General features: G+C 36.4%; 1 protein-coding gene and 1 pseudogene across 3 annotated transcripts; both read right to left on the bottom strand.

Moving 5' to 3' along the window:
* Positions 1-4627: 4627 nt before the first annotated feature.
* Positions 4628-25424, bottom strand: LOC103563728 (SWI/SNF-related matrix-associated actin-dependent regulator of chromatin subfamily B member 1-like; annotated as a pseudogene).
* A 6770-nt stretch (positions 25425-32194) lies between these two features.
* LOC103563726 (cytochrome P450 2C19-like) lies at positions 32195-64187 on the bottom strand. 3 transcript variants are annotated; one of them, XM_070561362.1, is made up of 10 exons: positions 64060-64187; positions 63790-63986; positions 62429-62594; positions 62111-62260; positions 52205-52365; positions 50839-51015; positions 43676-43817; positions 40921-41108; positions 34412-34553; positions 32195-32811 (listed from the first exon to the last, which is right to left on the bottom strand). In XM_070561362.1, exons 2-10 carry the CDS (start codon positions 63955-63957, stop codon positions 32630-32632), a joined length of 1476 nt encoding a protein of 491 aa, XP_070417463.1. In that variant the 5' UTR covers positions 63958-63986; positions 64060-64187; the 3' UTR covers positions 32195-32629. The 3 variants fall into 3 exon arrangements, with proteins under 3 accessions (XP_070417463.1, XP_070417453.1, XP_070417445.1); XM_070561352.1 differs by having other exon boundaries at positions 64107-64187; XM_070561344.1 differs by having other exon boundaries at positions 63790-64082.
* Positions 64188-64413: the final 226 nt, after the last annotated feature.

Raw genomic sequence — 64413 nt, 5'->3', positions numbered from 1 at the left:
ACATACAGAAGATATAAGAGAATACTACGAAAAGCTATATACCAACAAATTGGACAATCGAGAAGAAATGGATAAATTCTTAGACTCTTAAAACCTCCCAAAGCTGAATGAAGAAAAAAATACATAATCTAAAGAGACCAATTCCAAGTAAAGAGATTGAAATAGTGCTCAAAAACCCTCCAAAAAATAAAAGTCCAGGACCAGATGGCTTCCCTGGAGAATTCTACCAAACATTGAAAGAAGATTTAATATCTATCCCTCTCAAACCATTATAAAAATTTAGAGAAGATGGAACACTTCCTAACACGTTCTGCAAGGTGAATATCACACTAATACCAAAGCCTGACAGGATAACACCAAAAAGGAAAACTACAGGCCAATATCGCTGATGAACATAGATGCAAAAATCCTCAACAAAATATTGGCAAGGCGAATAAGCAATACATCAAAAAGATCATACACCATCATCAAGTGGGATTTATACCACGGACAAAGGGATGGCTCAACATCTGCAAATCAATCAACGTGATACATCACATTAACAAAAAGAGGAATAAAAACCACATGATTGTCTCAATAGACTCAAAGAAAGCATTTGACAAGATCCAACATCCATTTATGATAAAAATTCTTAAGAAAATGGGGCTAGAAGGTAGGAAGCTCAATATAAAAAGGCCGTATATGACAAACCCACAGCCAACACTATATGCAACAGGAAAAAACTAAACACCATCCCTCTGAGATCAGAAATAAAACAAGCATGTCCACTATCACCACTGTTATTCAACATTGTACTAGAAGTTTTGTCTAGAGCAACTAGCCAAGAAAAATGAGTAAAAGGAATCCAAATAGGAAATGAAGAAGTAAAACTCTTGCTGTTGGCAGATGACATGATTTTATATATATAAAACCCTAAAGAATACATCAGGAAACTATTAGAAATGATACACAACTACAGTAAAGTTGCATGGTACAAAATCATCTTACAAAAATCAGTTGCATCTCTATACTTTAATATTGAACTAATAACTAGAGAACTCAAGAATGCAATCCCATTTACAATCTCAACAAAAAGAATAAAATATTTAGGAATAAATTTAACCAAGGAGGTGAAAGACCTATACACTGAATACTATAAGACGTTACTGAAAGAAATCAGTGATGACAAATAAAAAGGAAAGATATTCCACGCACATGGATTGGAGGAATTAACATACTTAAAATGGCCATAGTACACAAAGCAATCTACAAATTCAATGCAACCTCCATCAGAATCCCAATGACATTCTTCATGAAAATAGAAGAAAGAATCCTAAAATTCATGTGGAGCAACAGAAGATCCTGAATAGTTAAGCAATCCTGAGAAAAAAGAAGAAAGCTGGAGGAATCACAATCCCTGACTTCAAAATGTACTACAAAGCTATCGTAATCAAAACAGCTTGGTACTGGTACAAAACAGGCACACAGATCAGTGGAACAGAATTGAAAGCCAAGAAATAAAACCACACATCAATGGACAGCTAATCTTTGACAAAAGTGCTAAAAACAGACAATCGAGAAAAGAAAGTCTCCTCAATAAATGGTGTTGGGAACACAGGACAGCCACATGCAAAAGAATGAAAGTAGACCATTATCTTTCACCATACACAAAAACAAACTCAAAATGGATCAAAGACTTGAAAGTAAGACCTGAACCCATAAAACTTCTGGAATAAAAAATACGTAGTACGCTCTTTGACGTTGGTCTTAAAAGGATCTTTTCAAATACCATGTTTCCTCAGACAAGGGACGCAAAAGAAAAAATAAACAAGCGGGACTTCATCAGACTAAAGAGCTTCTGCAAGGCAAAGGAAACCAGGAACAAAACAAAAAGACAACCTACTAATTGAGAGAAAATATTTGTGAATCATATATCCAACAAGGGGTTAATCTCCATGATATATAAAGAAGTCCTACAATTGAACAACAAAAGAATAACCCAATCAAATAATGGGCAGAGGATATGAACAAACATTTATCCAGATAAGATATACAGATGGTCAATAGGCACTTGAAAAGATGTTCAACATCACTAATCATCACAGAAATGCAAATCAGAACTACACTAAGATATCAGCTTACAGTTGTTAAAATGGCTATAATCACCAAGACAAAAAATAACAAAAGTTCATGAGGTTGTGGAGAAAAGGGAACCATCCTCACTCTGCTGGTTGGAATGCAAAATGGTGCAGCCACTATGAAAAACAACATGGAGATTTCTTAAAAACTAGAAAAAGAAATACCGTATGACCCAGCTACCCCAATACGTGGTATGTATCCAAAGAACTTGTAATCAACAATTCAAAGAGACTTATGCACCCCTACATTTCTTACTGAATTATTCACAATAGCCAAGACATGGAAGCAACCCAAGTGCCCATCAACTGATGATTGGATAAAGAAGGTGTGGTATTATATATATATATACACACAATAGAATGCTACTCAGCCATTAAAAAAACCAAAATCCTCCAATTTACAAAAACATGGATGGAACTTCGGGGTGTTATGTTAAGCGAAGTAAGCCAGACAGAGAAAGACAAACACCATGTGATTTCACTCATATGTGAAAGATAAACAAACACATGGACAAAGAGAACAGTTCAGTTGTTACCAGGGGGAAGGGGACTGAGGGGTGGGCAGAAAGGGTGACAGGAAGCACTTATATGGTGACAGACAAATAATAATGTACAACTGAAATTTCACAATGTTGTAAACTATTATGACCTCAATAAAAAAGAATGACCTCTTCTGGGATGATTAAAAAAAAAGTACAGTAATAGCTTTTAAATGTTTAAAATTGCTGTGCAACATATTTTTCTTAATTTAAAAACATGTGTGAGCTCTTCTTTACAGATGAATTAAAGATTAAAAAATAAGGAATGGTAAAATTAGAAAAATTATCATTTTAAAATAGTTCTGGCAAAGATCACAAATTTAGGCAACTTCATCATTTAGTGCTAAAACTGCTGGGTTAATTATTTGGGAATCAAGATATTCACAAGGCTTAAAGTATCATGCCATAAATTTTAAAATTGATTACCTATGAAAAACCACATCCCTGCAATGGTGGCTTCTGGAGGACCCTCTTTACTAAGCGAGGAACTCAACATCACCAGTGTGGGGATAACCTGATATTATGTTCCCCCACCACACAATCTCATGCAATGGCAGATATGCAACATCACCTATGTGATTTTCTTGCCAAAACATGTAACTAGAATCTAATCTCAAGAAAATAATCACACAAAAACAAGACTAAGAAACGGTGTACATGACAACTGGCTGAAATCTTCAAAAACGGTAGCGTACTTGAAGGAAACAAACAGCAAAGGAAAGGGAACTGTTCTTGATCACAAGAGACTAAAAGGACAAGATAACCAAATTTAATGTTTGTTCCTTGGCTGGATACTAGATTTAATTTAGAAAAAAGCTATAAAGGGTATGTTAGGAGAGTTAAGAAAATTTAAATAAGGCTATGTATGAGATATTATTGAATCTAAGATAATTCCTTCAGTATAAATGCAATTATTGTTATGTAGAAGAAATTCATTGTTCTTGGAAAAGACATACTGAAACATTTAGGTGTTAAATATAATAGATACGTAGATAAATAGATATACAAAGTAGATATACACATGCTTCATATTTGTTTTCTGTAATTATATGTATGTTGTTAGAATTTTTCCTAAGTTTTAAAATCCAAAGTGGGGAAAAAATTCCAACCACTATTTATCACATATTGCATATGTGATTTTGTTTTTAAAACCATTCCTTTTATGTTTTTAAACAAGTAACATATGAAAATGCTTCTTTAAGGTAAATTGAAGATATATTTTCAACATATGGTGCTGGAAAGTTGGATATCCATATAGAAAAGAAATAAAGAATGACCATTACTTCACACTATAAACAAAAATTAACTTTGATGGATTATATACCTAAATATAAGAGGTAAAACTAAAAATTTTAGAAGAAAAATAAGGGTACATCTTTGGTAACTTGTGTTGCAAATATTTTTATATATAACACAAAAGCACATATCATAATAGAAATAATTGATTAAGTGGACTCCATTAAAATTAAAAATTCTACTCTTTGAAAGATGCTCTTAAGAAACTGAAAATATAAAAAGCCCTAGAAGGTGTATAAATATTTGCAAAACACATATATGATAGTGGATTTGTACCTAGAATATGTAAACATATACAATTCAATAAAAAGAGGGGGAAAACTAAATAAAAATTTGAATAGACACTTTACAACAAAGATTATAAATCAGAGCATGAAAAGCCAAACCTCAGTATTCATCAAGGAAATAGAAGTTAACATAATGGGATATATATATCACTGCACATCCACTACAGAGCTAGAATTTAAAAAGACTGATTATGCCAAGTGGTGAAGGCTACATGGACCAACTGGAACTTGTATCCATTACTAGTATGAATGTAAAATGGCACAGCCACATTAGGACACAATTAAAAAGTTTTGCATAAAGTTAAGCATACACTTATGTAACAATCCCACCCTTAGGTGTTTACCTAATAAGATGAAAATATATGTTCAAATAAAGATCTCTATACAAATATTTGTAGTACCTTTATTCAAAAGACAAAAACTGAAAACAATCAAAATATCCATCAATTGGTGAACGGATAAACAATTTGTAACAGTACTGAGTAATAAATAAGAAAAACTAACTAACCAATGGAAAAAAAAAACCTACTGATAATTGCAATAAGGATGAATCTTAAGGCATTCTGCTAAATAAAACAGCCAGAAATAATAGGCATATAACTGATTATAAATTATTCCATCTATGTCACATTCTATTGTATGACTTTTTGAAAGTCAAAACTGTAGTGAAAGCAGACAGATAAGTGGAAAAAATGGGTAGGTTGCAATAAGCGCATAAGGGAACTTTGGGGTGTCATGGAAATGTTTTATATCTTGAGTGGTGGTGGTTACATTACTGCACTTATTTGAACTGTACACTTAATAGAGTAAGTTTTATTTTACATAAATTATATCTCAATTTACAAAAATAATATTACATTGTCACAAAACAAATATGGTAGAAAGCAAGTCTCTCTCCTGTCTAATCACAGAACTTTATTTAAACTTTCAGAAACAACCATTCTCACTTACTAGTCATATGCCATTCCAGAAAATACATCTTCCATATATATTCTAAGCAGATCACATAGATAAACTTATACACACTTATGCTACTTCTTTTTTTACCTGTTGTCTTTTGTTTAAAAAGTATTGCTAACCCTGCCTGGGGTTCCTACTAAAACATACACACACTCCAAAATGAGGCTTCTTCCTACAGCAGGGTGGTGGGAACTGGGGCTCAGCCAATGTAATGTGTGCCCAGGGGGAGGGTGACATGGAAGTTCCCCTGTCTCCCTGCTGTGCCATGTTCCTCAAAATGCCACCCAGCTGCCCCCTTGCTTCCCTCATTGCCTGAAGATGAAGGAGAGGCTGTATCATCTTCTGAATGCTCTGTGGGAGCCAAAGGCCAATTACCATGACCCCAGGAAGTGTTGGTGGAGATATCTCAAATGCCTCGTGTTCTTGTCCTGGTCACAGATCTTATTTTTCATCTTGGCATCATCAATGTCTCCAGTAGTGGGCACCACTAATTAGCACCGCCTGTGTTCCGATGGCAATCTTCACCATAGGCAGGGCATTCTCCCTGAAGGTGTAGGTCTTCCTATGCCAGCTAGACTGTCCCTGAATGTTGTATGCAGCGGTGGTGACAACCTCCTCCATGCCCAGCCCCAGCTCTGAAGACAGCTTCAGGGCAAGGTTCTCTAGGGAGTTCTCCTTCTCTGACATGTCCCACTCTACTGATCCACTACGGCAACATTTCCCAAAGGGTTGTTCAGCTTAATGATGACGCACTGCTCCAACTGGTCCTCCAGGATTCTGTGGGTGGGTAGGACTTGATCTTCTGTGTGATGGCAGAGGTGATAGCTGAAACAATGTCTGCAAGTTCAAATCTAGGTGGTCACAGAAGATTTCCGAAGATGTCTCAGGGGTCATTGGCTTCTCATTCTTGTTTCAGGTAAAGGGTCTGGCACCTTCTGCCCCTTGGTCTCCATTTCCAGTGAGATGGGGACTAACACCACAGGCTGGGTCATGTTGTCATGGATCACAGGTGGGTCGTGATCATCAAAGCAGAGAGGGAACGTTCTCTTCTTGTCCCAGCCTGTGAGGCTGCTGTTAATGGTAGTAGAGCATGGCACAGTATCCAGATGGTGAGAAATGTTGGGCAAGATGGGCACCCACTGGCTGTGCCTCTTGGTTTTCTGTTCCCTGAAGTAGTTTGGGGGCTCCATGCTGATGGACACATACCTTGTATTTCTCATCCTTGCTGTCTACTATCTCTTCCACCTCAGAGGCTTCTTCTCTGTTAGAGTCATGCTGGTGGCCAGGGTCGTGTATCCATGATCATGTGAAGATAAAAGTGTTTTCTTCCTCTTTTCCACTTTGGCCATTCAACTCCAGAGTGAGGGGACTATGGTACAGAAAACCTCGGAAAATACCTTTGAGATCTTTCTGACCTTAAAATTAGGGAAACAAATGGGATGGATGGATTTTTTTGGCAGGAAAGAGAGGTAATAGTTTCATCAGCTTTCTTTTAAGCTAAATATATTTGAAGTAGTCACATTTATGTCTTTTTCACAAGAAACACAAAAATTCAACTTTTCCTTCATATCAATATGAAAGTCAGAAATGACTAATCTCAGTCTGTGTTCCATGCAGGATCATGGGCATCATTGGATATTACAGAGGGTTCTTGATTGTGACAATGTAAGTAAAGCTAGAATGAGAAATTACTGCCTTCCACTGGAGAAAGTCAAGAGGAAAAAAAAATTTACACTAGGCTGCCTTTTTGACTGCTTGAGTTTTTGGTGATCTTGGTGTAATGGTCTCTCACTCATGCTAACTGCTGGCTGTGATCACCTCTTTCTTTGTTAGAGAGAGCTCTAGCTGACCTCTTCCCACATATTATGTTAAATCATAATGACCATTTTCAGAAGGAAAAATTAATTTTATATCAAAATAATATGTAGTATTTGAAAAACTAAATTTTATTAATTGTTGTATAGGTATGTGTGGACGCGTGTGTGTGTATGTGTATGTGTAACCTGTAATAGCAACGTTTTCATACTTCCCATGCCCCAAAGGAGGCCACTTTTATCCATTTTAGCAGATCCTTCTAAAATTTATGTTCATATTTTAAAGTAATGATTCTATTTCTATTTATTGAGTCATCTATCTTAAGGCAATATCTAATGACTTTCTGGTATCAGAAATGAGGAATTACTTGTCCACCCCCACTCATACAAAATACACACAGACATACCCCAAACCAACAAATACACACACACACCCACACACACACATACACACACTCACAGACACACATATTCCCCTCACTCAATTTTCCCCAATAGATTTACATCACAATATTTGGATATATCAATAATAAATGTTTACAATATTGTGACTATATAAATACTGTTCATTGGTGAAATAACTATGATTATGTTTCCTTTTTTTACAGATTTGGAGTTGAAAGTGTCTATTTTACTTCTAATTTCCAGATGCAGATTTGAGATTTTTTCTAAATGTTCAGATAGATGTTTCAAACGCCTAGTAATAATTTTTCAAATGCTTAAATTTCACATTACCAACCACTTCTCTCTTGCTCTTGGTGTCTCCCCTCACGCCTGCTTTATCCACCTGGACCACTTTGAAATGGACATTTTCTAGGCCTGGTGCTCAACACCCTTCCTGACACACCCAGTCTCCTTCATGAGGTCTCCTGATTTCTGGAGCCCATGAGTTCCTCTGACTTGGTTTCAGTCATTCAGATGGAGCACATTCTCCACTATCTTTCTGAGTAAGTTTTAATAGAGGGTAAAACTTTTTTTCAAACTTTCAATTCTGAAAAAACTCTCTTTTCTATTTGGATGGCAGAATATGGTGACTTTTGCACTGCGGCTGTTTATTCTCTGCAGTTCTTATCTGGCTGCTGAATTTCAGAAAGCAGGATGGAGAAAGGAGCTTAGGGTCTCAGAATTTAAGAAGTCTTACCACCCTTTCTTTTCGGTCCTGCACCTCACCCTTTCTCTGTCACTGTCCCTGAGTGCAGAGATTCTTATGTTCAGTTTCTCTAGACAGTAGACCTCCCTTTTCCTGTGAGAGAAAGAGTCACCTTCTCACAGAAGTCTGGAGGGAGGCTTGGCAGGGACAGCCTCCATTTTCAGCCTCATTCTCCCAGTGTTCCTTTGAACTTGGTACTTCCAAATAGCGAGCTTTATGAGGATTTTAGGGACACAAATTAGCTTCTCCTCGTTGATAAATCTTCCTGTTAATACATTTTTGTCACAGCTTTGTCCTCTTTACTGAATTAGTTACCACTTTTCAACCTACTCTCCATATTTGAGAAATTTGTTGAAGACTGTTTGCTGTTTCTTGTACAACTCTCCCCAAATTTAAACAGGTATAATTCTCATTTATAATTAGTTTACAGTTCTTGAGTGAGATGCTGACACAGAAAAAATATAATGTGTGTGTGTGGCTAATCTGTTATGCGTAATCATGATCTCCTTAAATGTAAATTAAAAAAAAATAGTTGTTCACAGCAGATAAAACTATTGACCCACAGAGAATTTTTTATCTTGGCAAAAAACAGTTTTTGTACACAGAATCCAAGAAAAATAAAATTTCTTTAGTCATATCTTCTGCATAGACAGGAATACCTTTTTTTTGGATGTAATCTTTGAGAATACTTCCCAGACTGTGGAAATTGTCTCAGGCTGCCTCATTAAATTTCAAGAATTTCCACTTATGTCTCAATAGGCACAGTCTCATCTTTTCTACTCCAGAATAAAAACACTGTATTTACAGAATAAGGAAAGATTTCTGCAAGAACATACCTGTTGTTCAAAGTGGCCTTATCTTAAGAAACCCAATATGCAGTCCTTAGCCAACTCATGCTGATGATGTCTGCTGCAAATGACGGGCCATGAAATCTAGACACTGCAGTAAAGCTTAATTGCTTTTCCTACTGCCATGCTGTCTTCATTTTTCTCAGTCACCCTCTCCTATTGTGTGAAAATATGTCATTTTTATCCCTTCATCAAATTTGTACAAATTACAACTATTGGCACAGAAAGTTCAATAATGAAACTTCTCTAAGAGAAACAAGACGGAGTATACTAGCAGTGTCTCACCAAATTATATTCTGACACTCACCCTGCCCAACAAGTGTGATCACACCTGTGACCTCTGGGTGCTTCATAGGAAGTAGGAGTCCATATCTCAGGCTGATACTTATTGAGTGTGTCCCAGCACCAAACACACCAAATACATTGGTCATCAAGTTTTCAATAGTAAATTCAGACTCTTGACTGTGGTTCTCCTACGAATGAGTTGATGCAATTATTTGACAAATTAATTTCCCAGCACATGTAATTTAATGGCTCCAAAACAACTCCGGCTATTGGCAAGTTAAGCAAACTTAGAAACTGGAGATTGCAGTGTTAGTAACAACTATTGTATGATATGGCACATATTGCAGATTGTTTAAATTACTTAGCCCCTTTCTATTTGCTTACCTCAATTTTTATTTTCTTACATCTTTTGCAGCTAGATTGGCCATAAAATGCAGTTCTTGCCAATGAAATATAAGCAGGTGCTATTGGTGCTACTTCATTTCTTTCCTTCTTACTCAAAACACTGAGGAGAAAGTGTAGGTGGGGCAGACATTATCTTGGGACATGAGGGTTTAAACATGAAATTAAGGCCTGTATACTAAGTATGGTGAAGGGAAATGGAAGACCTCTAATTCCATGATGCTTCAGGGCTACTGTAATAGTTCTAATCTGCCCCAAACAGGATTCCTTGTCTGTGAGATAAATATACCTACTGTGAGGGTTAATTTTGTGTGTCAATATGGCTAGGCTATAGTTCCCAGGTACTTAATCAAACACTAATCTAGGTGTTGCTGTGAAAGCATTTGTATATGTGGTTAACATTTACAACCAGTTAACTTTAAGCAAAGGAGATTATCTGCAGTAATGTGGATGGATCTCATCCAATCACTTGAGGCCTTGAGAGAAAAATTAAGGTTTCCCAGAAAAGAAGAAATTCTTTCTCAAGAAACATCAGTTCCTGCCTGAGTGTCCTGCCTGCTGGCCTGTCCTACATATTTTAGGATTTCCAACCCCACGATAATGTAAGCCAGTTCCTTAATTATTTTTTCCTTTTTTTTATTCTGGTAAAATATACATAACATAGTTATCATTTCAACCATTTGTAAATGTAAAATATAGCAGCATTATGTATCTTCACAATGTTGTGTAACCATCACCACTATCAATACCAAAAACTTTTTTTATCATCCCAGCATAAACTCTATACCCTTCTTCCCCCTGCCAGTGATAACCACTATCCTACTTTCTCTATGAATTTGCCTATTCTAGGAACCTCATATGTGTGAAATCATACAATATTTGTCTTTCTGTATCTGACGTTTTATTCAGCATAAACTTAATGGTCCTTCCACATTGTAGCATATATCAAAATTTCTCTTTACGCCTGAATAGTATTCCATTGTATGTATTAACTACATTTAGTTTTTCCATTCTTGGGTTGATGGACGCTTAGGTTGTTTCCACTTTTTGGTTACTGTGAATAATGCTCCTGTGCACACTGGTGTACACATATTTGTTCAAGTGCTTTACTTTTGGATTCATACCTAGAGGTAAAATTTCTGAATCATATAGTAGAAACATGTTTAAATATTTGAGGAACTGCCATCTTGCTTTCCACAATGGCTGGACTATCTTACATTACTACCAGTAATGCATGAGGATTCTAATTTATCCACAACCTCACCCACTCTTATTTCCTGTTTTGTTGTTTGCTCTTGTTTTACTATAGCCCTCCTAGTAGGTGTGAAGTGGCATCTCATTGTGGCTTTAATTTCCATTTCCCTAATGACTAATGATGTTGAGTACCTTTTGTGTGCTTTTTGGATGTTTGCATATCTTCTTTGGAGAACTGTCTAACAAGACCATTGCTCATTTTGTAATTGTGCTGTTTATTTGTTTGTTTTTGAGTTGTAGGAGCTCTTTATATATTCTGGAGATTAATCTCTCATCATATATATGCTTTGCAAATATTCTGTAAGTTGTCCTTTTGCTTTATTGATAGTGTCCTTCAATGCTCAAAATTTCTTAATTTTGATGAAGTCTATTTATCTATTTTTAAATTTTATTCCCACGCGTTTGGTGTCATATCCAAGAGATTTTTGCCAAATCCAATGCCATGAAGATTTTCTGTAATGTTTTCTTCCAAGAGTTTTATGGTTTTAACTCAACTATAGGTTTTGATCCATTTTGAGTGAATTTTTGTATGTGGTTTAAGGTAAGGGGCAAACTTCATTCTTTTCCATGTGGACACCCAGTTTTCCCAGAGCTCTTTGTTGAAAAGACTGTCCTTACCCCAGTGAATGGTCTTGGCACCTTTGCCAAGAATAATTTGACCATATAGGGGATGGTTTATTTCTAGGCTTTCTATTCTACTCCATTGGTCTATATGCCAGTCCTTTACTATTTTAATTACTGTAGCTTTGGAGTATGTTTCAAAGCCTGAAATTGTCAGTTTTCTAACTTTAATCTTTTTTCCAAAGTTGTTTTGGCTATAGCAATTCCCTTTCCATTATCAAGATCACAAATTACATCTTTATATATTTTGTGCCTATTAACATAAATTTATTTTTATGCTTTTGTCATTTAAATCTTGTGTAAAATAAAAAGTGGAGTTACAAACCAAATTTACAAAAATATCAGCATTTATAGTAGCCCATGTATTTATCTTTATCGGCTTTCATGTGGTTTTAAGTTACTGTCTAGCATCCATTCATTTCAACCTGAAGGACCCCTTTTAGCATTTGTTGTAGTATAAGACTAGTGATAATGGATGCTTTGAGCTTTTGTTTAAATTTCTCCTTCACTTTTGAAGGAAAGATTTTGAATTGTTTTCCTAATGTGATTAGATTTAAAGGTTACTAATAACTCTGTTTCCAGCAGTAAAGAGGACACTGGTAGTCCATAGCATGATGTGGCAATAGAGATGCAGAATATCACCATTAAATACTCATAATGAAAGACTTCTAAGAGGCAGGGTCTGAGAGATGATGTATTTGACACCTTAGAACACGCTTTTCAAACTAATGAGTATGAGATTGAATGTAGATCCTAACCATGCTGGAGAAAGTAAAGAAAAGGATGAACTCAAGGTTTCAAGTTTGCAGTTCAACGTCTGCATAAATGACCTGACAGTTTTTATATGCAGCCTACAATAAACAATTATCTTCTGTAGGTGTAGTGCTGAGGTTGATGAAAACCAAGTCCCAATTCTCACCTTGAGAGTAGCTGAATTACAAAACAAATTGAATTCCCCCAACTTGCAGTGTGTCTGCTGTTAAAATGATGGCACTGAATGGGAATGAATGGAACCCTGAAAACTGTAATGGGGTCATGTTGACATACAGATTCTGATGATGCTGAGGACGTAGAACCCAAAAGTTCTGCTGAGTCTTCTTTGTCAACAGAAACAAACTTCCACCCCTGTCTGAAGAGATTAACTCTGCTTTGCCTGAAGAATCTGTTTATAATGGCTTCCACTGATGTATTTGTCTTGCAAGATCCTGGTGATTCTCTACTAACCCTCTTTGTTTCTTTACTTATAACTAGACTCAATTCCTAGCAGGTCACAAATGGTAAAGTACAGAGTGTGCTCCATGAGGAGGTTCAATACACTCCAAAATAGCTGCATGCTTTTCAAATATATACAGATAGAAATCCAGGGAATATGTCTGACAATGAATATTAGAGGTATGGGATAATGGTGGAAGAAACACAAAGTTGGATCAAGCCAAATCATTGATATGAGTCCAGTAAGCAGAGATTCTGCATTCAATGTTATAGTCTGAGAGGTTAGAAAGGGCTTAACAAGATGTTTGGTTGTTTGGGTGAAACATCAACCAAAAAGTGGCTGTGATGATTAATTTGTCAAGTTGGTTGGGCCATGGTTCCAAGATATTTGGTCAGTCACTATTCTGAATAATTCTGTGAAGGTGGTTTTTTTTTAACATTTAAAAATGAGTTTAACATTTAAGTTGATCAATTTTGAGTAGAGCAGATTGCCCTCCATAATGTGGGTGGGCCTCATCTAATCAGTTAAAAACTTTAATAGGATAAGGATTGGCCTCCCTCAGGCAATGAGGAATTCTGCCAGCAAATGGCCTTCAGCCTTGAACTGCAATGTTGACTCTTCCCTAGGCTTCTCCCACCAGTTGCCCTACTCTGCAGATTTTGGACATGCCCATTTCCTTAATAACATGAGCCACTTCATATATATATCCTAGTGATTCTGTTTCTCCAGAAAATCCTGACTAATATAGTGGCCTACACTAAATTAAGCTTAATTTCCAGAATTGCCTTGGCATACTGTAAAGAAAGGCACCCAAAGACCTAAAGAGATTGAAATATTAGATTGAATTTATAATTAAGATTTTATCACCCACTCTGAGAAGGTCCAGAGGAAATAACTTATGCTATGACTGAGGAATAAATTTGTGGGGGGACCCCAGCATCCTTGAATAACTCTGTGACCATTCTTCTCTGCAGGTCAGGCATTACAGTGGGAACTGCTGCCATGGAACTGGGATCTTTAAATACAAATGAAGACAATTGGACCTGATGTGGCAGGGGTCAAATAATGGCATTTAATCACCAAAGACAAGGTAGGCTTGGTCACCATAATGTAAAGTGAAGCCAAAGCAATAATCATAATAATCTCACTCACAGAGACCTATAGTATTGGCTGGTCAATCCTGGTGCCCCTAGAAGAGAAACAGATCGCCAGTCTACTAAATTCTACTTGATCTGCATAAATAGGAAACTTCTAGGTCAAGTGAACAGAAATCTAACTTGAATCACCCAAACATAGAGTCATGGCCTTTCAATTAATTCTCCAACTTGAGCCAGTTTATATACCCAAACCCCTTGAATGAAGGGGAAACTGAGTCCCTTTGATGAAGGTCTCCAGTACACTACTGAAAATTAATACTGATAATCATCCTCCCAACCTTCCTCAAAGGGGCCTATGGCCTTTTATCACGATAACTATACATTGGGGAAAAGGAAATAGTCAGACCTTCTGGGGACACTGGCTCTGAACTGACATTAATCCACGAGACCCAAAATGTCACTGGCATGATGTCAGAATAGAGGCTGAGTAGGTGCTTATGGGGGTCATGTGATCAATGGAGTTTATCTCAGATCCATCTTGCAGAATTAAGTGTGTCCACAAACTCATCCTATGGTAATTTCCCTAGTCCAGAATTCATAACTAGAATAAACATACTTTGCAACAGGTAAGTGCCGCATATTGGATCCCACATTAGGAGTGGGTAGTAATGGTCAAATGAAAGTACTAGAACTACCTTTACCAGGAAAACAGTAAATCAAAAGTAATTCTGCAATCCTAGAGGGATTACAGAGATAAGTGCTACCATCAAAAACTTGAAGGATGCAGGGGTTTTGATTCCCACAACATCTCTACTCTGCTTGCCTATTTAACCTGTGTAGAACACAGATTGATCTTTAAGAACAATAGTGGATTATCATAAATTAACCAGGTAGTGACTCCAATTGCAGCTGCTGTTTCAGATGTTTCACTTCTTCAGCAAATTAACAAATACCCTGATATCTAGTATATATTTACTGATCTGGCAAATGTTTTTTACTTGATGCCTCGTCATAAAGATACAGGAAGCAGTTTCCTTTGAGCTGGCAAGGTGACTAATAGCACTTCACAGTTTCACCTCAAAGGTATATCAACTTTCCTGCTCCAATGTCATAATTATGTCCACAGGGAACTGATTGCCTTGCTCTTTCACAAGACATCACATTGGTCCATTAAATTGATGGTATTATGTTGATTGGACCTAGTGAACAAAAGTACCAATTACTTATTGACAAGACTTTTGTTTGTGAGAAGGTGGGAGAAAAAGTCAACAAAAATTCAGAGGCCTTCCATATCTGTCAAGCCCATAGCTAATACTATACTCAATGGTGAAAAGTTGAAAATTTCTCTTCTAAGATCAGGAACAAGAAAAGCATGCACACTCCCACCACTTCTATTCCACATAATACTGAAGTTCTAGCCAGAGCAAGTAGGGAAGAAAAAGAAATAAAAGGAATCCAAATTGGAAAAGAAACAGTAAATTATATCTGTTCACAGTTGACATGATGTTTACATAAAACATCCTAAAGACTCCACAAAAAAACTGTTATAAATGATAAAGAAATTCAGTAAAGTTGCAGGATAGAAAATCAACATAAAAATTAGTTACATTTCTATACACTAATAATGAACCATCACAAAATGAAATTAAGGAAACAATTCCATTTATAATAGCATCAAAAAGAATAAAATTCTTAGCAATGAACTTAACCAAGAAAGTGAAGTATCTTTACCTGTAAAAATGCGAAACATTGAGGAAAGAAATGAAAAAAAAATACATATAAATGGAAAGAGATCCTATGTTCATGGTTTGAAAGAATTAATATTATTAAAAAGACTGTATTACCCCAAGGCGATTTACAGATTCACCACTATCCTCTTCAAAATTCTAATTGCATTCTTTACAGGAATGGAAAAACAATACCAAAATCATATGTAACCATAAAAGATGCATGTTAACCAAAGTGATCTTGAGAAAGAAGAACAAAGCTGAAGTCATCACACCTCTGGTTTCAAAATATATTTCAAAGCTACAGTAATTATAAAGGAATGGAACTGGCATAAAGACAGACTTATAGAGCAATGGAACAGATAAGAGAGCCCATAAATAAACCCACGAATATGTGGTCAACTGATCTTCAGCAAGGGTGCCAAATACACAATGGAAAAATAGTAGTCTCTTCAACAAATTATGTTGGGAAACAGGATATCCACACGCAAAAGAATGAAGTTAGAACTTTATCTTACACCATACATAAAAATAAATTCAAAATGGATTAAAGCCTTAAATGTAAGGCCTGAAATTATGAAACTCCAAGAAGAAAACATAGGGGAAAACTTTCTTGACATTGGTCTTTGCAATGATTTCTTGGATGTGACATCAAAGGCATAGAGAACAAAAGAAAAAAATAGGCAAATCGGACCACATGAAACTAAAAATCTTCTCCCCAGCAAAGCAAACAATAAACAGATTGAAAAGGCAACATACAGAAGAGGAGAAAATATTTACATATCATATATATAATAAGAGGTTAACTTCCAAACTATATAAGTAATGCCTACAACTCAATAGCAGAAATACAACCCAATTTAAAAATGGGTGAAGCACTTGAACAGATATTTCTCCAAAGAGGACATATGAATGTCCAACAGGTATGCGAAAAGATGCTCAGCATCGTTAATAATAAGGGAAATGCAAATCAAAACTACAACGAGATACCCCCTTACACCTGTTAGAATGGCTGTTATTTAAAAAAAAGTGTTGGTGGGGATATGGAGAAGAGGGAAGCCTTGTACACCATTGATGGGAATGTAAAATGTTGCAGCAGCTATGGAAAACAGTGTGGAGGTTTCTCAAAAAAATTAAAAATAGAGCTATTTTTAATAGAACTATAGAATAGGTATAGAAGTATAGAATAGAAATAGAACTATATCACATCAAGATGGTGATATAGGTTGTTACCAATTTAAGTCCTCCTCACAAAATGACCAACTCACAGCTATACATAGAACAGACACTATTGTGAAAATTCCAGAACACAAGGGTGATTCATAAGGTTCCCCCTGGACCATACACACTGAGGACTGCATTAGAAACATAAGGGGAACAGCTACACTCTGATTGCTTCACCCCATTCACTGGCCAGCACAGCACTGCACAATGGGCCCACCCCACCCTGGGACTACCATTTTTATCAAGTGGGAAAAAATCCAAAGATGACAGATAGCTCCCCCAGCATTGTGGGATGCTTCCTGGAAGCCTACTTGGGTCTAGCCTCATAGGGATCACAGAGGGAATCTGCAGACTTTGGCCACTGGAGATCAGATTAAGATGGAGAAGGGGGTGGGACTTACAGCAACCAGTGCTCAGACCTTGGAAGACCACATTTCCCTCTGCAGTAGTGCCCAAGTAGAGATCCCAGCCACCAGATCTACCCATCTTCAGAGCTGAGATGGTGACCTGATCTGGCCAGGGATCTTGGTAAGCAGTTCTGACTGACTCAGGTGCCCAGTCAAAAAGCCATAGAGGTGGGGCTGGCCCCGTGGCCGAGTGGTTAAGTTCGCGCGCTCTGCTGCAGGCGGCCCAGTGTTTCGTTGGTTCGAATCCTGGGCGCGGACATGGCACTGCTCATCAGACCACGCTGAGGCAGCGTCCCACATGCCACAACTAGAAGAACCGACAACGAAGAATACACAACTATGTACCGGGGGGCTTTGGGGAGAAAAAGGAAAAAATAAAATCTTTAAAAAAAAAAAAAAAAAAGCCATAGAGGTTATGAAGGCTGTTCCACTGAAAGAAAGCAAATTTCATTCAGGAAGATCCTGTATTAAAATTCCTTTCTCAACTTACCATAAAGGTTAAGAACCTCATCATAAATGTTTAGAATCTTATCATAAATGTTTAGAACCTTACCATAAATGCTTGGAGCCCACCAATCAAAACGTATCCTGCCTTCATCTCCACATACCAGCCTGTTCTCCCTAACCTCTTTAATTTCACCCCAAATCCTGAATTGGGAGGCATGCCCCCTGTCTCCCTGGAGACTGATTTTGCAGATTAAAGCTGATCTCTCTCCCAAAAGCTGATGCCATAATTAATTGGTTTGTTTATGCACCTCAGGTGGGAGATCCCCATTTTTGTGCAGTAACAGTAGTATCCTTGGAGCCTGTTCTACTCCTCCAACCAGGCAGGAAAGCAAATCCAAAGCTCCATTTACTGCTGAATATAGTCCCCAATCCAACCCAACTGGAAACTAAACAGAACACCTAAGGAACTGCATAGCTCATCCTAAACCATGCTTACAGTGACACACAAGCAGAGAGCCCAGCCAGTAGATCTACCCATCTGCAGAGCAGAGCTGATGCTTCTGTCAGGCCAGGGACCTGGGTGGGCAGATTCATTTGATATGGGTCCCTAACCGGTAAGCCAAACCAGCTGCGAAGAAAATTCCAAGCACTACCTACTGGTGATCAAAAAACACTATGCAACTGTATTTTGTCAACAAGAATCCCACTTTAAATATAAAGACACACATAGATTAAAAGTAAATGGATGCAGAAAAATATACCATGCTAACATTAAACAGAAGAAAGCATGAGTAGCTATATTAATTTCATATATAGCAGACTTCAAAGTAAGGAAAGTTATCAGAGATAAAAAACAGCATTGTGTGTGATAAAATTATCAAGTAATGATCAATTCTCCAAGAAGACATAACAATTCTTAATGTATATATGCTCATCACAGAGGATCAAAATAAGCGAGGCAGAAATTAATAGAACTTCAGGGAGAAATAGATAAATTCACTATCATAGTTGGAGACTTTAATACCACTTTCTCAGAAATGGAAAGATTCAACTGGCAGAAAATCAATAAGGACATAGTTGAACTCAACAACACAATCAACCAACTGGATATAATTGACATCCATAGACTACTTCACCCAATGACAGCAGAATACACATTTTTCTCAAGCTCGAATGGACAGTCACCAAATTAGACAACATTCTGGGCCATAAAACACAGTTTAAAAAGTTTGAAAGAATAGATACCATACAGTGTCTGCTTTCAGATCACAATGGAATTATACTAGAAATCAACAACAGAAAGATAACTAGAAAATACAAAAATACATGGAGATTAAACAACATACTTCTAAATAACACATGGTTCAAAGGAGAAGCCTCAAGAGAAATTTAAAAATCTTTTTAACTGAATAAAAATCAAACACAATTTGTCAAAATTTGTTGGATGTAGCAAAGCAGTGCTTAAAGGGAAGTTTACAGCATTGAATGTGTATATTAGAAAATAAGAAATCTAAAATCAATAATCTAAGTTCCCAACTTAGTAAACTAGAAAAAATGCAGTAAATTAAATCCAAATGAAGCAAAATAAAAAATAAAAATTAGAGGAGAAATCATTGCAATTATGATAGGAAATCAATAACAAAAACAAATTAAACCAAGAGCTGGTTCTTTGAAAAGATAAGTAAAATCAATAAGCCTCTAGCCACGTTAACTAAGAAGAAAAGATATAGGATACAAGTTACTCATATCAGAAATGAAAGAGAAAATACCACTACAGATCCCATGCAGATTAAAATAATAAAGGAACATTATGAACATCACTGTGCCCACAGATTTGATAACCTACATGAAATGGACTAATTCCCTGAAAGACACCATCTGCCAAAATTCACACAAGAAGAAATACATGATCTGAATAGGGCTATATCTATTAAGGAAATCGAATCAATAATTAATAATCTTTTAAAACAGGAATAATCAGGCCCAGATGGGTTCACTGGTGAATTCTAGCAATGATTTAAGGAAGAAATCATATCAAATCTCTACAACATCTGTCAGAAGACAGAAGAAAAGGGAACACTTCCTAAGTCATTCCATGAAGCCAGCATTACTCTAATACCAAAACCAGACAAGGAAATTGCAAAAAAAAGAAAACTACAGAACAATCTCTCTCATAAACATAGATGAAAATTTCCTCAATAAAATATTAGCAAGCAAGTCAAATCCAACAATATATAAAAACAGTTATACACTATGACCAAGTTGGATTTATCCCAGGTATGCAAGACTGGTTCAATATTTAAAAAAATCAACTAATCTAATCCACCACATCAAAGACTAAAAAAGAAAAAAAATCACATGATCGTATCAATACATTTAGAAAAAGTATTTGACAAAAATCCAACACCCATTCAGGATTAAAACAATACCAGTAAACTATGAATAGAGGGGAACTTTCTCAACTTGATAAAGACTATCTACAAAAAACCTACAGCAAACATCATACTCAATGGTAAGAAACTCGAAGCTTTCCCATTAAGATCAGGAACCAAGCAAAGATGTCCCATCTCACCCCTTGTTACAACACCACACTGGAAGTCTCTACTAATGCAATAAGGCAATAAAAGTTATTCATATTGGGAAGGAAGATATAAAATCGCCTTTGTTTTCAGAGAACAATCATCTCTGTCAAAAATCTGAAAAAATCAACAAAAAACTCCTGGAACTAGTAAGCTCTTAAATTTACAGGATACAAGATTAATATAAAAAAGTGAATTGCTTTCCTGTTCTAACAATGAACAAGTGGGATTTCAGATTAAAAGCACAATACAATTTACATTATCACTCCCAAAAATGAAATACGTATAAATGTAACAGAATATGTACAAAATCTATATGAGGGAAATTATAAAACCAATGAGCAAAATCAAAGAACTAAATAAATGGAGAGGGATTCCATGTTCATGGATAGGAAGACTCAATATTGTTAAAATGTCAATTCTCAACTTGATTGATAGATTCAATGCAATCCCCCCAAAATCCAGGAAAGTTATTTTATGGACATTGACAAACTGATTCTAAAGTTTATACGGAGAGGCAAAGACCCAGAATAGGCAACACAACTTTGAAGGAGAAAAACAAAGTTGGAGGGTTTATACTACCCAACTTCAAGAGTTACTATAAAGCTACAGAAATCAAGACAGTGAGATATATGTGAAATAACAGACAAATGGATCAATGGACTAGAACAGAGAGCCTAGAAATAGACCCCCATACATACAGCCAACAAATCTTTGACAGAGGGGTAAAGGCAATGTGATGGAGAAAAGATAGTCTCTTCAACAAATGGTACTGGAACAACTGGACACCTACATGCAAAACCTGAATCTAAGCACAGACTTTCCACACTTCACAAAAATTAACTCAAAATGGATCATAGACCTAAATGTAAAACAGAAAACTACAAAACTCCTAGAAGACAGCATAGGAAAAAACATAGATGACTTTGAGTATGGTGATACCTTTTTAGATATAACACAAAAGTCAAAATCCATGAAAGATATAAATGATAGACTGAACTTCATCAGAATTCAAACTTCTGCTATGAAAAAGGTAATGTCAAGAGAATTAGAAGACAAGTCAGGAGACAAACTGGGAGAAAAATATTTGCAAAAAACATATCTGATAAAGAAAGTGTATCCAAAACATACAAAGGACTCTCAAAACTCAACAGTAAGAAAACAAGCTGATTAAAAAATACACCAAAGATCTTAACGGACACCTCATCAAAGAAGATATATGAATGCCGAAGAAGCATATGAAAAGATCCTCCACATCATGTATTATCAGAGAAATGAAAATTGAAACCATAATGAGGGGATGGCCTGGTGGTATAGTGGTTAAGTTTGCACGCTCTTCTTTGGCAGCCCAGGGTTCACCAGTTTGGCTTCAAAGAAAGGGTCAAGATTCAGGAAGGAATGCAACTTCTCCAAATCAACACAACAAACTATAATTCATTAAATAAAAGGCATTAAACATTCAAAGAGATATTATTTACAATGTAGAAACCTATGCCTTGCCAACTTTAAAGTAAATGACAAGGAAAATGTCTGAAAATTTACCTTCCATGCACCTTTCCTAAGGAAAAAAGTGTGCTCTGCCAAACAAGAGAGTAAACCAGAAAAAGGAAGACTTGATGTTGACATAGAAGATGAAAACATATAGTTGAAGAGAAAACTTCAGACAATGCTGAAGGTAGACTCTAAGAGGTGAGCTTTGCTCTAGATTTCAAGAGCAACTAAAGCAGTTAAGAGTAAATAAGAAGATTGGGATATTTTTCTTCGAGAAGATAAAATTGATAGAATTTATCATGTATTTGATTGCACTGATAGTTAAATTTTACAACTCAGCGAGAGTTTAGAATTGAGCCAATGATAAGTATCTAGACTCGTCTAGAGAATTAAGCATGTGGGAATAAACAGACTACTTCCAGAGAAAACAAAATGTTGTAAAAGTGAAAGAAGAGTAACTATCATATACACTGCTAAGCTCTTTCAGTCATGAAAATGTAAGCACTGAATACTGACCTAATCAAAATTGTGTTACAGCTCTATTGGGAGGATCTGGGAGGGCAGTGGGTCATGCTCAGTTTGTGTGGTAATATGGTAAGATGAGGTAAGGGAGTCCACTAGGAGAGTACACTTGGAAGCTTGTGCCCGGTTTCCTCTGACTTGTATATACGTGACACCAATCTCGGTCTCCATCTTCACATGGCATGGTATTTAATATTTGGTCCTGGGCATGGGCTGCTCACTTAGGCCCCCGCTGAGGTCACCAACACCTATATAATGATGGTCAGGAAGGATCCGCCCAGGCTCAGCACCTGGGCATAACTAGGACCTGTGGGACATTACCTCAGGACTAAGTGAGGGTGTCACAGAGTTCCAGAAGATGCCTGAGGCCCCTCTCTGGCAGTCTACACAGTGGCTTCAACAGCAGGAACAGTATGTTCTAGAAGCTGCCTCTAGGTTCTATGGTAAACTTCAGCTCCTCCCCTCTCAAGATCTATGAGGGAAGGAGTCTTGAGTTCCTGAACACTGGAATCCTTTTCTCCCAGGGGACCTGTGCCTAGCTGCTTTTCCTCTGTGTCCTTCAGAGTCTTCTCCCCACTCCTGTCTGCCCTAAGATGTAACCTTCTAGATAATGGCCTCTTAATCATTTAATGGACACATTTCTATATGTCCATGGTCAAGTTTCCTCTTTAATTACTGTTGCACATTGATTGTGAACTCTTCACCCCCAAGTAGTGGCTTCTCTCCGAACACATGCTGACTAAGCATCTCTAGTGATCTTTCTCTAAGGGGGTTCAGTTGAATGGGAAGCATGGGAAGAAAAAATGGACCATACTCTTTAATGGAGCAGTGGCTTTCTGGGATAGGGGTTGAAATGAACTTAACCTCTTATAAACACATGCACACACACTCACACTCACATACTCCTGCATGCAAACCCTCACACTTAGACACTTACATTTGTGTATACCATCACACATTCACACACACATACACAAAAACACACTTTGCATGTTACATTCTGTGTAATCATGGTCTCCATGAAACCCCTTGTGTCTCTCTTCATGTCGACACAATCTAGTGTTGAGCATTGTGTTGTTATGGAAAAATGCTCCTTATAAAATTCCCGTTAGTTTGGAGGACAGCACCTATGCCAGGAAGCAGTAGTGCCTGATGGGGTTGGAGCATGCGCAGAGGACAGGAGTTCCATCTTTGAAAGCCTTATGATTAGAAGAGTCAGAAAACTGAACTGCTCTCTTACGTGGTAAGCTCCTTGTTGACAGTGAGCATGCTTGGGATGAATATCTTCTTTATGAGGATCTATTGTGTTGCAGTATTTCCATTCTGTATATTTAGCAATTAATACAATATATTAAACAGTATATTAGACACATCAGGAAAAACTTTAAAAATCACTGAAAGTGGTGTATCCTATGTAATTGATTAATCCTAAATTCAAATTTACAGATTTATAGATAATTAGGGGGAAGACTTGGGCTGATCTAATGAACAAAAAAGTTTTATATTAGAGGTTACAGATAACATCTCGATGTCGTCTGCCTTATTTCAGCTACAGTATCCAATTCAGCTCTGTCTTTTTATTATCTGCAGTTATCACAAGAACTTCATTCCTATGGATGAAATAGACAAATGGCATCAGTGTCCCTTCAAAGCTCTCCTGTAATACTAGACTGACCTCCTACCCATGAGTCCCACCTCTTTAGCCTATGCCTCACTCTTTATCTCACCTCTCCCACACACCTGTAGACCTCAGTGGCAGAGGCTAGGAAAAGCACAGAATTAGGGGTGAGCCAGGCTTCAGGACAGTCGAACCCTTGTAACTGGATTCCTGAAAAGTGGAGCTGTGATCTCTGCATAGCTCACAATCAAACCAGGAATCAAATGGAGCCAAGGCTGCAAAGGTCCTAGACATGGAATGATCTCAGGAAGAAGAAGACGATTGAGAAAGGACACATCCATCCAAGTGCTGCTCTGCCTCTTTGCTTTCCAGGCAGTGGTTTCCAGCCCTGTTCAACTGATACAGCATAAATACATAAGATCATAAGAGACTACTATAAACAAATATATGCCAATAAATTGGATAGCCTAGAAGAAATGGATAAATTCCTAGAAACATACAATGCACCAAGACCAAATCAGGAAGAAATCAAAAATATGAACTGACCAATATTTTGATGTTTGTGCTACTTTTTTTGTTGGTCAGTGTCGGAAATAGTGGAATGAAAGAATGCATTTTGGGAAAGGAGAAACATTTACCCATTTTAAGGTAGAATCAAAATAATAAAGTAAGAAAAAGGGAATGTTGCTGCCTTTCATTTTTTTTGCTAGTCATTAGCCGTGATTTTTTGCCTGAAGATAAATGATAATGGAAGTGTTTTGTGATTAGAGATTTTATTCAAGAAGTCAACTACTGTATATGCTGTGTACATATATTTTACAAATATGCTTGTTCAGATTAACCATGAAAATTAAGGTTCTCTGAGAAGCAAATTACACCCGGTGTCAAGAAAGCAGATAAGTATGCACAATAGACATAAGCGAACAAAAGAATTTTTCAGTGAGGGCCTCTGGATGATAATAGATCCTTTTTAAAGATTTTATTTTTTTTTCCTTTTTCTCCCCAAAGCCCCCCGGTACATAGTTGTGTATTCTTCGTTGTGGGTCCTTCTAGTTGTGGCATGTGGGACGCTGCCTCAGCGTGGTTTGATGAGCAGTGCCATGTCCGCGCCCAGGATTCGAACCAACGAAACACTGGGCCGCCTGCAGCGGAGCGCGCGAACTCAACCACTCGGCCACGGGGCCAGCCCCAATAGATCCTTTTTAAGTCTGCAAAAAGCTGTTGCCTGAACTCAGTGGATGCTGCACAATGGAATGTCTGTGCTTATCATTATGAGAACCAGCATGACCTCTTTGAATTCTATGTCTTTTAATTTTTTAACCTGCATTATTTACAAAAGAGGACAATCTGAGAGCTGACTCAGAAAATGAGAAGAATTTTTCTTTGGAACATGCAGAGGAAAAGTGCCTGTGAATTAGCATACGTTAATAAAATATACATACCTGGTGGATTCCAAGATGATTCCAAGAATCATTTTGAGAAGGCAATTCCACACCTAGGAGTCCAACTGCCTGACCGTGGTCCATAGCTAGAGACCAAGACACAACTCCATACCTTAAGAACTTGGCTATAGCCCTATTTGGCCTAGATTCTGTCACCAGCACCGTATGCAAAGGACCTGGCAAGAGTCATGCTACCCATACCTTAAGTAATAGGCACACAGACACTGGTACTGGCTGTGAATCCTGAAGTGGCCCATGAAACAGCTTTAGGCCATCTTGGCTCCAAACTGGAAAACCCTGGAGTTAAGCCCATAAAAGTCAGTCTGACTGTAGATTATGAAAGGGTCCTATAAATGGTCTCTAGCCCCTCCCAGCCCAGTCCTTCAGAATAGAAATAAGAAGAAGAAACTCCTGCCTGTGCCCACAGAGATCCTGAAAGTGCCCTATACTCAGCTTCAGTCCTTCCAGCTATGGTTAGAGAGCAGTCCAACCTGACCAAGGACCCAGCAGGAGATACTCCCATTTTTCCCCCTAGAGATCCTAAAAGGGCCCTATAGCAGGCTTAAACTGCTCCAGCAATGGTGAAGACGCAGTCCAACTTACCCAGGGACCTAGAGGGAGAGACGCCCATCCATGCCTCCAGAACCACATCTGCATACCTCAATTTTGTCTATAGACCCTAAATCAGCCCTGAGACTCAGTTCCAGCCTCTGTCAGTCACAGTCCATGATTAGTCCTGCCCACTCAGGGAACAACCCAGGGACCCTCCCAGGGATGTGGCAGAACTCTTCCCAGTGACTTGGCAGGACCCGCACCCACTCACACACCTGGTAAGAAGCCTGCTGTCAGAGGACCTGATTGTGGACCCTGAAGTAGATCCTTGTTCCATCACCACCATACTGAACAATGTCCTGGAGGTGGTCCCCATCCACCTGCTGACCAGACAGAATCCATGCCTGCCTGAGACCCTGATAACAGGCCACCTACCACAGAACCCACCGCAGACCCAGCAACAGGCTCATAACCAGACTCCTCCAACCCATAGAACTGTGATTCCAGAGATAATCCCATGAGCATGAGGAACCTACAGGAGAAGGTATTTGCCTGTGGAAACCAGACTGTAAAGACTGGAATTGAAAAATTCAATTCAGAGCTTCAACAGAAGACGTAATCATGCAGAATAAAGAATCGGTGAACATGAGGACAACTTATTTGAAGGCAGCCAGTTAGAGGATCAAAAATAGAATTAAAAAGAGTGAAAAAAGCCTATATGAATTACAAGACAATATTAAAGGAGCTAATATATGCATTATGGGAGTCTCATAAAGAGATGAGAGAGAGAAAGGGGCAAGAAGTTTATTTAAAGAAATAATGCCTGAAGACTTCCTAAATCATGGGAGAGATATGGACACCTAGGTATGTAAGCTTAAAGGACCTCAGGCAAGATCAACCCAAAGAAGATTACCCTGAGACATATTATAATCAAAATGCTAAAATTCACAAATAGAGAAAGGATTTTGAAAGAAGTAAGAGAAAACTGACTTAGCACATACAAGGGAATCTTCTCACTGTTGTCAATGGATTTCTCTGCAGAGATGTGTAAGCCAGGAGGGAGTGTGATGATATATTCAATGTGCTGAGAGGGGAAAAAAACCCGGCCAACCAAGCATACTATACCCAACAAAACTATCCTACAGAATGAATGAGAGATAAAGATATTTTCACACAATCAAAAGCTAAGAGAGTTCATCAGAACTAGACCTGCTTTACAAGAAATGCTAAAGACAATTATTAAAGTTGAAATGAAAATATGGAACTTAACAACATGAAAACATATAAAAGTATGAATTTCACTGGCAAAGCTTAATATATAGTTAAAGTAAAAAGTGCCCTAATACTATTGGTGGTGTGTAAATCAATTTTATCTCTAATTTAAAATTTTAAAGACAATAGTAATAAAATAAGTGTAGCTACAATAATTTACAAATGAATTCACAATATAAATGATGTAGAATGTGACATCAGTAGCATAAAATGTGGGGGAATAAGAAGTAAAAGTATAAAGCTTCTGCATGCCGTTGAAGGTAAGTTCTTATCAGCTTAAAATAGACTGTTATAACTAAGATAGGTTTTATGTGAGCTTCATGGTAACCACAGAGAAAAAACCTATAGTATACACACCAATGATAAAGAATTAAAGCACTGAAAACATATCAAGTATCCTTTACGACCACAATGGTATGAAATTAGAAGTCAATAACAAGAGGAAAGCAGGAAAATTCTCAAATTGTGGAAATTAAACAACACATTCATGAACAATGAATAGGTCAAGGAAGAAATCAAAAGGAAATCATAAAATATCTACAGAAATTGAAAACAAAAACACAACATAGCAAAACTTAAGGCATGCAGCACAAGCACTCCTAAGAGAGAAGTTTAAAATGATAAATGAAAGATCTAAAATAAACAAGCTAATTCTGTACCTCAAATAACTGGGTGAAAAAAGAATAAAGTCCAAAGTTAGCAGAAGGAAGGAAATAATAAAGATTTAAGCATAAATAAATGGAGACCAGAGAACAATGCAAAAATATCAGTGAAACTAAGGGTTGGTTTTTGGAAAAGATAAACAATATTGATAAACTTTTAGCTTGATTAACTATTAAAAAAGAGATAGAACTCAAGCATGTAGAAATAAAGAGAGGCATTACACTGATACTATAGAAACATAAAGCATCATAAGAGACTCATATGAATAATTACATGCCAGCAAGTTGGGTAACCTAGAAGAAACAGATAAATTCCTAGAATCACACAATATACCATGACTGAATCATGAAGAAATAGAAAATCTGAACATACCAATAACAACAAAGGAGATTGAGCAATAATCAAAATCTCCAAACAACAACAAAATCCAGGACCAGATGGTGTCACTGGTGAATTCTACCAAAACTTAAAGAGAGAATTAATGTCAATCCTTCTCCAAATCTTCCCAAAAAATTGAAAAGGAAGAAACACTCCCAAACTCATTTTACAAGGACAACATTGTCCTGGTACCAAAGAGATATAAGGACACTATGAGAAAAGAAAACTAAGGCCATTATCTATGGTGAATATACATGCAACAATTCACAGCAAAATATTAGAAAACTGACTTCAATAGCACATTAAAAGGACCATACACCAACCATTATCAAGTGGGATTTATCCTTGGGTTGCCAGGATAGGCACAAATCAATAAACATGATAACATCACATTGACAGAAATAAAGATAAAAATTGTATGAATCTCTCAATAGATGCAGAAAAAGCATTTGACAAAATTTAATACCCTTTCATGATAAAAACTCTCAACAAATTCAACATAGAAGGATTATATCTCAATATAACAAAGACTGTATGTGACAAATGCACAGCTAACATCATAGTCGGTGAAAGATCAAGAACAGGACAAGAGTGCCAACTCTCACCACTCCCATTCAAAACAGTAGTGGAGTGCTAGCAAGAGCAATTTGGCAATAAAAAGAAATAAAAGGCATCCAAATCAGAAATGAAGAAGTAAAATTTTCTCTGTAGACAACCTAATCTTATATAGAGAAAATCCTAAAGACTCTACAAGGAAACTGTTAGAATGAATCAACGAATTCAGTACACCTGTAGATACAAAATCAACATACAGAAATCAATTGGATTTCTAATTACTAACAATGAAATGTCTGGAAAAGAAATGAAGAAAACAATCTCATTTAAAATAGCATCAAAACAATGAAATACTTGGGAGTAAATTTAACCAAGGAGGTGAAAGATCTTTATGTGGAAAACCACAAGACAGTGAGGAAAGAAATTGAAGACACAAATAAATGAAAAGATATCCCATGTTCATGGTTTGGAAGAACGATATTGTTAAAATAGCTATACTATCCAGTGTAATCTAGAGGTTAAATGCAAACCCTATCAAAATTCCAATGGCATTTTTTTCAGGAAAAAAGCCCTAAAATTTGTTGGGAACCATAAAAGACCCCAGATATCATAGATACCCTGAGAAAGAAGAACAAAATTAGAGGTCTCACACTCCCTGATTTCAAAGTATACTACAAAGCTATAGTAATAAAAATGTTGTGGTGCTGGCATGAAAACAGATGCAAAGACTCATGGCACATAATTGAGATCCCAGAAATAAACCCACACATATGTAGTCAATTATTATTTGACAAGGGAGCTGAGAACACTCAATATGAACAGGATAAATCTTCAATAAATGATGTTGGAAAAACTAGATACATGCAAAAGAATGAAACTGAACCTCTATTTTATACCACTCACAAAAATTAATTAAAAATGGATTAAAAACTTAAATCTAAGAACTGAAACCATAAAACTCCTAGAAGCAAACATAGGGGAAAAAATGCCTTCATGTTGGTCTTGGCAATGACTTTTTGGACATGACACCAAAAGCACAAGCAACAAAAGCAAAAGTAAACAGCCGAGACTTGTTGGTACACAACCTGCCTGGAAGCTTCCTGAATGTAATCTGAAACTGGCCTCTGTACGTGGAGGACAAGGAGAGACTGAAGAAAATAGCAGACCATTTCAGATTGGTAGGTGGCAGGTTTAATAATCAAGGATAATCAAGGGAACTTACTTGTGAGGTTTGTCTAGGGCAGCCACAAGATGAATAATTTCTTCCCTCCTCCTCCAAATCTTATAAGTTTATATAGAGAGGCCTTAACTGGATTTAGTCATGTGCACATGGAGCCTTTACTGGGCTCAATCATATACCCAGTCCGTATGGGCTCAACACTACATTATTGTCTCAAGGCTGTGCCCCTGGGCAGATGCCTCCTGGGGAAGGCAAGCAAAGGATGCATTCCAAGGACAGGGGAGGGGGAGAGGAGCCTCCAATTGCCTGAGTCCAACTCACAAGCCAAACTGGTGGTCATGTCTTCTTGATGACCTGCCTCAATAGTACTAAATCAAACTAGAAATTTTCTGCACAGCAAAGAAAATGATACACAAAATGAAACGGCAACCTATGAAATGGGAGAAAATATTTGCAAACCATAAATCTGATAAGAAGTTAATATCCAAAATATACAAGGAAGTCATACAACTCAGTAGCAATAGAACAAAAACGGTAGTTCTCCCCTTTACTAAGGTTTCACTTTCTGCAGTTTCAGTTACCTGCAATCACTTGCAGGCCAGGAATATTAAGTGGAAAATTCTATAAATAAACAATTCATAAACTTTAAATTCTACACTCTTTTGAGTAGCATGATAAAGTCTTGTGCCATCTTGCTCTATCTCGTTTGGCATGTAAGTCATCCCTTTGTCCAGTGTACCACTCTGTATACAGAACATGCATTACTAACCTGCCCATTACTCAATTAACAGCTGTCTTGGTTATCAGGTCTATTGTTGTGGTATTGCAGTGCTTGTGATCAGGTAACCCTTATTTTACTAAATAATGGCCCCAATATATAAGAGTAGTCATGCTGGCAATTTGGATATGCTAAAGAGAAGCCATAAAATGCTTCATTTAAGTGAAAAGGTGAAAGTTCTTGAATTAAGGAAAGAAAAAAAATCTTATGCAGAGCTCCCTAAGATTTATGGTAAGAACGAATCTTCTATCCATGAAATTGTGAAGAAGGAAAAAGAAATTGATCCTACTTTTGCTGTTGCACTTCAAACTGCAAAAGTTACAGCCACAGTGTGTGATAAGTGCTTAGTTAAGAAGGAAAGGCATTAACTTTGTACAGTAAGGTATTTTGAGATAGAAAGATAACAAATTCACATAACAGTTTCTTATTATAATTGTTCTATCTTATTATTAGTTACAGTTGTTAATCTCTCACTCTTCCTACTTTATTAACTAAACTTTACCATAGGCACACCTAGGAAAATACATAGTATATATAGAGTTTGGTACTTTATGCAGCTTCAGGCATCAACTGAGGGTCTTGGAAAATATCCCATGTAGATAAGAGGGGACTACTGTAATCTAATTAAAAATGGGCAATGGACATGAATAGACATTTTTCTTAGGAAGACATACAAATGGCCAACAGGTGATCAATATAAGTAATCATCAGGGAAATGCAAATTAAATTCACAATGAAACATCTCTTCATGTCTTTTAGAGCGGCTATCACCAAAAGGAAAAGAGATAACAAGTGCTGGTAGAGTTGTAGAAAAAGAGAACCTTTGTGCACTGAGGTAGGATTGTAAATTGGTACAGCCACTTTGAAAAACAGAATGGATGCTCCTCAAAAAAATAAAGACAGAACTACCATATGATATAGCAATTTCACCTCTGGGAATATATCTAAAGGAATTGAAATCACTCTCTGGAAGAGATATCTACACCCCAATGTCATTGCAGTATTATTCACAATAGTCAAGACATGGAGGCAACTTAAGGATGGACATCCATGGATGAATGGATAAAGAAAATGTATATACATATACACAAACAATGGAATATTATTCAGTCCTAAAAGAAAAGGAAATCCTGCCATTTTCAACCACATAGATGAACCCTGAGGGCATTATGCTAAGTTAAATAAGTCAGACAGAGAAAGGTAAATCCTATATGTTCACACTTAAATGTGGAATGTTAAAAAAGCCAAACTCACAGAAACAGAGATTAGACTGGTGGTTGCCAGAGATTAGAAGTGGAGGAAATGGGGAGATGTTGGTCAAAAGGTCCAAACTTCAAGTTGTAAGATGCATAGTTTTTGTGGATTTAATGTATAGCAGAGTAACTATAGTTAACAATACTATATTGTATACAGGAAAGTTGCTGATAGTAGATCTTAAACATTCTCACCACAAAAAAAGGCAACTATGAGAAGTGATAGATACATTAACCAATTTTATTGTGGTAAACTATTTGCAATATATCAAATCATCATGTTGTACACCTTAAACTTACACAGTGTAATATGTCAAATAAATTTCCATAAAACTGGCTGAAACTGTTTTGCTGTTTAGTATTGATAGCATAGTAACAACTCAAATAAGTATTAATGACTGTGGTGGTCAATACAAGTGTTACACAGTATGATGAATAGAAGGCATATGTTTTTGCCATTAAAATAAAGAAATTTTCCTTAATAGAGTTTGAATGTTCACTTAATGTTGAGGGAAGAGGTTAATGGAGAGAGGAGGGGATAGAGAAGGCATTTCAGGGAAAGGGATGAAGTGGGAAGGAGGTGAACAATATCTTGAAGGACCCCTCCTTCAGGAGTTGCAGATGACAGCCCATCAGCAGCCAAATGGTCTGCCCTTCTTCATACAGGAACGAAGCAAAGCTGATAAGAAGGTGGCACAGAAGCAAACCCATTGACAACTGGAGTGGTGTCAATGTCCTTTGGATCAACCACGGATTTCAGAGTAAATTTTTGTAAAATAGTGGTCAGGAATAAAAACAGCTCCATGCGGGCCAGGCTCTCTCCCACACAAATCCGTTTTCCTGAAAATAGCAAACACAGAATGTGGATACTCCTAGGACAGTATGTTTCTGATTGGCACAAAAAGAACAAAGAATACACAGCAGCTATCTGAGCTATGATTGATTGGGTGGGTGGATTGAAGGACGGACGGATGAATGGAAGACAGGACAGCTGGAATGGTAAATGGACAGACAGATGGACAAAAGATGGACTCACATCTTCTTTTAACAGGTACACTTCACGCAACAAATTTTACTGAGTATCAGCTCTATATCAAGCATTTCATTAAATATTCCCACTTTATAACTGCTATTTTGACATTAGGGGTTCTATCAATCTCTTCCCAGAAACACATCCATGTTGCTTGTATTCCCTGTTTCCAGCCTGATGGTCCATGATCTTCCTTGCATTCTTCATACTTTTTTCACTCTCAGTTCTCTATACACATACTCTTCATTAATCTTCAACATGCCATACAGTTTCAAGATATATCTGATATTTTTCCCTCTGGCTAAGATGCTCTTATACTTCTCTTAGAAACCAGGTCAAATCTACTCTCCTCCTTATAATCTTTGCAATCCCTTCAGGCAGTAGAGTCTTACTCTCTCTGGGTTTCCTCAGCATCATCTTTATGCTACCAACAAAACATAGATCACCTTGAATCATAATTCTCTACTTTTCTAGCCTGTTAAAAAATGAGTTCTTGAAAGGAGGATTCAGTCCTTGTCATCTTAGTATGTGCAATGCCAGATCCAAAAGCAGGCATCAAAAGCCAAAGAATGAATGCAGGCAACACTATGGCCAGAAACTCAGTGCACAGCTCAGGTGCAGAGGCCCCAATGTTAAAAAATGAGATCTTTATCCTAGGAAGGTCTAGATGCCAGGGAATCATTAAAGGGTAATCTTTTACATTCCCAAGTTTTCCTTGACCCACAGGTATTGGCAGGATTTTCTGACATTCTTGAACTAAAGCACATGTCCTGCTTCTATGGTCCATTACCTCTGTTAAAATGTCCTGCCTCTATTCTTTCCTTTTTCTGTGCCTTTTATGAGGCAGCTCAAAATTCCTTTCTTCTAGTATAGTGTTTCCCAAATCGTTCTCCCAACAGTTTTAATTCATTTTAGGCCTCACTTTGAGTGTGGTATGAGAGACCAGGAAGGAGGCAGCTCTTTCTCCCCACCACCGCCCACCCCCCTCCCCCCCACCCCCAGCAGACAAATTGTGCTTCCCTTTCTGACAGCACCAGTCATACTGGATTATAATCATCTGTTTATTCATCTGCTTCACTCCCTGAGATGTGAGCCCTTTGAGTGCCCATTCTGTGTTTGTGGATACTCGTATCTTCAGAGCTAAACCTGGGGGTAAGAGGCAGAAATAAATCAAACCACTCTCTAGCTTTCTTACTTTGGAAGAACTAGGTCAGCTCTTCAAATCCCACTAATGTGGACCAATAATGAGATGTATCATGAAGTAGGAAAGTGCATGGACATTGGGAACTGGTGTTCTTGATCATGTACAAAGGTAAATTCTATGAACCTGAGAGTAGACACTTCAAGTTTAACTGATCCTGTGAAGGTAACGTGTTCTCTGAAGTATCGATGGAAATAAATTTTTATTGCCTGCTGAGAAAGCCATGAAGTAGTCACTCTTCTTAAAGTTGCCACTCTCATCCAGGAAGTGGCCAGGATCAAACACCTTTGGGTTGGGGAATTCTTTCTCATCATGCAGCACAGAAGTCAGGGATGTTAATATGGTAGTTCCCTGGAATGAATAGGTGAAAGTAAACTGAGTTATAAAGAAGTCATGGAGCTGGAAGAAATGCTAGAAATTACTTACTCCAACATATAACCTATAGATGAGGAGATTCAGGTCCAAAGAAGAGCAATGACATTTCCAGACAGCTATACCAAGTAATAAACAAGGATGATTTTAAGGCCAGTGTCAGCGATCTTACTAAAAGTAGCCTCTAATTACATTTGAAGTACTAAGTACTTGGGTACTTGAATGGCAAGCCTTCTGAAACTTACCTCTCTTCCTTAGCATCACATTTGGACACTGGTGTATTTCCTCACCTGCTGCTCTAGTGCATCTTTTCCATTTTCATGCATCTTATACGTGAACTATGGTTTAAAATGGATGTCTCTTTAGGCTCTTGAAATGTCCAGAGTATCTGTTCAGAGGGAGTTCTAAAATAGAGGTCTGATCTAAGTAGAAATTATCTCTTCTGGGATGAGAACAACAAGCACTGTAACAACTATGGAGTGTTTATCATTGACATGAAATTTGTTTCTCTTAATTTAAAAATGTGGAGGAGCTCTTCTCTACAGATGAATCCCGGAAAAACAAAATAAAATAAAAGGTAGAAGGGATGATAAATTAGAAAAAAATTGTCATTTTTCAAAAACAAAGGTCTTCAATTAATGCTAAAACTGTTGGGAGAACGATTTGGGAAACTGGATATTCACAAGGTCTTAAAATACCATGCTGTAATTTTGTATTAATTACATACGAAAAACAGAACCTTTGCAATGGAGAGATCTGGCAGCCATCATCCTATTAAGTGAGGAACACAGCATCAAAAACAATGGAATAAGTGACATTATGGGCTCCTGCCTCCTCTGTGTAATTCAATGGCACATACACACCAAGAACTATGTAGTTTTCTTGTCAAAATTGTAACTGGAATATAATCTCTAGAAGACAATGACACAGAACTAGACTGAGGAACATTTTATATGACAACTGGCCTGGATTCTTCAAAATGTCATTGGATTGAAATGGAAGTAACAAACAAAGGGAAGAGAGCCATTCTTGATCACAGGGAACTAAAAGGATAAGAAAATCAAATTATAAGCTTGTTCCTTGATTGAAAATTCAATTGCAAAGGAAAAAAAAACTATAAAGGGTATATTTTTTCATTTTTCGGTAAGATTCACCCTGAGCTCACATCTGTGCCAATCTTCCTCTGTTTTGTATGCGGGATACCTCCACAGCATAGCTGATGAGTGGAGTACGTCTGCACCCAGGATCCAAACCCGCGAACCATGGCTGCTGAAGCAGAGTATGTGGCACTTTGACCACTTAGCCATGGGGCTGGCCCCTAAAGTATGTTTTTTAAAAACTGGGAAAGTTTGAATTGATATTATTATGTCAGAGATAATTCCTTGAATGTGAATGCTATTATTGTTATGAAGGAGAAAATCCTTGTTTTTAGTAGATACATACTGAAGTATTGAGGTATTAAATGTGATAGATAGATATTTAGATATACAAGTACATATATACACACTTTCATATATAATACATATATAAATGTATACAATTGTTTTTAAATGTTATTTAGATTTAAAAGGTTTTTTTTAAATATAAAGTTGGGGGAAATTCCATCTTCTGAATTTATCATATATAAAGTCTATAATTTTGATTTTAAAAGTTTTCCCTTGAATGTTTTTACACAATTAATATGTCAAAACATTTCTTGAAGATGCAAAAGTAGATATATTTTAAACAAATAGTGCTGGAACACTTGGACATTCATTAAAAAAAAAGAAATGATGTATGACCGTAACCTCACACTACAAATAAAAATTAACTTGAAATGGATCACTGATGTAAATGTAAGAGCTAAAAGTATAAAAATTCTAGAAAATGGTACAAATAAGTGCCTGGGAACTTGTGCTGGAAAGTATGTTTTAGATAGGACACAAAAGCACAAATAATAAAAGAAATAATTGATAAATTGGACTCCATTAAAATTAAAAACTTCTGTTCTTTGTAGGCTGTTCTTAAGAAACTAAAAGAAGAAGCCACAGACCGGGAATAAATATTATAAAGCATGTATCTGATAAACAACTCATATTCAACATACATAAAGAGCTAGAGCAATTCGATCATAATAAAAATGATATCATAGAAAATAGGCATATAATTTGAGCAGACACTTTGACAAAGAATATACTTGATGGCCAGTAAGGACGTGAAAAGAAGCCATACATTATTACTCATGAAGGAAATGATTGTTCAAACAAAATGTGATATCATTACACCACCCGTATAGTAGCTGATATTTAAAAAGACTAAACATGGCAAGTGATGGAGGATACATGGCACAAATGGAACTCTCATGCATTGCTGGTGGGAATGCAAAATGGCACAACTGCATCATAAAACAGTTTGTCAGTTATGTATAAATGTAAACACTTCTGCAACAACCCCACTCTTTAGGAATTTACTGAATAGAAATGAAAACATATGTCCATACAAATATCTGTATGTGAATGTTCATAGCACTTTTATTCAAATAGCCAAAAACTGGAAACAACTAAAATATCCACTACTGGAGAACAGATCTTCAATTTGTGGTGTTCCACATCACGGAATATAACTCAGAAATAAAAGGGAATGAACTACTGCTACATGTAAGAAAGCAATGATTCTGATCAAGTGTTTTCCCAGCTTCGAAATAAAAACTTAAAAACATGAAGGCATAATCTGGGCACATGAAATACAAATCGCCAATCTGCACTCAGAGGAAGTCATCCTTCCCTAAAAGTGTTTTCTCAGCCATCACAAGATTATCACTAGGCAAACAATTTTACCCTCTTCCTACTTTTCTGCATCAGCTTATTAAATTTGAACATTTGTCTCTTCAAGGTATAAATATACAATCCCTTAAGTGAAATCTCTGGATCCTAATGTATTCCCATTTTCAGAGTTGTTTAATATTTTAGAACGGATTATGTTGTATACACTGTAGAATTTATGATACTTGCAAAAGATTGTAGAGTTATACCATATCATAAAATACATTGATACTTTTTAGCAAAATATAAATATTCACACAAAGTAGGATAAGGAGGAATATAAATGGTTCACTTCAGTCCAAGTCAGGTTTTGACCACCAATGAAACTATACGAAACTTATATTTATTTGTATTTTCAGGACTTTCAGTATTGCAAAGTTGAGGATGAGGGATTTCTAACTCTGTATTAAAAAAAAAATTTAGATCCACACTACCCAACACAGTAGCCACATGCCACACATGATTATTTTTATTTAAATTAAATTAATTAAGAGTAAATAAAATTAGAAACTGGAGCTCAATAAGCATATGGGACAAGTGGCTACTGTATTGTACAGCACAGATAGAGAACATTTCCATCACTGCAGGAAGTTCTATTGTACAGGGCTGTCTTAAATCAGTTGTCAGCAAAGCACAGCTTGTGCAAATCCAGTCTGACACTTGTTTTTGTATAGCCCATAAGCTAAGAATTTTAAAATTGAAAAAATCAAAAGAAAAATAATATTTTGTGACGGGTAAATTATATGAAACTTAAACATCGTCATCCATAAATATTGGAACAAAATCTAATTTAATTTACGTACGGTCTATGACTGCTTTTGTGTTACAATGGCAGAGTTAAGTAGTCGCGACAGAGACCCCCATTGCCCCAATATTTACTATATGGCCCATTACAGAAAATGTTTGCCAACTCCTGTCTTAGATCAGTATCTCCACATAGCTCAGTGGCTCCACCCTGTGGTAGAGAAATCATTTATTTGCTTAGGAAGAGGGTAGATAGAATCAGCCACTCAGTCTTGCTTATTTCTATACTAGGCTGTCCCATGCAGAGAGAATGGGTCATTCCCTTGGGCTCTTGGTTCACCATACTCAAAAGTCACCAGGAACAACATGATCTGCCATGCAGAGAAATTTATGGGTGTGTTCGGTAGATGCAATGCTGCCCTCAAGCAGGTACTCAAATCTGATGTAGCAGATGGAGGAGACTGGCAATCCTTATCTGATTCCTCAGTCTACTTCCAATTTAGTTAGTAACAGGAGGAGAAGCAAGTTTTATTAATATTACCCTCATGCTCCAAAATTAAAACAGAAAAGCCTTTGCCTGGTAGCGTTTTTTTGTTGAAAAAACAGTGGACTTGAAGTCCTAACCTTTGCATCTGATCTGTGGTCATCAGGGCAAGCCCCATTACTTGTTGGTAAAGTCCTCAATTCCCTCTTCCCCAGAGGATGGTGATGGTAATTGCAACCTTACCAAGCTTACAACTCTTTTTCCCTCATAGAAATAGAATTTTTAGTTAAATTATTTCTTATTTTGCTAGTAATATGTGTTAGTTTCAAGTGGAATGAAGCAGCTTGCAGCATAGCAACTATAAAATCTGAATAAATATAAAAATAATGTGTTAGAAAGCATTGGAAATCTGCTAAAACAAAAACTTTTCTCAAGATTCTAAAGATGAGAGAATCTCAGAGAGGTCAGCTGACACCTACAGTCAATTTTAGACTGTCTTCATTTCCAATTCTGAATGAGAGCAGGAAGCATTACATTATTCTGACTGCCTAGTGGAGAACAGCAGAATTCCTTCTAGAGGAATATAAACCTCTCTGAAACACTCTCGTTTTTCATATGTAATATCTTGTATTTAACCAAAATTGATTAGGCATTCAAAGACACTACTATGCGGCCAGAAAGAGTGAGAGGAGAAGGCAGTAAAAATAGACATAAACTAGGTAACATTTCCCACCTCATTTTATGATGCCAGCAATATTTTGATATCAGAAAACCGTCAAGAAAATTTTGAGAAAGAAATATTGCAGATCAATCTATCTTATGAATGTAAGAATAAAAGCCAAGAACAAAACATAGCAAATCACATCCAGCTGTGTACTTATAATGTGTATATTTAGTGGATAAAGGAGGGCCAACGTATACGATTATATCAATAGATGCAGAGAATCTTTCTGACAGAATTGTATACACATTCATGACAAAATATCATACAAAAATAATAGAAAGTGAACTTCCCTAATCTATAAAGAATATCTACCAAAATATACGTAATAAATCATTATCAATAGTGTAGTGTTAAACCTCCAACACCTCCTGGAAATCAAAAATGAAACAAGGAGGTCCATTAGTACCATTTTTTGAACACTATCTTGAAAATTCTAGCCAATGCAATAATTCAATAAAGAGAAATTAAAATCATGAGTATTGGCAAACAAGAAATAAAACAAATGACCAAACAAAACTAATAGATACAGAGAATAGATTAGTGGCCGGCAAAGGGAAGGGGGGTTGGGAGTTGGGTAAAATGGGTAAAGGGGGTCAAGAGGTACAAACTTCCAGTTATAAAATAAATAAGTCATGGGGATATAATGCACAACATGGTGACTATAGTCAATATTGTATTGCATATTTGAAAGTTGCTAAGAGAGTAGATCTTAAAAGTTCTCATCACAAGAAAATAAAATTTGTTCACTTTGTATGGTGACAGACGGTAACTAGACTTATTTTGGTGATAATTTCACACTGTAATAAATATAGAATCGTTATGTTGTACACCTGAAACTAATATAATATTGTATGTCAATTATATTTCAATAAAAAAGAAACACAATAAACATTAACCCATACAGCAGGATTGTGCACAATGAAACTCCAAATGAATCTACACACAAACTATTAGCAATGATTAGTAAATTTATCAAGGTTGCTACATAAAAGGTCATCAAAATAATAAAATTAATTACATTTCCATATACCAGATGCAAAGAAATGGAAAAGACATTTTTAAAATTATACAATTTATAATAGGGTCAAAAATATTAATTCCTAGGAAAAAACTAATAAAAGATATGCAAGCTGTTGCAATGAAAGAAAACATTATTTAAAAAATAAAGAAAGCTCAAATAACTTGGAAGCATATGCCATATTCATGAATTCAAAGTGTAACATGTCAGTTTTTCGTGATGCCAATTCTTTTCAAAATGATCTGTAAATTTAATGTCACCCTGATAAAATCCCAGGAGAGTGTTTTAGGAAATTAACAAACTAATACTAAAATTTATTTGGAAATGTAAATAGCTATGGTTGGTCAAAATAATCTTGAAGAAGCAGAAGAAATCTGCAAGACTTACACTGCCAGGTATCAAGAGCTGTTATAAAGCTTGATAGCCCAAATTACATACAATACAAAGTCCTTTAAAGCTGCCAAATGCATGATTTTTGCATTTCTCTCTTCTTGTGTTGGTAGAAGAGTGGAACTGTATTGTGAATATGGGAACTTCAAAAATGTTCAGGTCACTATAAGAGAAACAAATCTTACCTTGGGGATGAGGTAGTTTCTGAACTTTATATCATGTGTCACTGCGTGAGGCAAGTTGGTGGGAATGAGGTCAATGTATCTCTGAATCTCGTGCACCACAGCATCCACGTAGGGCATGTGGCTCCTGTCCTGCATGCAGGGGCTTCGGTGTCTGCCAATCACGCGGTCAATCTCTTCCTGGATTTTGGCTGATAAGACACAAGTAAGATTAATGGATAAGAAGTAAAATGGCTCATTTGCCACAGCAATTTGGGGTTACATTAACAATTATGAAGGTTTTCCAATGTCACTACAAATGTAATTTGTATGCCTGTAAGTACACCTAGATTTGGAGAATCGCTATACTATAACATATAACTCTCCTACAAGGTAGGCATTAGATGTATCTGTACATACCTATACATTACCATTATGGATAATTAATACAAATAGAAATGATGAAATTTTTCAAAATATGAACCATTATCACATAATTAACTCAAGAAATTATTGTCACTGCAGAAAGAAAAACAGGAATAAATATTAATTTACATAAAAATAATACACAATGTTTTAGATCTGTATGGATGTAAGTCTTTGTGTGTGTGTTTGCATGTGTGCACATGCAACTTGCAATGGATCCCTTTCAACCCCCCACTCCCCAGATACAGCCTCTGAATCGCTCTAGCAGTTTCTTCTGAAATGTATATTCATATTTCTAAATAGTGACTCTTTCTGATTGTACTTATTCATTTATCCAACTTTAGGCCTTATCTAATGAAGTCATGGTATGAGAGATGAAGATTTACATCTCCATTTCCACTCCATACAAAATACACATGAAGAGACACACACACAAACATATACACACACTTCACCTCATTCCACTTTCACCTATACGTTTTGATCATAATTTTGAGTATATCAATACACATTGTTTACTCCATTATAACCACATAAATATTGTTCACTGGTAAGATAACTATGATTATTTTTCACTTTGCATATTTTGAAGTTATTTTTAAACAATTTATATCAATTCCTAAATTTCTCGTTGCCTATTTAGAATTGTTCCCAAATGATCAGGCAGATGCTTTAAACTCCTAGTAACAATTTTTTCAAATGCTCAAACCTCAGATTGTCAATCATTTCTCTCTTATTTTTCTTAACTTCCTTCACACTTGCTTTATCTATCTAGTACAATGTAAACTGGTTGTTTCCCAGGCCTGGGCTCAAGTACCCTCCCTGAAACTTCCAGCCTCCTACAGGAGGTCTTCCAATTCCTGGAGTCCATGACCCTGTCTGACCTGGTGTCAAGTATTTGGATGGCTTATATCCTCCAGTATCCCTCTGAGAAAGTGGAAAGAGGAAGTAAAATTTTTAGTTAACATGCACATGTGAAAATATGTTTTTTCTACTAATACACAAGATGATAGTTACTCTTGAGAATGCTGATACCATTCTATTCCTAATCTTTTATATATACGACCTGATTTATCTCTGAATGTTTTTGTGGTTTTAACTTTTCCCTGATGTTCTGAAATTTCGTGATGCTGTGCTCCAGGTGCATGCCTTTATTTCATTTACTCTGCTAGATACTTGGAGAGAATGTTGTATCTTGATGCTGGAATATACAGGCAATTCATTTGGGAAAACTCTCTTTCCTGTGAGAGAAAAACAATTACCTGCTCCAAAAAATTACAGAGAGAATCTGTACAATTATACAAACCTGTACACATTGTAGAGGGAGCCTCCTGTCTTCTGCCTCATTCTCCCCTAACTTATCAGACACTTGGTACTTCCAAATAGAGAGAATTGTGGAGATTTAGGGACACAAATTAGCTTTTCCATGTGGACAAATCTTCTGACATTTAGGTTCTAACTTCATCCTCTCTGCTGAGGTAATTATCACCCTTCCTTCTGCTCTCTGTGTTTCATAAATTTGTTAAAGACTTGTTGGCTGCTTCCTGTACTCCTCTTCTCAAACTTCAAAGGACTAATTAATTCTCATTTGTAATTATTTTATAATCATTTCAATGAGATCCTGACACAAAGAAAGGCAATGTATGTTTCTAATCTACTATGCACAACTGGAACTCTTTTGAGGTAAATTGGTAAAATAAAATTGTTCATAAAAGATAAAATTATTTGCCCACCAAAATTCTTATTTTGGCAAACTCAGTTTCCTGGAAACAGACTTCTGAAATAATAAAATGCCATTAAGCATGTCTTCTGCTTAAATAGCAACACCATTCTTTGAATCTAGCCTTTTGAAATATTTCTCAGACTGTGGAAATTTTCCCAGGCTGCCTCACTAAATTTCTAGAATTTCCACTTATGTTTCTGTAAAAATAGTTTCCATATTCCCTACCCCATCGTTAGAATGCTGCTTTATTTTCAGAATAAGGAAAGATTTCTGCAAGAACATAACTGCCATTCAAAGTGGCCTCTTCTTAAGAAAACCAATAAGCAATCTTTGGTCAATTCACAATGGCTGTTGCCTGACACTAATCACCTCCCAATGGAATCCAGACACTGCACCAAAACTTTATTGCTTTCCTATGACCCACACTGTCATTCACTTCTCTCAGTCACTAACCTCTATTGTGCAAAGCTGTGTCATTTTTATCCATTCATTAAGTTTCGACAAATTACAGCTCGTGGTACAGAAATTTCAATAATGAGGCTTCTAAAGAGACATAAGATGCAGAACACTAACAGTGTCTTGCCAGATTTCTATTATTAAATTCACCCTGTTCACAATCTGTAGTCATACCTGTGACCTCTGGGTGCTTTATCAGAAGCAGGAGTCCATATCTCAAGGTGGTGCTTGTTGTCTCTGTCCCAGCAGAAAATAAATCAAATACAGCGTTTATCAAATTTTCAGTAGTAAATTCAGACTGTAGATTGTGCTTGTCCTAGGAATGATTTATTGCAATTATTTGCAAATTAGTTTGCCAGCATATTTAATTACAATAAATGCAAAATAACATAGATTGTTATAAAGTTAAGCCATCATTGAAACTGAATAGTGCAGTATTAGAAAAACCCACTGTATGGTATGGTAGATTGCGGAATACTTGGCCCAATCTTCATTTCCTACTCCATGACTCCTTGCTTGCCTAAAAATTTCATTTACGATTATTTTTTTTTAAGATTTTATTTTTTTTCCTTTTTCTCCCCAAAGCCCCCCAGTACATAGTTGTATATTCTTCGTTGTGGATCCCTCTAGTTGTGGCATGTGGGACGCTGCCTCAGCGTGGTTTGATGAGCAGTGCCATGTCCGCGCCCAGGATTCGAACCAATGAAACACTGGGCTGCCTGCAGCAGAGCACGAGAACTTAACCACTCGGCCACGGGGCCAGCCCCACATTTACCATTATTTTTGCAGTTATATGGGCCATATAATATATTTTTGGCAAATGAGATCAAGCAAAATCTTATTGGTGCCACTTCTCTTTCCTTCTTCTTACTCAAAACACAGAGGTGAAAGTGGAGGGGAGGTAGACATCATTTTGGGACAGCAATATTTAAGCATGAAGATAAAGGCCTGTATACTAAGTATGGTGAAGGAAAATGGAAGGTGCTTGACCCTGTGATGAGTCAGGGCTACTGTACTAACCCTAGAATGGTTCACTACAAGACTCTACGTATGTAAGATAAATCAGCAAACTATTTGTTTAAGACATTGTTAATTGGATTTTCTCTTATTTGTAAGCAAATATAATCTTAATTGATTCTAATGAGTAAATTAGAGCCATATCATGGAAGATGTAATAAGCCTAAATCAAGAGTATGCAGTTCTCTTTTTTTATTTTTTTGAGGAAGATTAGCCCTGAGCTAACATCTGCTACCAATCTTCCTCTTTTTGCTGAGGAAGACTGGCCCTGAGCTAACATCCGTGCCCATCTTCCTCTACTTTTTTTATATGTGGGACACCTACCACAGCATGGCTTGACAAGTAGTGCCATGTCCGCACCCAGGATTGGAACTGGCGAACCCTGGACCGCCGAAGCGGAAGGTGCGAACTTAACTGCTGCACCACTGGGCCGGCCCCAGTTCTCTTTTCTTTTAAAGAGCTTAGCTGGATTCACTATTACCTAAAGATTCATTATGAAATTGAAATTGTACAACAGCTAAGATGGCAGTACATCCTAGAACAGGTTATAGAGAAAGAGAATGGATTCACAAAAACAAGATGAGGCTGACCACTATTGTATTCCAGATGTAAGGCAATAGGCAACTTGGTCTAGGAAACAAGTGCAGGGATGAATAGAAATTATAAATATGAGGGACACCACAAACATGAAGACAGAGAGTTCAGGCATTAATTCCCCAGAAGAGATAAAGTTGAGGGTAAGGGTAGTGCAGATGCTAAAGATAAGGGACTGAATAAATGGAACTCTCAACAATTGGTGATTGGAAGAGGGAAAGCACTTGATAAGGACAACTAAGGTTGATTTAGGACTGAGGGGATTATGTGACACAAAAGTGACAACAAGAGGTTAATTTTTAATGTTGACTAGACAGTCAAAAAATATATGTTTATATATATATATAAGTGAACCAGTCCTTAGGCCAGCATTAATTTAACGGTGCTCTTATAATCTCCAGGTGACCTGTGGCATGTCTAATATTATGTAATCAACAACATTAAGACAGATTTAACCCTCTGAACAGATGTACTTCCTAGACAGAGACAGTTATAGCCCTTATTAACATTGGCTTTCCATGATTTTCTAAGCTTTTCAAATCAAAATTACCTTAAAGTCAGTAAGAAGAGCAGTATACTCATAAACTAATATTAATATTTTATCTGTTGACATGAATTTGGATATTTAGTGGCAATGTGCATATATTCAAACAAAATTAAGCTAGACTATATAGAGCAATGTTGAATGAAATCAAAGAAGACCTAAATAAATAGAAACAAATTCCATGTCATGAATCAAAACACTTAATATTGTTAAAGTGGCACAAAGACGGCAGAGTAGAAAGTTTCAGAAATGACTCCCTCTACAGAAAGAACTATTGACCTGGTATGAGCTTCTGAAGCAACTATTTTGGAACTCTGGAGTCTAGCTGAACACTTAGAGCATCCAGGGGAGTGCTTGATGAGAAAGAAGTTCATAAATTTTCCTTTCAGTTATTATGTTTTTCAGCTCTTATTGATTCTTTCTTATATTTTCTATCTCTTTGTTGAAGCTTTCACTGTGCTCATTCATTCTTCTTCCAAGTTCAGTGAGCATTTTTATGACCATTATTTTGAACTTTTTATCAGATAGGTTGCTTATCTCCATTTTGTTTAGTTCTTTTTTCTGATATTTTGTCTTGTTCTTTCATTTGACTCATATTCCCCTGTCTCCTCATTTTGACTAACTCTCTGTGTTTGTTTCTATATATTACCTAAATCAGCTACTTCTCACAGTCTTGAAGGAGTAGGCTTGTATAGGAGAATTCCTATGGGACCCAGAAGCTCAGTCTTTTCTGGCCACCTGAGCCAAGCACTCAAGAGGCATCCCCTATGTGATCTGCATGAGACATCCTGTTGCAGCCAGGCTGTAACTGTGGAATGTTGATCGGGGCTGGCTTTCAGCCCGCTGCAAGGTGCAGTCATGACCACTGTGGTGCATTGGTAGAGGAGGCAGGCCCCAGGCCCAGTTTCTGGTTTCATCCATACCTGCCACAAGCACATTGGCGAGTGGGGTTTGCCCTGGGCTTGCTGCTAGGTGCATCTTTGAACCACTTTCACACATTAGTTGATGGAGCAAGTCAAAGGCTGTCTTCTAGGTATGTCTGTGACTGCTGTGACACATTGGTGGGCAAGACTGGTCCCTCGTCCGTCTGAAAGGCATGTCTGTGACTGCTGCAGTGATTTTGTGGGTGGGGTTTTCACTGGGGTGCACCCACTGGCACTAACAGATTAGAGGGAGAATTTCAAAATGGTACCCATCAGTGCTGGCATTAGCAAGGTAGACTGAAATCACAAGAATGGCTCCTGTTACTGTCTCAGTGCCTGGGGGAAGTTTCTGCTGATTCGTGCCTCTCTGGCCAATCCTTTAAAGTCAGTAATGAGTCTCCTTTACCTATATTTTATGCATTTTCCAAACTGCTGTCTTTGGGCTGGTTTACAGGTTGAGTGAATCAGCAGGCAAGCACTTTTAAGAGTGGGTTTTCCATTTCCTATTGTTTTATAGTTTTCCTGGACATATCCCCATTGATTTTTGAAGCCCAGTGTTTGAGGGGCTTGTCTCTCTTATGCAAGATCTAAAGTTTGTGGTGGCTGATGTGGAGCTCAAATCCCTTGTTCCTAAGGGGAGCAATTCATACCTTTGAGATCTCTCTAGATTGTGAATTGCAGTGGCTGCGGTGTGTTTTTTCTTTGGTGGGCCCATAACTCTACTTTTTTTTTAAATTGTTTTGATGCTGCCCCTTTATCACTCATTGTGGAGGCTCTGTTCATCCAATCTTCAGGTCCATTTCAGAAGAAATTATTGCAAACCGTTGTAGATTTGGTGTTTGTGGGAGGAGGTGAGTTCAAGATCTTCCTATGCCACGATCTTGAGCCTCCTTCTATTTACGTAATGAATCTAAAATGAATTGTAGACCTACATGACCAAGCTAAACTTATACCACTGTTAGGAAGAAACAGAGGCATAAATCTTTGTGACCTTCTATTAGGTAATTTTTCTTCAATATGACACCAAAAGCTCAAGCAACCAAAGAAAAACAGATAAAGTGAATTTCATCAAAACTAAAAAGTTTTCCACTTTAAAGGACATCAAGCAATAAAAAGATAACTCACAGAATGGATAAAACATTGGTAAATTATCTGATAAGGAATTTCTATCTAGAATACGTAAGAACCTTTACAACTTGATAATAAATAAAAACAAATAACCTGAGAGTAAAAGGGGAAATAATTCCAAGATTATCTATCTATCTATCTATCTATCTATCTATCTATCTATCTATCTATATAAATGGCTAATAAAACCATGGAAAAGATGCTCAACATCATTAACCATCAGCAAAATGCAAGTCAAAATACAATGAGAGACCATTTCACATCCATTAAGATTGCTATCATCAAAACTACAGAAAATAGCAAATGTAATGGGGATATGGAGAAATTGGGACCCTCATATGCTTCTAGTGGGAGTATGAAATGGCTCAGCTACTATTCTGCCTGTGTTTTCTTCTAAGAGTTTTATAGTTTTATCTCTTCCATTTGGATTTTTGATCCAGCCTCAGTTCATCAAAAGATGAAACATAGAGTTACAACACGACCCAGGATTTCCACTCCCAGGTATATATCCAAGAGATATAAAACCATAGGTCCACACAAACAGTTCTACAGAAATGTTTATAGAAGTATTATTCATAATAGCCAAAAAATGGAAGAACTGAAATATCCATCAATTGATGAGTGAATAAATAAACATAGTATACCCATACAATGGAATATTATTCATCCGTAAAAAGGAATGAAGTCCTGACACATGCTACAATGACGATAAACCTTGGAAACAGGCTAAGTGAAAGTAGTGCTTTCAGTTATGTCAAGTGAAAGAAGGCAATCACAAAAGTCCACACGTTATAAATTCAGTTTCTCTAAAATATCCAGGATAGGCAGATCTACAGTAACAGAAAGTAGACTAGTTGTTGCCTAGGGCTGGGATGTTTGGGGAAAATTGGGGAATGACTGCTAAAGAAAGGAGATTTCTTTTTAGAGTGATGAAAATGTTCTCAAATGATGATGATGATGGTTTCAGAACTGTGAAAATACTGAAAACCATTAAATTGTGCACTTCAAGTGGGCAAGTTGTATGATATGTGAATGCTATCTCAACAAAGCTGTTACAAAAAAATTTAATCAAGATCTTAAATACATTATGAGACCAAAGAAACAATATTTTTCTTTTTTTGAGGAAGATTAGCCCTGACCTAACGGCTGCCGCCAATCCTCCTCTTTTTGATGAGGAAGACTGGCCTTGAGCTAACATTTGTGCCCATCCTCCTCTACTTTATATGTGGGATGCCTGCCACAGCATGGCTTGACAATTGGTGGGTAGGCCCGCACCTGGGATCCAAACTGGTGAACCCCAGGCCACTGAAGCAGAACATGTGAACTTAATCACTGTGCCACTGGGCTGGCCCCAAAACAATGTTGTTTTTAAATGTAGTACTCAGGAAATAACAACTTGAAATAGAAACATCAGAGATCTTACAGCTCTCCCTGACCTGAGATTAATGAAGAGGCTTCACAGCATCAAGGAAAGTCCAATAATTGTAAGAAAAATATGGTGAAGTCATGTAGGTGCATTTTTCTGGGAAATTCTCCACACATTTAATCAGTTTTTCAAATTAACACACCCCAAAAAGAATGTCATTGCTTTAACAGAAAAGAAGGCAGAGAGGCAAAGTAATTTGCTTTTTCCCTCTTCTAGTTTCTTCAAACCATTTCATCTTGTTACTTTATTACGGTTATAACACATGATCTTAAGGTCTAGCTCAAATTCTAAGGGTGATTCGTTGAATATCATCTCCTTCAGCATCTGTGACTCACTTCACATCTTGCCCTAATAAGTGATTTTTCATATCTGCTCAGTGCTACAAAGTGATTGAGTAAAATAATGGTAGCCCCAGGGGAAAGAATTTTCTTCTCTGAAGTTAGCTTTTTACAAATTATGCTGGAGTCTACCTCAGCTCACATCAATGAGAACCTTGTTCCAACACAAGTGTCTTCCTGGTAATGGTATCTATTAACTTCTTTACTTAGTTTTTCAACTTGATGCTACCACTATTGAAATTCACCATTCAAATCTTTCCCACCTTAGTCGAACTTCCCAAATGGGACATTTGATCTCATCCTTGAAGTTTCCTATACAAGTACCTGTAATTTGCCTTCCATCCTTTCCTCTCTACTAAAGCACTCTCTGTAGAATTCCTCTGGCACAAAATCTAATAAAATCCAAGGACCTTCCCAGGGATGGCATTCTTTATTTCCCAATGTTATCTGTTCCATTTCTTCTAAAATGTTGCTTCTACTTTGACTTCTATGGTACAGTCTAATTAATTCTCTCCCTAGATCTCTGAAATTTGATATGATGGATAAACCTGATATTATTTGAGATTCCTCTGCACTTCTATGGCCCAGACCGCCATCAAGTCTAAGTTTAAAGAGATGAAAAATCTCCAAGCTAGTCCTTGAACTCCATTCTCATCATACAGATCCCTCCATAGGATAACTTTTCTTAATAATTATCTGAATTGCATTCTTGTTTTGTCTCATATTTCTTCCTGAACAAATCAAAATTTTCCATGACAGCATTCATGCTTACACATTACTTGAGAATATCAACTTCCAACTCTTTATCATTCCAAATTCATTTTCAGTTACACTCAGTTACGGCTTCCCTTTTTCATCTACCTAATCTTTTTGCCAACACACACCTCTGAACTTTTGCATTCACCAGTCAATCCACCAGAAATTCCCTTCCCTGTCCCTCATTGAAAACATTTTAAGATCTACTCAAACCTCAGAATATTCAAGAAGCCTACATTGGTCAAGCTGTTCCTTCCCATTCATCCATATACTGAGTACAAATGATCATTTCCATCTTCATTTTATTGCTCAATACTTTGTATTTTGTTACTTTTTGTAATTGTACCCATATCACCTGAGTTGTGCATCCTGTTCTTCCTCGAATATATTATCAGTACCTAAGAACAAGGTCCATTTATTCTAGTCATCTAACAATTCAATTTTAAATTTTCCCTGATGCCTAATGCAGATCCACCCTCACAATAAGTACTTAAAGTGCTTGGAAAGTATTTCTCGTCTGACCATTTAAACATCCCTAGTAACTACAGTATTAATCAATGAACCACAAAATGCACAAGCAGTCAAGTAATTGAACTGTTGTTAACATTTACCTGTTCCATTTTGATCAGGAAACAATCAATGAAGTCCCGAGGATTGTTAATGTCTAGAGATTCTTGGTGTTCTTTTATTTTCTCCAAAAGATAACTTTTTGTATAAGTAAAATTTTTAGATAATTTGTTATGACTCCCTGGGAAATACTCCATTAAAGCAGGAAAAGCATTGCAGATCTAAAAGATAAAAAAAATGTTTATTAAGTAAAAAACACTCAGTGAAGACATGTAAATCATATGCAAAGTCCTGGCTAGAGACTGTTAATATACAACCAATAAACTATGGTCTTTCCCTTAAGGGAGGAATTTCACTGTGCATATAGTAATTCTCTATGCTTACAAAAACTTCAGGAAGAGAATATGACCAAAGAATAAAATGATAATCATTTCTTAGACTTATAGATCATTGTCAAAAATAAATAACATGTTTATATCAAATCTCTCATGTGTTACATCAATTTATCCTACCAACTGGAAATATAGGGTGACATTAATTGATATGATTCACATTTTGTAGATGAGGACAGAGGTTAAGAGAGTTTGAGTAACCTGATAAAGAGCATAAGCTAGTGTCTGCTGTTTCTCACTTGCATCAAACAACCTCACAAACAGAATCAGTACGTTATTATGGAGAATGTCTTGAAAATAACAAGAAATCCAATTGAGCATTTTATGTATAAAATAACTGTGCACAAGAGCAGTTAAGTGAGTTCTCTAAGATCACACAATTATCTCTTAGACGGAATATAAGACATGGCAGCTCAGCATAGGGTGATATTGTGTTTGTTTAGGGTTCTTACACCACAAAGCCCAATCATTTTGTCATTCCTAACCCAGTTATCTTTTCAGCTAGGATCCCAACTGAAGCATCAAACATCCCCTCCCAGTTCAGAGATTCTTAGCAGCATCTATGCTCTCAAATATTCTCCTTCCTTGATATCCTAAATTAGGATATTACTGACAAGGAATGCGATGGGGAAGTCTCTAAGTGTTGATTGAAAGGCAATCCTTGTGGGTAATGGAAGTCTTTCAGCAAGAGTTTGGGTGCCCATTGAATGCTATGGCCATATTTAGTGGACAGTCAACAAAATGACTTATGGAAATTAGTCTTTGAAATTCAGTGGAAAAACTACTGGACAGGGAGCAAACGGACTCAAATTCAAGATCTGTATTTGGGCATTCATTTTCTTGTCTGTAAAATAAAGGGCTCAGCCATCTTTCCCAGAAGTTTACTCTATGACACTAAGCTCTGGGCAGGACTGTGGTATTCAAATATCCACTTCACAGTTTTGTCCATAGAGAATTTTGGTCTTGTCAGAGAAAGGAGTATCAATGGTTTCTCAGAAAGAAAGGATCTTGGTCTCACCTGTACCCATAGGGAGCTCATAATACTGACGGCTTCATTCAATAATTTCAACAAGTTAAGAAAATTCTGATCTGTATAATCAAAACGATTCTGGAAAATAATGGAGCAGATCACATTGCAGGGAGCACAGCCCAGGATAAAAGTGGGATTGCAAGGTGAGGCTAAAGAATCGGAAACATTAAAAAAAAATTAAAATGCACATATAAAAGTGTTTGCATTTGAGATAACAGAGAAAAGCAATTTTAGAAACTTTAAAGCAATATCTCCCTAGATATTCACTTAACAGGAAAAATTGATCATGCATTAAATCAACATATCACTTCTATATTAAACCTGAGTTGACCATTACATACTAGCCAGTTAAATAATGGTTTTCCCTATACTCTATTCACATCCACCACCTTTTTTTACATCATTCTAACCCAACATACCTCTTATTTTGGAGGGAACTAGAACACATTTAAAAAGTCCATTTCTTAATTTATGTGTGCAGAATAACTTCTATTTTCAAAGACTGTAAACAATTAAGGACTGATATAGGAAGAAAAAATTGATAGAGACTTCCAACTTTTTATATTTAATGAATAGTTGAAATAATTGTAAAACATAAGGGGAGACTAAAGAGACAGAGATTATGGGTGAATTTATGTATTTGAAGGAATAAATGTATAACAGAAGAATGCATCAGATTTCTTGAAAAAAAACTAATGTATATGAACAACAATAACCTCAAGAAATGAGGAAAATCTCAAGTAAACAATCTTGCACAATGCTTAAAAGAATTAGAAAAAGAATAACAAAGCCCATAATCAGTAGAAGGAAAGAACTAATAAAAATCAGACCAGAAAAAAATGAAATTGAATCTAAAAAGTCAATAAAGATAAGATTGATTCTTTGAAAAGATAAACAAAATTGATAAACCCGTAGCAAGCCTCACTAAGGAAAAAAGAGATAAGACTCAAATAAATAAAGTCAGAAATGAAAGAGAAGAGATTTCAACGGATGTCATAGAAATACAAAGGATTATAAGAGAATACTATGAAAAGCTATATGCAAAGAAACTGGATAACCTAGAAGAAATGGATAAATTCTTAAAATCATAGAACCTCTCTAAACTGAACCAAGAAGAAACAGAGAATCTGAATAGACCAATCACAAGCAAAGAGATTGAAACGGTAATCAAAAACTTCCCAAAAAACAAAAGTCCAGGACCAGATGGCTTTCCTGGTGAATTCTACCAAACATTCAAAGAAGACTTAATACCTATTCCTGTCGAACTCTTCAAAGAACTGAAGAGGAAGGGAATCTTCCTGACTCATTCTATAAGGCCAACATTACTCTGACACCAAACCAGATGAGTGCAAGGCACATACAAAAAATTAAGGCCAATATCCCTGATGAACATAGATCTGAAAGTGCACAACAAAATATTAGCAAATTGAAAACAACGGTACATTAAAAAGATCATACACCATGATCAAATGGTATTTGTTCCAGGGACGTAGGGATGGTTGAATATCTGCACATCAATGAATGTGACAAATCACATTAAAAAAAATGAGGAATAAAAATCACATGATCGGATCTTGTCAAGATGGCAGTGTGACGACATGCCAAAATCTGTGGGATACAGCAAAAGCGGTTCTGCAAGGGAAGTTTATAGCAATTCAGGCCTACCTCAACAAAGAAGAAAAATCCCAAATAGACAATCTAAAAGTGCACCTAAAGGTACTGGAAAAAGAACAACAAGCAAAGCCCAAAATCAGCAGAAGGAAGGAAATAATAAAAATCAGAGCAGAAATAAACAAATAGAGACTAAAAAAAAAAAAAAATAGAAAAAATTAATGAAACCAAGAGCTGGTTCTTCAAAAAGATAGACAAAATTGCCAAACCCTTAGCTAGACTCACCAACAAAACAAGGGGAAGGCTCAAATAAATGAAATCAGAAATGAAAGAGGAGAGATTACAACGGACACCTCAGAAATACAAAAGATAATAAGAGAATGCTATGAAAAGCTATACGCCAACAAATTGGATAATCTAGAAGAAATGGATAAATTCTTAGAAACATACAACCTTCCAAAATTGGACCAAGAAGATGTAGAAAATTTGAATAGACCGATCACCAGAAAGGAGATTGATACAGCAATCAAAAACCTCCCAAAAAAATAAAAGTCCAGGACCAGATGGCTTCCCTGGTGAATTCTACCAAACATTCAAAGAAGACTTAATACCTATCCTTCTCAAACTCTTCCAAAAAATTGAAGAGGTGGGGAGGCTTCCTAACTCCTTTTACAAAGCCAACATCATCCTGATACCAAAACCAGACAAGGACAACACAAAAAAAGAAAATTACAGGCCAATATCACTGATGAACATCGATGCAAAAATCCTCAACAAAATACTAGCAAATCGAATACAACAATACGTTAAAAAGATCATACATCCTGATCAAGTGGGTTTCATTCCAGGGATGCAGGGATGGTTCAACGTGTGCAAATCTATCAATGTGATACACCACATTAACAAAATGAGGAATAAAAATCACATGATCATCTCAATAGATGCAGAGAAAGCATTTGACAAGATACAGCATCCATTTATGATAAAAACTCTAAATAAAATGGGTATAGAAGGAAAATACCTCAACATAATAAAGGTCATATATGAGAAACCCACAGCAAATATCATTCTCAATGGAGAAAAACTGAAAGCTATCCCTCTAAGAACAGGAACCAGACAAGGATGCCCACTCTCACCACTCTTATTTAACATAGTATTGGAAGTCCTAGCCAGAGCTATCAGGCAAGAAAAAGAAATAAAAGGGATCCACATTGGAAAAGAAGAAGTGAAATTGTCACTCTTTGCAGACGACATGATTTTATATCTAGAAAACTCTAAAGATTCCACTAAAAAACTGTTAGAGGGGGCTGGCCCCGTGGCCGAGTGGTTAAGTTCGCGCGCTCCGCTGCAGGCGACCCAGTGTTTCGTTAGTTCGAATCCTGGGCGCGGACATGGCACTGCTCATCAGACCACGCTGAGGCAGCGTCCCACATGCCACAACTAGAAGAACCCACAACGAAGAATATACAACTATGTACCGGGGGGCTTTGGGGAGAAAAAGGAAATAATAAAAAAATAAAAATAAAAATAAAATAAAATAAATAAAAAAAAAACAATACTGGGAGGTGTACCAGTATTGTTAAAAAAAAAAAAAAACTGTTAGAAATAATAAAGGAATACAGTCAAGTCACGGGATACAAAATCGACATGCAAAAATCTGTTGCATGTCTATACACTAACAATGAAGTAGCAGAAATAGAAATTAAGAATACAATCCCATTTACAATTGCAACAAAAAGAATAAAATAACTAGGAATAAACTTAACCAAAGAAGTGAAAGATCTGTACACCGAAAACTATAAAACAGTGTTGAAAGAAATCAAAAAAGACACGAAGAAATGGAAAGATATTCCGTGCTCTTGGATTGGAAGAATTACCATCGTTAAAATGTTCGTACTTCCTAAAGCAATCTATAGATTCAATGCAATCCCTATCAAAGTTCCAACGACATTTTTCACAGAAATAGAACAAAGAATCCTAAAATGTATATGGAACAAGAAAAGACCCCGAATAGCTGAAGGATTCCTGAGAAAAAAGAACAAAGCTGGAGGTATCACACTCCGGGATTTCAAAATATGCTACAAAGCCATAGTAACCAAAATAGCATGGTACTGGCACAAAAACAGACACACAGATCAATGGAACAGAATTGAGAGCCCAGAAGTAAACCCATGTATTTATGGACAGCTAATATTCGACAAGGGAGCCAAGAGCATACGATGGAGAAAGGAGAGTCTGTTCAATAAATGGTGTTGGGAAAACTGGATAGCCACATGCAAAAGAATGAAAGTAGACCATTCCCTTACACCATGCACAAAAATCAACTCAAAATGGATTAAAGACTTGAATGTTAGATCCGAAACCATGAAACTTCTAGAAGAAAATATAGGCAGTACACTCTTTGACATCAGCCTGATCAGCATATTTTCAATCCCATGTCTAACCAGGCAAGGGAAATGAAAGAAAAAATGAACAAATGGGACTACATTAAACTAAAAAGCTTCTGCACAGCAAAGGAAACCATCAACAAAACGAAAAGGTAACCTAACAATTGGGAGAAGATATCTGCAAACCATATATCAGATAAGGGTTTAATATCCAAAATATACAAAGAACTAATACAGCTCAACAACAAAAAAACCAACAATCCAATTATAAAATGAGCAAAAGATATGAACAGAGATTTCTCCACAGAAGATATACGGATGGCCAACAGGCATATGAAAAGATGCTCAACATCATTAGCTATCAGGGAAATGCAAATCAAAAGTAAAAATGAGGTATCACCTCACTGCGGTCAGAATGGCTATAATTAACAAGACAGGAAACAACAAATGTTGGAGAGGATGTGGAGAGAAGGGAACCCTTGTTCACTGCTGGTGAGAGTGCAAACTGGTGCAATAATTATGGAGAGCAGTATGGAGTATCCTCAGAAAATTAAAGATAGATCTACCATATGATCCAGCTATTCCACTGCTGGGAATTTATCCAAAGAACTTGAAAACACAAAGGCATAAAGATACTTGCACCTCTATGTTCATTGCAGCATTATACACAATAACCAAGACTTGGAAGCAACCTAGATGCCCATCAAGAGACCAATGGATAAAGAAGATGCGGTATTTATACATGATGGACTACCACTCAGCCATAAGAAATGATGAAATCCGGCCATTTATGACAACATGGATGGACCTTGAGGGTATTATGATGAGTGAAATAAGTCAGAGGGAAAAAGTCAAATACCATATGATCTCACTCATAAGTAGAAGATAAAAATAATGACAAAGAAACACAATGCAACAGAGATTGGATTGGTGGTTACCATAGGGGAAGCAGGGAGGAGGAGCGCAAAAGGGGTAATTAAGCTCACATGTGAGAGTATGGACTATAATTAGTTTTTGGGTGGTGAACATATGTAATCTACACAGAATTCGAAATATATTATGATTTACATCTGAAAATTAAAAAATAAACATTGTTCAACCTCAAAACAAACAAACAGAAAATCACATGATCATCTCAACAGATGCAGAGAAAGCATTTGGCAAGATCCAACATTCATTTATGATAAAAACTCTCAATAAAATGGTATGGAAGGAAAGTACTTTAACATAATAATGGCCATTTATGCCAAAACTGCAGCAAACATCATACTCAATGGTAAAAAACTGACAGCTGTTTCTCTGAGAACAGAAACAAGACATGGAAGCCCACTCCATCCACTCTTATTCAAGATCGTACTAGAAGTTGCAGCCAGAGCAATAATACAAGGAAAAAATTAAATGTGATCCAAATTGAAAAGGAAGAAGTAAAACTGTGACAATTTGCAGATGACATGATTCTATATATAGAAAACCCTAAAGAATCCACCAAAAATTATTAGAAATAATCCACCAATGCAGTGCAGTTGCAGGGTACAAAATCAACATACAAAATCAGTTGCATTTCTATACACTAATAACAAACTAACAGAAAGAGAAATCAGGAATACAATCCCATTTACACTCATAAAAAAGAATAAAATACTTAGGAATAAATTTAACCAAGAAAGTGAAAGTCCTAAACACAGAAATCTCTAAGGTATTATTGAAATAAATTGAATAAGACATAAATAAATGGAAAGATATTCCATGCTCATGGATAGGAAGAATAAATATAGTTAAACTGTCTATATTGTCTAAAGAAATCTACAGATTCAATGCAATCCCAATCAGAATCCCAATGACATTCTTCATAGAAATAGAAAAAAGAATCTTAAAATTTATATGGAACAACAAAAGACCCCAAATAGCCAAAGCAATCCTGAGAAGAAAGAACAAAGTTGGAGGTATAACATTCCCTGAATTAAATTATACCACAAAGCTATAGCAATCAAAACAGCATGGTACTGGCAGAAAAACAGACACATAAATCAGTGGAACAGAATTGAGAGCCTAGAAAGAAAATCACGCATTTATACTTAGTTATTTTTTGACAAAGGAGCCAGGGGCATACAACGGAGAAAGGAAATCTCTTAAATAATTGCTGTTGGGAGAATTGGACAACTAGGTGCAAACGATCGAAAGTAGACACCACCTTACACTATACACAAAAATTAACTGAAAGTGTATTAAAGCCTTGAATGTAAGACTTGAAATCATAAAACTCCTAGAAGAAAATATGGGCAGTATACTCTTTGGCAATGGTCTTAGCAGTATCTTTTTGAGTTCCATTTCTACTCAGTGAAGGGAAACAAAAGAAAAAACAAACAAATTGGACTACATCAGACTGAAAAGCTTCTGTGAGGCAAACAAAACCATCAACAAAACAAAAAGACAACCCACCAACTGGGAGAAAATATGTGCAAATCATATATTCGATGAGGCATTAATTTCCAAAATTTATTACGAACTCAGACAACTCAACAACAAAAAATGAACAATCTAATCAAAAAATGGCAAAGGATATAGACAGACATTTTTCCAAAGAAGATATACAAAACATTAATGTGTAAAGATATATTCACCCTTATGTTCATTGCCTCATTTTTCACAATAGTCAAGACTTCGAAACAAGCTTAGTGTCCATCAAGAGATGGACGGATAAAGAAAATGTGGTGTATATATCTACAACAGAATACTACTGAGCTATAAAAAGGGTGAATTCTTGCCATTTGCAACTACATGGACGGAACTTGAGGGTATTATGCTAAGTGAAATAAGTCAGATGCAGAAAGTCAAATTTGTTATAATCTCACTCATAAGTAGAAGATAAAATCAACAACAATAAACAAACACATAGATACAGAAATTAGATTGGTGGTTACCAGAGGAGAAGGGGAGAGGAAGGCAAAAGGAGTGACAAGGTATGTGTATATAGTGATGGATGATAATTGGTCTTTGGGTGGTGAAGAGGATGTAGTGTACACAGAAATCAAAATATAATGATGTATATGTGAATTTATATAATGTTATAAACCAATGTTACCTCAATAAAAGAGTTAGCCAAATTAAAAATAAAATAAAATTCCTTAATCAAAAGAAAAGAATGGACAATGAAAACAAGACAATTTCATTTTTAAGGAATCATTGAAGAGTAAACATTTTACATCATAACGTTATTTGACCACTACTAATTATCACAGTAGATATTATGCAAAATAGACTGGAAATTTACAATACCCTTATTGAGTATATTAAAATTGTATACTTTCTTGCATCTTACATTTGCTTTCCTCAAAAGAACTTTATAAAACACAGACATATTTTGTATGGCAAAAGAATTCTGGATAAAGCATATAAAATTCTTTTTAAAAAAGATATACGGATGTCCAAAAGGTACATGAAAAAATGTTCAACATCACTAATTATTAGGAAAATGCTAATCAAAACTCCAGTGAAATATCAACTTACACTGGTCAGAATGGCAATAATTAACAAGACAAGAAATAACAAGTGTTGGAGAGGATGTAGAGGAAAGGGAACCATCATGCACTGCTGGTAGGATTGGGAACTGGTGAAGCCACTATGGAAAAAGAGTATGGAGGGGTCTTGAAAAATTAAAAATGGAAATACCATATGACCCAGCTATCCTACTATGAAGTATTTATCCAAAGAACAGGGAATCAACAATTCAAAGAGATTTACACATCCTTATGTTTGTTGTAGCATTATTCACAATAGCCAAGACTTCGAGGCAAGCCAAGTGACCATCGATGGATGAATGGATAAAGAAGACGTGGTAGATATAAGCAATGGAAGACTACTGAGCCACAGAAAAAGACAAAAGGGTGTCATTTGTGACAACATGGATGGACTTTGAGGGTATTATGATAAGCAAAATAAATCAGAGAAAGACAGATGCCATATGAATTCACTCATATGTGGAAGATAAACAAACACACATGTGGATAAGGAGAACAGATTGCTAGTTACCAGAGGAGAAGTGGGTTGGGGCAGGGTAAAAGAGGTAAAGGGGCACATTTGTATGTGATGGATAACAACCAGATGATTGGTAGTGAACATTTCACTCCATACAGTAACTGAAATGTACACCTGATATTTACACAATGTTATAAGCCATTAAGACCTCAATAAAATAATTAAAAAATAAGAAGGTAGATTTGTTTATCTAAAATAAAAGTAAAATGAGAAATTTTTATTTCAAACTGAATCCAGGGTAAGGCAAACAAAAAAGTTAAAGTTGATAAATGGAGTCCTTTTACTTCCTCATTTCATATATAGAAAACAAAAGCAGTTTTCTGCAATTAGGAAATACAGTCCTCCACCATCACTAATTAGCCCCTAAATTTAATTTATTTGGGTAAAACTACCCTTTGTAGACCTGTGGGATATTATTCTGCATAGTCATCAACAGTACAGTGTATTTTAATAAATTTTAAAATTTGACCATCATTTTGTCAATTCTATCATTTTATAGGTGAAGAAATTAAAGTAGAGGAAAGGTTTTCTTTTTGGTGGGGAACTTTAAAATGAAATCATAATCAAATGACCAATAAACTTTATATGCAAAATGCTCCCAAATTAACTTTTATAGCTTTACTTAAAGGTAACTTGAATAATAAATGATATAAAGAAACAATAGGGCATTGAATACTAGGAAACCTGTTGAGTTATCTGCTTCTATGCCAGGCTCCTTTACACATTCTAGGGTTCTGAAATTTCAAAAAAAGTTTTATTTTAGCTAAGAAGGTGGACAATAATTTGCAACAACTAGGGGATGTGTGTATGTGAGAGAGATTCACAGGTAAAATCAGATTTGTAGTTTTTCCTTTCACTTCTTTTGGGAGATACATTTTAAAATAGGGCAAATTGGAATCAAAGCAGAAAATCAGTCATTGTGAAAAGCATGTGATAGGTTTGTAGAGTTGGCAGAGGAAGGTAAATAATTACCATTTAATTCTAATCCAAAATCCAATAAAGAGGGGGGAAAATAAGTAACATTGAAAACAGAACCAATTATAGTTAGGGAGAGGGATTAGTAGCAGTTGAAGTTTAGTTAAATGAATCCTTATAATACTTGGTATTTGTATATTTTGCAGAATTATGCTGTAGCATATACATTCATGAAACATGTAACTCAAGACAATATAGTAAGTGGTGGCTAATATGAAATAATTCATGCTGATAGTTTTTAAATCATGCTTTGTTTATATGAAAATTATAATTGGTGAGAATTCCACAAAGATATGCCAAAGCAATTAAAACCATATAATTAAATCATAAACCATATATAGCATTATTTCTGGTGGGACTGGAGGAAGGTACGTTGGAAAAAACCATCAGACACATCAGTGAGGATGACCATACAAACACAGTCCAATTAAATGAGAGCACATGTCAGTTGGTTCAGCAACATAAGGGTGTGAAATTTTATTCACACTTGACAAGTGTTCCCTAGTGAGATGTTCTGGAATAGGTAACTCACGATTATGCTATGGGAAAAACAATGCTCTTTAACTTTTAAAAAATGACTCAAAACCTTCTACTTTTACAATCTAATGATTTGAAAATAAACAAACAAAGCTGGGACAGGACAGGATTAAATGACCTTTTATGCCCACACTGTATGCACAATCATGAGTGTACACTCACAACAAGCAGACATACACAAAATCTCCCTTGGCTCTCTGCTTTACACTCTCCTTCTTCCATCTGAGACCTCATAGCCACTACCCATAATGAAAGATTTTCCTTCCCCTGAAAAATTTTCAAGGACGTTATTAGAAAAGAGAGCTAGCTGTCTGTTAAGGTCAGAGGTAGAGAGTATGAAATCACTCACCACCAGTTTTTCTCAACTCCTCCACAAGGCAGCTGGCTTCCTGTTGAACACGATCTTCAATGCTCCTCTTTCCCATGCCAAAATTCCTCAAGGTCATGAGGGAAAAGCGCCGCATCTCCTTCCATCTCTTCCCATTGCTGAGCACTATTCCTATCAGAGGGGAAACAGAAACTGGAAGGGAGGTTCTCTACAAGGAAAAGGAAGCTGACACTTGGCACCCTTGTGGATGGGCCAAACTCTGCTGAGGAGATTTTCAAGTCTCTGTTTTCTATTTTCTCATTCCCATTACCACTGCTGAACATGCACACACACACCTACCATGTCTTTTATTATTAGTTCTTTCAATTATTGGGAAACTGCCTCTTCCAGAAAACTCCTCTCCCTGATCAATCAGGGCTTCCTTCACTGCTTCATACCCATGCAGCACCACAGTGGGCTCCAAGCCCAAATACAGAGTGAACACAGGACCATAGACTTTTGAAAGCTGGAAATGGAAAGATAATACCAGTAATAACAAAAGAAGTCACAAATTGGTCTACATTTTGTACATGATATTATCATCTTGTATTTTATATGTTTATTCTGCCATCACAGCTTTAAATACTTCTGAATTTTATTCCTAAACATGTTGATTATTATAGCTGCCACATATGGAAGGCCTATGTTGTGCCATGATCTGGGCAATTGGTACACAACTTACATATAATCCTCACATCAACGCATTCAGCAAGTTTATTTGCTGTGTTTCACAAATAAAGAAATTAATGTCAGAGAAGTACAAATTCTTTTGCAGTGCACATTGGCTAATAAATAGAAGATCCAAATTTGAACTTACGTTTTGTCAACTTCTGATGCTTGAGCAATTTCTCAGTCCCCAATGTCTCCCATCTTTGGAACAATATGAGGCTAATTGCTTCAGTATCACCTGTGGAACTTCTCATGGGAATTCTGTTTTAGTAGCCTGTAATGAATACTAGAAATCTATATTTTTAAAAATGAGCACAGATGATCTAACACCTACTCCACTTTGAAAGCACTGGTATTACTAACACGGAAAGAGAGGAAGCATCACAGAGGCAATGCATGAACATATAGCATCTCATGGAAGAACAATTTCTTCTATCCTGCATCACTCATAGGGCATAGACAGCAGCTTTGTGCAGAATCCAAAAGAGCACTCTTACCACCCAATGGATCCTGAATGATTATTTCTTTCACTCAATTTTGCTGATTATGAGCCCATAGCTATTTCTTGAGATTAGACATAATTTGCTTCTTCAGAGAACTTTAATTTTCATGACTAATCTGAACAAAACCCATAGCTCATAAAGAAGGTAACTTCTTGAATAGACTCTCTAATCTTTTTCTCCTTCAGGCAAAATATCTCAACAAATGACTATAAAACAATTTAGACCAGTGGCATTCCAGACTTTTGCCACTTTATTATTTTGATCCTATTTTAGGATTACTTAAATTTTTCTCTTCTTCCAAAATGCATTACTTCATTCCACTATCTGACAATGACAAAGAAAAAAATCAATGGAAACATCGACGTGTGCAGTATTTTCTGTACAATGATCTATTTTAATCATTTGCCACTAGGAATGCATTTTATTTAAAAGTAAAGGTTAATTTGCTTACCCTTTGCAAGCCACAGAAGGAGCACAAAACATACTTACATTGAGTAAGGATTTGCTTATGTCCTTAACATCTAACCGCAGGATATTTCCAATAATAGGGAGAGGAGTGGGACCAGGTGGCAGCTTCCCTTTCCTGGAGCTTTGTTTCCAGAGTGAAAGGAAAAGCAAACAGGAGAGACAGAGCCCCAGGACCACAACTGGATCCATTGTCTCTTCTTGCTTAGACAGCTGTGAGCCTGAAATCCAAATCTTTTATGACACTCTCTGTTAATTCAGCAAGTGCCCCCTCTGACGTATAAAAAGACTAACCAGTTAAATCCTCTTTATATTCTCTTTTGAGTGGACTTTTGACCCACCGATAAAGATGGAAATAAGGTGGTCTTTGGTCTTGCTCTTCTTCTTTCCGATCTCTTATCCTTGAGATTCAGGTTTAGTTTGCCTGGAATGGGCCAAGAAGTAGCAATTAAAAAACAAATAAACAAAAACCCTCACGTAGTTTCAAGTGCAGCCGAGATAAAGAACCACTGAAGTAAGCGATTTGGTCCAAAATATTGTGCAATATTCTGGATTCTCAGATTGATGACCAGTTGAGAATTTATGACTTTAGGGGAAATCAGTGAATCCTATTTCTTAAATATAAAAAATATTTATCTTGTAATGTTT

Source organism: Equus przewalskii, chromosome 1 (assembly GCF_037783145.1).
Source record: "Equus przewalskii isolate Varuska chromosome 1, EquPr2, whole genome shotgun sequence".
Taxonomy (NCBI): domain Eukaryota; kingdom Metazoa; phylum Chordata; class Mammalia; order Perissodactyla; family Equidae; genus Equus; species Equus przewalskii.
The sequence above is the reverse complement of the archived record's forward strand: the minus strand, read 5'-3'. Positions and strand labels throughout refer to the sequence as shown.

What these genes read in the sequence shown, in the direction of transcription:
- LOC103563726 (XM_070561362.1), bottom strand. Translation starts at nt 63,957, where the DNA reads ATGGATCCAGTTGTGGTCCTGGGGCTCTGTCTCTCCTGTTTGCTTTTC. An exon ending in GGAGTTGAGAAAAACTGGTG is followed by an intron (nt 52,366 to 62,110) that starts GTGAGTGATTTC and finishes CCGATTCTTTAG; the next exon opens with CCTCACCTTGCAATCCCACT. An exon ending in GAAACTACCTCATCCCCAAG is followed by an intron (nt 34,554 to 40,920) that starts GTAAGATTTGTT and finishes TATTCATTCCAG; the next exon opens with GGAACTACCATATTAACATC.